The sequence below is a fragment of the Euprymna scolopes genome, chromosome 10, assembly GCF_053919585.1.
Source record: "Euprymna scolopes isolate OS-2025 chromosome 10, ASM5391958v1, whole genome shotgun sequence".
Lineage (NCBI taxonomy): Eukaryota > Metazoa > Mollusca > Cephalopoda > Sepiida > Sepiolidae > Euprymna > Euprymna scolopes.
This window is the reverse complement of record NC_136491.1, coordinates 113,089,966-113,160,070: the sequence shown is the minus strand read 5'-3', so window position 1 is coordinate 113,160,070 and position 70,105 is coordinate 113,089,966. Positions and strand designations below refer to the sequence as shown.

Genomic DNA, 70,105 nt, shown 5'->3' with positions numbered 1-70,105 from the left:
TAAGCTTAACCATATTACTTTTCATGCTCACATTTTTCTGTTGTAATTTAAAACGTATAATTTTCATACTGGAGAATTTGGGGTGAACGAATGAACAGTTTTAACATTTTGAATATATCAGCCAACATTATTCAGCAAAAAAAGTGTGAATTGAAGAAAGCCCAAGAATCAAGCACGTACCATACAGAATAACTTTGAAATCAAGATGTTGCTGAAACACCAACAATGATTTATCAAATGAATTGTATAGAGCAAATCAATCAACACACTGGAAAAAATACCTTGTATAATTTTAGATGACGTCAAGAAATAAACCCAGCAACAATTACAAAAGTGAGAAGAAAAGAAAAGCATCACAGAGTTGCATAAAAAAAAAGAGCAGTTATGTTTCAACATAACTAAAAAGAGGTCAGAGCATTTAGGAAAAAACAAAATCAACCCCAACCACAAGTAAGATTGATAAATACGAAGATGGTCCGACTATACAAGCTTCTAACATTTCAGTTTCTTTCTATAAACGTAAAAATATCAAATTAACTGAACATCTTTTTGTCTTAGTTTGTATATTTTGTTTGTGATAAGTTTGTGTAGTTGGGTGCATGACATTCATTGGTAATCAGATTTTTCGGTTCAATAGATCTTAAGCTGGTTGTAACACTATCATTGGCCGAGGGAGGGGAGTCCGCACCATGGAGATGTTTCCAGAAGGGTTCTATCATTCTGAAATGACACTACCAGCTCCATGGTGGAATGTAATAATTATATTACCAGGTTCAAATAGTGGCAATACTTTTTTTTTTTTTTTTTTTTTTTTTTTTTTTTTTTTACAAAGGCATCACCACATTATCAAGGCCCAGAGGCCACTCAAGGATAAGGGTTAAAGAGTGTACAGTAGAAATTGGTCAATATAGTAATCATTAGTAATGAAAATTTGGTAAATTTAATAACTTATATGGAACGGCTCATCAAGAACTTATTTACTTTAGACTTGAACACAACCATATTGTAGTCAGCCGGAAAGAGGAAAACGGAAGACAATTCCATAGGCGTGCAGTTCTAAGAAAGAAGCTTTGTTCATGGAATCTACGTTTAGGTTTAGGCACAGATAAAGAGTGGGGGAAATTATTGATAGTGTTTACAGCTAGATGAGTGTTTCTTGTGAAAGTTTGGCGAGGGGGGACCATAGATTGAAGCTCAGTCGAACACTTTCCATGAAAATAACGATACATCAGAGACAAACTCGCAACATCTCTTCTGTGAGATAGAGGTTGCAAGGAGGAGAAAAGGACATCTCCTACGAGGCTACGAAGTCTATTTTGAACTCTATCAAGGCAGGACAAGTCCTTTCTAGCAGCTCCTGCCCAGATGTGGCAACAGTATTCCATCCTTGGACGTACCTGGCTCTTATATAGGTAGAGAATAGCATCAGCAGTGAGATATCTACTGGATCGATAGAAAGATCCCACCATTTTTCCAGCGGCCTTGGCAACAGATTTGATATACGTGTTCCATTTAAGATCAGGAGTAATGGTCAAGCCCAGAAGCTTGTCAAAACTTGAGGCCTCCTGAAGACGAGAGCCATTCATTTCAATTGATGACAAATGTGAATTAGAATGTTGATGGTGTAAAGAGAGAAGCTTGGTTTTAGATGCATTAAAAGTAACCAGCCACTCCTTTCCCCATTGTACTACGTGCTCAAGATCAGAGGAGAGAGAATTGGAGAGAACTTGGTCGTTTACTGTCTTAGATGTGGTACCATAAATGGTAGTGTCGTCAGCATAAATGTCTACAAATGATGTAAGGATATGATTTGGAAGATCATTAATGTAGATCAGGAAAAGAGTTGGGCCCAGGATGGATCCCTGAGGGACACCGGCATTAATACTGTGAGCTTCTGATTTTTGCCCCTCAACTACTACTCTTATGAACCTATCAGAAAGAAATGATTTAATAATTGAGAAGACTTTTCCAGCTATACCATAGCTAGCGATCTTATGAAGTAAACCTTTATGCCATACCCTATCAAAGGCTTTAGATATGTCAAGAGCAATTGCCCTAGAAAGATTGCCACCGTCGAGAGATTTGCTAATCCTATGCGATATAACTGTAAGGACATCTGCTGTAGATCTAGCAGAACGGAAACCATATTGAGTGTCACTAAGAAGGTTATTTTTGTTGAGATGTTTGATTACTTCTGTATTTAACACAGATTCTAGCAACTTACTCATGACGCACAGGAGACTTATTGGCCTGTACTGAGAGGGGGATGAGCGATCACCTGAATTCTTAAATACAGGGCATACTGATGAGATTTTCCAGGGAGATGGGAAACTATTCTCCTTAAGACAACGTTTAAACAGTTTTGTAAGTATGGGCGCTAATTCAGGTTGAAGTTTTTTGAGTACTATAATTGGAATACCATCAGGGCCAGTTGCTTTACTCGAATCAAGGTTTTTGATTAGCTTGGCAACATCACGTACAGATATACGTATATCACATAGCGTGTTTTCTGATACAGGAGGAAATATTGGGGGTTGGCGGTCTTGGTCGCAAAGGGTAGAATTAGCTGCAAAGTTCTTGACAAAGAGTTTGGCTTTGTCTGATGCTGACGAGATTACCTCAGGTCCATTGATAATAGTTGGGATGGAGCACACGCTTCTGTTCAGGATTCTGTTTGCTATTTGCCAAAACTGGTGGGAACCAAGCCGCTGCTCAGCTACTTTGGACTTAACAGATTGAGCATACAACACTCTTGCGTTCCTTATTACTTTCTTACAATGGTTGCTGGCAGTCCTGAAAACGGCTTTAGTTTCCATACATCTATTACGTTTGAAGCAGTGGAAAAAGTGATTTCTGTGCGCAATGGCAGCAGCACATTCTGGAGAGAACCATGGCTGGCTGTTAGGTTTTTGCTGAAACTTTTTAGAGGGTATGAAATGGTCAATACCTACAATTAACCATTCAGTTAGGTCTAATACTATAGAGGACACATCCTTTTTAAACATGGAATGCAGAGGTAGATCAGATATAAATGTACGGAAGCTATCCCAGTCAGCCTTAGTGTATCGATATACTGTACGATGAAGAGGTACGTCTGGGGACTTATTACATTTCATTTTTATCTTAATTGATACAACAGAGTGGTCGGAAGATCCAAGAGGCGACAGAACAGAAACTGAACATAGTTCAGGGCAAGTTGTGAGAAAAAGGTCTAGTAGGCTCGCATACTGGCCGTCATTATCGGGCACACGGGTAGGTTCCTGAACAATCTGAGTGAGGTCATAGGCAATGGAGAAATCATGACAGAACCTCCCCTCATCATCGGTCTTGTTTGAGTGGGTCAACCATTCGACGTTGTGAACATTGAAGTCTCCACAGACGTGAATGTTAGCTGAAGGATAAGTAGAAAGGACTTGGTCAATTTTCTCAGATATGCTTTGAAAGATAGTAACTCCGCTGTTGTGGGGGCGATAGAGAGTAAATATAAATGCAGTAGTGTGAGCTAAAGCAACCCGGAAGCACATATAGGGTAAGTTAGGATCTTCCCTGGAGATGTCCCTCCCACATGGAAAGCTATCTTTAATATAGGCACATATTCCATGCCCATGGCGATCTTGGGGGTCAGATTTAGAAGTTAAGTTAGAGTATCCTGAAATTGCAAACTCATCTAGGGAAATAGCCTGTCCAATGCCAGTTTCACTTAAAAATAAAAGGTCTGGTTTAGTCTCCTGTAATTGGGTTTCAACCTCTAGAAGGTTAGAACGAAGACCCCTGATGTTGGAGAAGGAGACATGGTAGTAGGGGTCTACGTTGGAAGTTGGAGAACCGGGTTTAATCGTGTATTTTTTCTTGAAACTTGTCATGATGAAATTTTGGAATTTGTGGACTAGGTCGACAGATTTACTTAGAGCAGGACAGAGAGGGGAAATTAAGAGAGAAAAAGAAACGAAGAATTTTTTTTTTATTTGTAGCTAATGATAAGGTAAAGCCGTAACAATTACCCACTAGTATGGCATCGAGAGGCCCCACCAGAAGCTACTGCATGGTCCAGAATCCATTCACCAAATGGCAATACAGCAGCCCCAGTACTTTGCACCTGCTGATAGGACAGCCTCCTTAGTGGTTAATCCAAGGTTCGGGTCCCTGACTATCAGGCGGATAACGTCAGCCCAGACAAAACGTTTACCTCCAGCACCCTTACTAGTGACATGGCTACAAGGATAGACATAGAAACAGAAAATTTCCGCCATCTCAGCCAACTGTTCGCAAAAATACTGCCAACTTAGAACTATTGCTTACATATTCAATCCCATGCTTTCTAACATCATTGCACGCAATAGTCTTTGTCATCTGATTGGGTAATTCCGCCGTTGTATGTTTGATGAGTTTTTGGTGTAATTAATTCTCTCTGGAGAACTAATTATCCAAGCTAGAACCCTTAACTGAAAATTGAACGCTTGTATAAAAAGAATTGAACAATCATTTTATATAAAAATATATAATGTTTTATTTATTCATTTCGAAAATGACACAAAAATCAAAAGTCGTCAGAGTTGGTATTGGGCAAATCTGTCCCATATGAAAAAGAAACCCAATAGTATTCTCTCTCTCAGTCAAGAGTTAAAAGAAAATAGAGAGTTATTTCCGCAAGAGAAAGAGAGAAAAAAGTATACATATCAAAAAGAGACTGAAAACAATAATTACTCATTGTATTGTTAATAAGTTCATTGGCAGTTCTGATTTTTAACCTTTAACAAAGCCAGTGTCAGCCACAGTTTATTTGAGTTTTGGCCTCTCTGATACACCAATCAATGCAGCTCTGGATTGAGAATAACAGTTTTCATGCAACAACATTATCGCGATTTTACATGCCCCTCCCTTACTCCTCATGAAGACTAAAATATCAGGTACAAGGCTATTAATGTGGAGAAATCCAGCTTCAATAAAAGTGGCACACACCATTCTGCCATGGGTGCCTCTACAATTAGAGGCATTTTGGTTTAATGTAGCTCTGTAACTTTGAAAGAATATCTTTAAGCTTTATTGTGTTGTTCCTTTGAATTTTGAATTGAATTGTAAGAGTGATCATTTACATGTACACACTGTACCCCTTTCTCTCCAACAAGTGATGTCACCAGATTTGTTTGCTCTGGGTCTCAGTTGGTCGTTGGGATTGAGCTGTTTCTTGGACGGAGGTTCTGGTTGATGAGAAGATCCTGTCGGAAAAATTTCTATTCCCCCCCCCCCACGTTGCTTTTGATAGTGTGCAATCCGTTCAACTCTGGTTTCTCAAGTGAGTTTTACTGGAAAGTAGGAGTCATTTCAAGCCAAAAGATGAAAAGAATAACAAGTTGATAACTGGGTTTGTATATTAAAAAAAAAAAAAAAAAAAACACAGGATAATTATTCACTAAAAGTTACAAAACTATGATAATTCATAAGTTTTTGACTCAATATGCAAATGCTCGGGTACTGGCAGCTTCTATTAGTAAAGTTGAGGCAGTCAACTCTAAATTTAGGGCTGTGTCTCTTCACTGTGTGGATTCAGTGGCTTGGAGCTGAGCGAGACTTAAGTAAAGGTTGTTTTTTTTTGTTTGAATTGTGTGGGTTCCCCGGCAGTCAGGCTATTTTTTGCCTTTCATTAAATTGAGAATTTGGTGGTCTTGACTCTGCCTCCCGATCAACAGAATTTTATTTCACAATTCTCAGTAAACCAATCTCGGGTAATTTTCCTGTAATTCTGAAGCTCTGAAAAAATTTCCTTTTCTTCTTCTTCCTCAAATCTATATCTCTGACCGCCACTTTCAATAGGAGGATCCCATTACCTACACCCTTGATTAGGACTCAACATTTCACCATCACTCAAGTGGGTGGGTCCCTCCTCCTCTTGACCTTCATTTGCATAATCAAAGGTTTTCCTAAATGCCATTTCATATAAGTAAAAAAATAAATCATTTATCTTTTGGATAATAATTAATGGCCTTGAATTAGTATCCACTATCTTGCTTTTCCTATCCAAAAAAACTCAACATCTGACCTGTATTTCAGGTGATCCTCAAACAAATGCGACCACCTCAAGGATTTAGGTTAACTGTTTTTCTTAACAAGTGTGGCATTGAGATGGGCCTTGTCAAATTGCCAAAAGCCACCATTTTCTGACATTTTTGGAGACATTTTCTGACCCAATACGCTAGCTTTTTCAGCTCACAAGTTTTTAATGGCTATTGGGTGTCATCCCAATTATCAGAGAAAAAATTAGATTTCTTCTTTAAGAACTTTTTTCTTAAAATTGAGCAATCATCAGTGTAGGAAGTAACGATTGTTACTGGTAAAGAGGATGAGCATATGAAAGCATAAATACATTCTATCTTGAAGGGGTGCTCCGTATTCTAGATAGAGCAATTATAAACAAAGTAAAATTAATTGTTGAAGGATAAAAAATTTACATTATTTATTGAATTATCAAATGTTCATAAACTAGGAATATAATGGGTTTTCCTTAATCCATAGAGTTTCAAATATTTATACTTTTCTCTTCAGAGGAAATATAATAGTCAAGTAGCCTATGCTACTTGAAAAAAAACTTACTGGTCAGTATAAAGATTGAAAACTTTGAATTTTCGACCATAGACATTAATTCGCTCAGTTGTTAAGTATACTGCAAGATTACTGGGAATTATTTTCTGATTTTTTTTTCTCATTGCCTGATTTGTGAATCTTGAAAACTGATTCCATTATCTCACCATTCATTATGCTCGAGTAGTTTAACATTAATCTTTTTGTTTCATCTGTATATGGAACTCTCTACGGCTTTTGTCTTTATTTGTCCAACACCTAAAATAGAGCTTTTAATAATAGCATTTATTTTTTTTGCTTACGTGATTTAATCTAATATTGATGCCCTTTATTTTTATTTTTATTTTTTTTTGTATTTTGAATGACATGCATCAAATATTTGTTCATTCAAGCTTCAAGAAACTACACAAAAACATCAAAGCCGTGTCTCCCCACTCCTCATGAAAAACAACCTGTTATAATAAGTTGGTAATTATTTCAATTGTACTTCAAGTTTCAACCGATTGTGTTTTTGTCATCCACTCCAGCGTAGATTTCATTAGTTTTATCTTGTTTGTAAAATCCTAGATAACTTATATGAGTTTCTGTTATGCAACTATGGCTTGAAAATCGCCAACCCCAACTTTGTTTCTGTTGTTTTCTCCTCTATCTGTCTCATCATTTCTTACATTAGCAGCTGCTGAAAGGGCACACACGTGTTCATGAGTCTAAAAAAAATAAAACAATTCAAAACATAAACTTGAGAGTAATTTGGTATACATCGGTTGAGCTCTGGGTGTGTGTGTGACACCATTATGGGAAACAACCCTTTAAGCGCTAAGGTTCACATCTATCTCTTCTTTTAAGGTTGTGTTTGTCAGTTGATGTCAGCTCATCTCAATCTGCTCTAAGCCAAAACCTGTGTTCAACTCTCCTAAACTACAAACTGTTCCTAATTGTCGTAAACTGACACAAAATTCATTGCCACTCCTAAAACTGCCCGTAAACTTACCCTAAATATATGATATATGACCTGTATAACCGGTCTTTCATCTCAGTCATGTGCCACACCTTGATTAACAATCCTATTTCAGCTTTCTTTTGTGTGTCTTGGTGAACAACTTCCTCTCCATTGTCTTTCTAACAAACTCACTTTCTATAACCGTTGTTCTGCTGATAAACTTATTTCCTTTTTCTTTTTTTTTTTTAGAGTTTTTCCTTGTTTTTTCCTTACACTTGGGAGGAGGAGGCGTTGATAGTATCACACTAAAACTAATATTCAAGATAGAGTTATCTACCTTACACCTATGAAAGAGAGGGTTATTTTCCCTTGGAGCTAAGGTCGGCAATGACATTTAGATGTGAACCTTGCTGAACATTAAACAATCATTCCGCATCTAGTGGCTTTTAAAATCACCATCCAACCTGTAAATGCGTTTGATAAATGTGTAACGCTGCATCTGGCTTCAAAATAGTGTATTTTGGTGATAGTAGCATCTTTGAAAATTGCCAAGAACAGCACTAACAACTAATATAAATGTAGCTAAATTTGACAAATGAAAAAAATAGATAAAAATATGAATGGGTCACCAGTTAGCAAAAGCTAAATTTAACAACAGGGATTTTGTAAGTGAAAACGAGAAAACATGAGTTAACAAAATAAATATATTCATTTCAACAATAAATATGAGTATATTTATACATCAATAACTTTATTGAGATATAAATGTAACGTTGTTAAACAGAGAAAAGGAAGAAACTCGATTGCTTTGCCAAACACTTTTCAAACATCAACCATGCCCTGAACATATACTTTTCCGAACAATCAGTCTTGAACACGTCTTTTTCCACTCTCTCATGTCTTGAACACATCTCAAATCCTTTACGTCTCAAATATGTCTCGAATACCTGCTTCTCTGAACACGTGTGTCCTTTTTATATCTATTGTCACATTGCTCACCTGGCTTGGTCATTTGCACATGGTTGCTACTGCTGCTGCTGCTGCTGCTAACCCAGCTTTGTTACATAAAATTTACTTTGAAAGACTAAAGTTTGTTGAGAAGGTTTAAAGGTTTTGAATAAGAAATAGACACGAGCATTAGAGAAGTTTGTTTCAAAGGTCTGGTGTGTGTGTGTGTGTGTGTGTGTGTGAGAGAGAGAGAGAGATAGAGAGAAAGAAGGAAGGTTTAGGTTCTTTAATGGTTGATTTGTTACTGGAGAGATAGCAGTAGGCTTAATGAAATTACGAATGTAAATTTGTGCATATACGTATCTATGTATGCATATTTGTGCATATTTCAACAGTAGGTTCGTTAGCATTTCTTTGGGTTGTATGATAAAGAATTGATATTTATAGTGAATATTGATTAAATCTTAATTAAAAGATTTTAAGTATCGAACTAGTCAGTAAGCTACGGTTAGATCTTTGTTGTAAATAGATGTGTTTTTGTATGCATATATCCGTGTATATAATTTTGTTATTGTTATGTGTATATAGTAATGTTGCAATAAAAGAGACATAAATCCCAAAAGAGTTACCTACCCCTTAAACGATATACAGTGGCGCCAAAAAGAAAATCCATACTTGTCATTTTTTTTAAAACCGCAAATTAAAGTTAAATTGAATGTAACTGTTTAAACAACCCCATTTGACTTGCCTTTTATTCCTCTATAATTTTACTTGTTCATATTTGATTTTTAATTGAAGTATTCCCTTCACAGGGGAGACAACTGAAGCAGCAAAACTAAAGCTGGCCTGCAGGATACTATATATAAAATTTAAGCAAATTTGAGCCTATTTTGTTGGTTTGAACATATAGATTCTTTTTACAAATTGTCATAAAAATTTTAACCATAGAATAATATAATCTTCAGAAAAGTCTCCAAATTTTCATGTAGTTTCGTCTCATAGAACCAAAGATATAAGCATTTCAATATTCAATTTGGCTACCAGTATAAATATATCCATATATAGATATAGTACTTTTTGGTCAATTTTATAAGTTCGAAATCTCAGCGACTATTGATCAGAATTTAACAAATGAAGGCTCGTTGGAAAGGTAATGACCTGAATTGTGTAGTGGACTATGTGACATTTGCCCTTAAGGTCACACATTAAGGGGATCATTCAGAGTCTATTTTTGGCACTTTTTTTACAGCCATAAAACGTTTCAATTATTTGTCTTCCTAGTTTTGCATATGAATTATAAAATATCTCATATTTCTCCAAAACCTCTGGCCTTGATGTGGGGGGGGGGACTAATACTTGCTGGTATGTTTTCAAATAATCTGAAATAAGCAATGTTATATTTCCCCTCTTTGGTTTTCATACATTAAGTAAATTTCACAGTGTATAAAGATTATTTGATACTGGAGACATTCATAATCATACTCTGTTTTCAAAAGAGGGGATATATAACATATGAGAAATATTTGGAATCAAGTCCCCCTTGTTTTTATTTCAGATCATTTTAAACCATAGCAGCAAGTTTTAGTCTCCCCTTCATCAAGGCCCGAGGTTTGGAGGATATATATATTTCTATGAAAATGCACTTAAGGAAAGCGGTCACCTAAACACTACCTTCAATTACATTAAACCTAATCCACCCAATACCTCAAACAAGAGAAATAGAACTAGGAAAATAATTTGGTTCACCCCCCCCTTCAATACAATGGTCAAAACAAAGCTTGGCACTAAATTCTTCCAACTAATAAACAACCACTTCCCACCCAGCCACGTACTACACAAAATCTTCAACAAAAACACAATTAAACTCAGCTACAGTTGTACGGACAACCTAGAACAAATAATCAAAAAACATAACAGAAAAATATTTAACAAAGATGAAAATACAAACAACACCAACAAGAACAAGTGCAACTGCAACAACAAATCGGAATGCCCACTTAATCAACAATGCCTACAAACAGAAGTAGTATATAAAGCCACAATCGCACCTAAAGACAACCCAAACGACAAAAAATATTATATTGGCATAGCCGGCACCTCATTCAAGGATAGATTCAGAGTACATAAATGCTCCTTCACAAACCCTAACCACCCTAACAAAACCTCACTAACTACCCACTACCTACATCTAACCCAAAATAACCTTACACCAACCATTAAATGGGAAATCCTTAGAAAATCTAGCACATGTAAATTCCTAAACTCCCCATGTCTCCTCTGCCTAAACGAGAAACTCCTTATTTCCAATTTTAAAGACAGAGACCAATTAATAAATAAAAAACAGGAAACCACCATAAACTGTAGGCATTACAAATCCCATCTCCTTAGCAACTATACACCTCTCTAAAACACCCCTTAGACAACACCACATAAATCTCCCAAATTATATATCCAATACAACCACCCACCACAACTACCATGACATACACTCAACCAAACCCTCCCACACCCCACACCACCTTACCCCCTCCCCCTAAGAATCCTCCTAAATCCAACAAAATAACACATACCCCCCAATCACCACCAACTCTAAACACCACATAACCTCATCCCACATAACCACCCAATAATCGGCATCAACTCCCCTCCCCCTAGCCAACCTCCACAACTTAACATGGAAATTGTTTACATAAAACTATGTGGATTTACACCTGCACAGGTAAGTACGCATGGAAATGTACAACTAACCGATACCTCATGTGCTTGGACGCATACCCTAGAGTATGACACCCCAATATAGCCTTCCGCCTAAACTGATCGATAATACCCTAAAAAAAACAAATACCCCAACTTAAAACAAGAACTACAGCACTCAATCCCCATATAAACCACCTCAAACTCCTCCCCAAAATCTATAAACATGCCTACCTAGGACCACTATCCCAGGTACGTGGGCGTTTATTAATGCGTATGTAAGTATATGTGGATGAAACCTGTGCCCACATTTACGGCATATCACGCTATATACCTGTATGTATATGTGTGCGCGCATATCGGTGCTGGAGGGAGTGTGGATATGTATCTTTGCAGATGTATATAATGAGAGCATATGTGTGTGCATATATGTATGCGTGTATGCATGTATATCTGTGTACATGCATGCGTGTGGGGACGTGCATCTGTAGGTATGTATATGTATGCGGAGGAGTACGTCGGCGCTCCCGTGTGCACCCACATCTAACCAAAAAAAGAAACAAAAAAAACCCACAAATGAAAATGAAAATATTATGTATCTGACCCTGGGAATGAATTTATGCTCATATCTATGTATAATCATGTCTACATCGAACGAAAGTATTGCGCCTATGTACCCACAAATGAACTTAGATTTAATTCTAGGTAGACGAATATGTGTATATCAATAACTGTCTGTATAACTGGGTGTGTATGTGTATGTATACACGCACGTGTACGTCCACGTGTGCGTCCGTGTGTACATGGGGTACCGATGTATATGTACGCGTACCTATGTATGCGTGTGTGGATGTGAGAGTATATGTGCCCGCTGCCTGCTGTCCACATACGTATGTGAGAGCGTGCAGCTGTGTATATATGTCGATGTATGTGTTCACGAGTATTGGTATCTGTGTGTGCACAGGCACTTGCATGTGTGCGTGGTGATGCAGGTATGCCTGAATAAATATGTCCACATGGGCCCGTGTATACGCCTCCTTGGGGGTAGGGGCATCGATGTATGTATTTATCTGTGTATGAGCGCATCCATGTTTGCGCACACATACCCAATTTTAGCACCTTAAGGAAAATTTGACATAAGCAGGAGCATGCATGCGCACATATGTGCATATACTTGCACACCATGGCGGAGATGTATGTGTACATGTGAACGTTTTTTTAAGTGTATATGTGTGTACATGCGCATGTGTGTGCTCGCGCACGTAGCTGCTAGCTAACCCTCTCCAGACAATTAACAACAAATAAAAACTAAATAAATAAACTGAATCATAGCCCCCCCCCCGCCTCCGAACCTAAGCGAACACCCAACAGGTCAAAACATACTTATCAAGAAATCATCTCACCAATGAGACGCCAAAAACCTTAACATTAAGACTCAAATTTCAAAGTAAACCCCCCTCCTACCCCCACATATTCCCCTTCCCCCTCCATGTATCCCTATGCCCTCAGTCACACCAGAAATCAACTTCCCAAACCCTCCCCCACAAGTTCCTTACTCCAAAACTAAAACATTACCGACATACCAAGCACCCCCTCCCACCTTTCTCCCTATTCTCTTCCCCCCCCCCGCTCTTCTCACACCCCTCCCCTGTTCATTCTTTTACTCTTTCATCCAATAATAACGAACATTTGTGTAAAAGTCTGAGGAAGCTACAGACGGCCAAAAAACCGGCCGGTAGCTGAAACAATAATGTAACTTAACAGAAAGATACGGTAATAAAAGATAAAACATATATATATATATATATATATATATATATATATATATATATATGCATATAATGTCAGTCATTCAATGAATTTAAAAACTTATAATGTGAAATGTTTGAGTTTCAGATCAAAAAAAAAATTTATTATTCTATGTAAGACAAAGAATACATTAAAAATATTTTAACTCCTTAAATGTCTAATGTATTCTTTGTCTTACATAGAATAATAAAAAAATGTTTTGATCTGAAACTCAAACATTTCACGTCATAAATGTTAAAATTCATTGAATGACTAAAAATTGATTTATTTGCTCTATCTTGTATATCAAGCAATTCTTATTTAGGTGGGATAATACCTATAGAATATTACTGCCAGTAATATCTTGTAAATCTTATAACCACAGGTTTTCATACGAGCTAATTGTTAATTTTATTCTGAAGAATATATATATATATAAACGTAAATTGAATAAAATCACAACCTACATGAATAGAAATTCACTTTTTTTGGTGTTAAGCTCTTACAGCTGTTTCGTGAAAGGATGGACAATTACCTCTCGTCCAAAGAACTGTAAATCTTCCATCCAGTCACTCTTCAGAGACGCTTACAACTATTCCCAACAAGTTCTTCAATCCGTTGTGAACACGTTTATTTTTTATATATATATATATAATACAAAGCTGAATGTGTGTGTGTGTGTGTGTGTGTGTGTGTGTGTGTGTGTGTGTCTGGTCACGAATAGGCTCCCATATGGTTGACTATTTTAAAAAACTGATTACATATAATGATAGAAGATGTATTGAGACACAGGAATGGGTATGTTTGATCTGGCAGAACGGTGATTCATTAAAATTGTGAGGTCTGCGTTCGTGCCTGGTCCACAAAGTATGGAAATAAAAAAATTTAAAAATGAAAAAGAACGTTTACAAGTGTTTTTGATATAGACGTACATAAGAATACTTTGAGAAGTATGTTTTAACTTAAATAAGGATGGTATAATAAAATTATGGAGTGTTCGTTCGCACCTGACCTCCATAGAATGGAAATATGTCACAAAGTTTAACAAGGTTTTTTAATAAAGATCCACAGAATATTGTGATAAGTGTTTCAGTGTGAACAGGTATGGTATAATAAATTATGGGGTTTATCTATTTTATTTTTACTTTCATCATATTTTGCTTTGGTTTTGATACCCCCGAATTCGAAGCTATCTCTTTACAACCCTTCCTTTTCATAACCTATCATACTTTCATAAATCAGAGTCCATTTTCTGTAGGATGTTTTTGAACCTAGTCAAATAGGGTACCTATATATATATAAAGTAATCAAAGAATATATCTTTAACAACGCAAACTAATCAATGATCCCTATTATTTCTTAGTGATTCCTATTTTCTTTTTACTATTACTTACCTATATACTACTTTTCGAATTTTATTCTTTCCTTTCTATTCACGTATGCTTAAGTCTTTCCTCCTAGTTTTTTATATTTTTATTTTTAAAAGTTTTTATTGATGTATTTTATACATTCTTTGATATATCTTAATATATATATATATATATATATATATATATATATATATATATATATATATATATATATATATATATATATATATATCCTTCATTTCAATCAAAATCTTCTTAAGCCAGTTTCTATCTATATTTTACATTTTGTATAATTCTGGCACTTCGCCTCTTCTGGTGAGAAACATTTAGCTTCGAAATGCCATGGCCTAAAAAGGTTTTTCTCTATTACTCTTTTCTTATTCATCTGATGATATAATAAATTATATGTAACCTTTATTCCTTTTCTTTTAATCAATATATATATATATATATATATATATATATATATATATATATATATATGAATAAAAATAAAAATACAAACGATGGCTGACGTTATGAGAAGAAAAAGGAAAACCTAAAATAAATAAATGGTAATCAACGTTTCGTCCCTATTTTAGGGGACATCTTCAGGATTGAGTTAAAAAATGATGAGGAAACATTACAGACTACATGCGAGTGAAGGGAGAAGGAACTTTATGTTCCTTCTTACTCTGGAAAAGAATTTAACAAACTACGGGTTGGAGGGTTGGATTATTCTATGTATATATACATTCAGACGTCACACACACACACACACACACACACACACACACACACACACACACACATATATATATGCATAATTACTGAACTGTTAAATGATTTTTTTAATGTTATTTTTATATTTGTTTAATGTATTTTTATCTATATTTATTTGTTAGTTGGTTAATATCTTAAAACAACCAAACCAAACCAAACACCATGAATAAATATTTGTAGATATAAAAAACTGTAAGCATAAAAACTTTTTTTCCAAAATTACCGGATTCGTCATTAAATAATCTGAAAAGAATTGATATATTATATTATAAAACCAAACAACCAACTCCCACACTGTTCACACTGGATGCTGTTATAAAGAGATGATGACATCTATTAAAACAAGTGGAATAAGTCGTAATTGGATGACATCATCGTTTTGTGACGTCATCTGTTACGGAGTTGATGGAAGACATCGGGAAGGTGTTGTCTTCCTTAGCCTTTTAGCTGGAAGCAAAGTGTAGTATTTGTTTTGTTCTTGGTCAGTGCCCTTTTTTAGGGAGCTAGATTTTTCCCACATCAAAGACCGACCTTATGTCTAACTCTATCTCCGTGGGGAGGCAAGTAAATAGGGGCACAACTGATGAAGCAAGAAAAGGATGACGTCATCCGTTGAAACAGAGAACATAGACGACCCGTGACAGGAGGGTCTAGTATATATATTTTAAAATACTTTTTTAAAAGCAAATAACTTGTTGGCTTTTATAACACTTGAGTAAAAGTCTTTGAATTTTTTATCAACTCAACTCCCCACAAATTGTTTAGTAGATAAAAATGCTTGATTACTGATTAAGCCAGCTTGATCATGGAAGACCCCCTCTGATCCAGAAGACACACACACACACACACACACACACACACGTGCGCACATATATTTACCTCCCAGGGCGGGGGTAACATTCGTGTGAGGACAAGTCTTTCTACTGTCAGTCATACACAGCAACTTAGTCTCCACGGGTGGTAGGTTGGTAGAATGTCCAATGACACAGGACACTGAACACTTACAAGAAGACCCCAGCTACGCCTTGCTCCCCACCACCGCCAATCTCAGGAGTAAAAGTAGGAGTTACATTTATCGGTACAGTTGTTGATTGCCATAAATAAACAAGTATGTAAATGTGTTTTTTCTGGGGGTTTTTTGTTTTGTTTTTTTTAAGGAGGGTGGGAGTAGGTAACCTGATTCCAAAGAATGTTTGATATAGGGAAAAATATAAATAAATAATAGCTGATACAAAATGATATTTATAATCTGATTGGTAAGGTTGTTTTGTTTTTTGGCATATCAACACTCTTCTTCTTCTTCTTCTTCTTCTTCTTGATGATGATGCTGAATCTGTGGCGAGTGATTCTAATGAATGCTAAAAAGCAAATGACTTTAATTGCTATCTTTTTTCTTTCTCTTGCTTTTTAAAAAAAAAATTTAATATTTTTAAAAATATTTTTTTAAATTAAATTTTCATCCCAAACAAGATAGTTCCACATTGTATGTAGGGGGCTACTCTCTGGGACATAATTTGCAGGGATACTATGTAGGGAGTTGAGCAGCAATATGTCTGTTTATATTACACTTGAACTTCTGCATGTCAGTACAGTCAGGAAATCAGGAACCCGGAAGGGAATTCCAAAGTTTAGCAGTCCTAAGGAAGAAACTATTAAAGTAGAAGGCTTTCTGACATCTGGAGATCTCTATTGTGTAGGGGTGGGATTTTGCTGCTAGTTGGGTTTGTCACGGGTATTTACATTGAAGGTATACAAAGGGTTGTAGTTCGTCAGAGCATCCACCATTAAAATACTTGCAAAACAGTCAGGGAATCAGGAACCTTTCATTTCATTGCAACATTTCATTGATGGGACAGAGACCAATCTCTGGTCCCCCCTCGCCGATCTTTCACGAAAAACACCCGTCTAGCTGAATCCACTGTGAAAAATTTCCCCCACTCTATATCTGTGCCTAAATCAAAACGCGGATTCCATGAACAAAGCTTCTTTCTTAGAACTGCATGCCTGTGGAACTCTGTTCCGTCTGCCTGCTTCCCACCAGACTACAACTTGGATGTCTTCAAGTCCAATGTTAACAAATTCCTAATGAACCGCCCCCTTAAGTAAACACTTCATCAAATCTCCACACTAACGTAATGTACTTGCAATAACCCTTATCCCTAAGTGGCTTCCGGGCCTTGATAAGTGGTGATCACTGTGTAAAAAAAAAAAAAAAAAAGAGATTGAAGCCTGATAGAGCGGAATCTATTAAGTTAGCGACTCTCTTTTGAACTCTGTCCAAGAGTGAGAGACTAGTAGCAGATGCATCAGCCGAAATGTGACAACAATACTCCATACATGGACGAATTATGGTCTTGTAGAGATACAGGATACTCTCAGGCATAAGTAATTTTCTAGCACAGTAGAGAGAACCCAACTTCTTTGCAGCAGCCTTGGCAATGCCCTCGATGTATCTGTTCCAACTCATGTTCCTTGTCAATGTTAAGCCAAGCAGTTTGAATAATTGAACAAAGTACTTTCAGGTAATGTATCATTATCCATGGCTATCAGTGATTGAGAAGATTTCTTGTTGTTATTAAAGGAAAGAAGCTTAATCTTGGAAGCATTGAATGTAACTATCCATTTTTGTTCCCATTCCACTACAGATTGGAGGTCTTCCCTTAGGGTTTCCACCATTGCCTTGGATATGTGTTCATTCGTTTTCTCTTCATACCTATTATAGAGAGTGATGTCGTCAGCAAATATACTTATCGCAGAGACAATTTTATCAGGGAGGTCATTTATGAATATTAGGAATAATAAAGGTCCAAGGATCAACCCCTGAGGTACACCCGCATTTATCTCATATTGTTTTGACAAACAATTATCGAGGACAACCTGAATTCTTCTCTTATTTAAGAAGGATTTAATTATGTTAAGTATTCGTCCAGTAATATCATATGATTTGATTTTCATGAGAAGACCATCGTGTCATACACAGTCAAAAGTCTTAGATATATCTAGGGTTACTGCCCTGCCTCCCATGTCTTATCCAGTGCATGGTATATATCACAGATTCGTTTTGAGATTCACTCTCTTCATTGTTGGTTTTTACAGTAACGTGTGAACTCAAAATATTCCCAACGAAACCTCCAAAAGTAACACATACATGTGAAAGTAGTAAGCTATTGCAAACTTGGAAATTCCTATGAGAACGGGTTAACAAAATCAAAAGTGTATTTTGAAAATTGATAAATTTCAAATTAAATCTTGTGCCTTTATTTTTAAAGTTTATATAAAAAAAAACATGGAAAATTTCTCTGAAATGTGTTGATTTGAAAGATCACAAATGTACACAAGGAGGTGTCCGAAGTCATAGTATTTTGGGAATCTATACTAATTCCGATATGAAATTGGGCACTATTTTATGTAGCATGTATTATTGACCAGTATCCTTTAAATTCAGGGCTTTCAATAGTGTTTTCGAGGCCGTGTGACTTTTATTTTTTCAGTAGAGATCTCCAAATGCCAGAAAGCCTTCTACTCCAATAGTTTTTTTTCCTAGGACTGCTAAACTTTGGAACTCCCTTCCAGGTTCCTGATTCCCTGACTGTTATGACATGCAGAAGTTCTAGTGTAATGTAAACAGAACTATTGCTGCTCAACTCCCGAGTTTAAATTATTTTTTGTTTGAATATTTTTCTTGGTAGAAAAAGTAAAGTTTTTTTTTTTGTAATAAAAAAACTGATTAAAATCTGATGAAAATGTATAAAAACAGTAAAAAAGAAAAACATGCAATTAAATCTGCTTTTCTGTTTTTCCACCACATCTCTGATGTCATATATATTCTATCTAGGTTATTGAGCACTGTTCAATTCAAGATAACACTTAATAAGAGTAAAATTATAATACATACCAACTGTATCTAGAATATTGAGTACATTTGGATGCAACATCTTCCACTTTCAAAGTGACCTACTGCATCATTGCATGCACCTGTTGCATCCATGAAATTGAGCACTATTTTATGTAGCATGTTTTATTTACCAGTATCCTACTGTATTAAGAATTTATTGCTCTAGAGTTTGTTTCAGATTATTGACATGGGCCATAAATAACAACGCAGTATTAAAAAAGTGTATGTAACATATTTCTGTTAAAACTTATTTCTTTATCTCTCATTATCTTATCATTAAAATCAAGTTTATGTACCACTTTCAAATACCACTTTCAAGCAAAATATAATGAATAAGCGAAAACAATTGTATAAGTGAGCAGTGAAAAAATAAAAGTCACACTTTTCAAACACGACTGAAAGCCCTGAATTTACATTACAAGCAAACAAGTTTTTATCCACTTCTAAAATTAAATTATTTTTCCATTGATTCATTTTCCATGTTAGGTAAATGCCAGGCAACACCGGGCAATACCGGGTAGAAGTATTTAATTTTCTGTTATCTATTTATCTATCTGTCTATCTAATTGTCTATCTATCTATCTAGCAGAGTAAATAACAGATTGAATCGTGGGAAAAGTTGAGCGAGCATTGCAGGTACAGAATGAGTAAAACAGTAATGTTGTGACAGGTATCAAACTGGTTGACCGATCAGTTTGTACCGGAAGCATCCGAATGGGTGTCAGGGGTTCTGGCTTAAATAAGCAGAGTAAAATTTAGTGAGTTGAATTTGAGACACTGAAGAAGTAAGACAGGTTAAACAGGTCTCCCCATAAGGGGGCAAAAGTCTCTAAATGGATGCAGAGAAATGCCACAAGTCCAAGATCGTCGATTTCATTCTATGCTGTGGATGATGAGATGCGTGGGAGTGAAATAAGCCAATATATCTAAAAAAAAATACATCGTCTTGTGTCTGTCTTGTATGTGGCTTGTTAAAGCAGAATCCAGTTCCCTAAGACGTTGGCGAATCCCCCAGGCAGCAGCCAAAAGACGGAAGGCCACGCATCAACAGGTATGTCGTTTTAAATGTACTGTGAATTACATGTTTTTACACACACACACACACACACACACACACAGACTAGACAAGTCATAACCATTAAGACAGGCATTTAAGACATGAGAACAACAGTCCGTTAAATAAGAATTAAATAATGCACAATTAGATAAAACGCTAAAATAGAACACTAATTTTAACATGATAATGTTTTCTCCTAAAATGCGTTGGTTTTAAAGATTCCTAATGTACACAAGCACCCTACATTTTTTTGTAATTATTTTCCAGTTCATCCATTTCCATAATTTTTAGAATTTATACTATTTATACTTCGACATGTCAAGTAAGTACACAATGTTTTCACCTGGTATGCATTAGTATAAATGATCACTAATCTACACAAGCACCTTATGGTTTTCTTGTAGTTATTTTTCTATTGATTCATTTCGCATAACTTTTGGAATTTATAATAATTTAGTCATGACAAGTAAGTATATAAGAATGCTTTCACCTAAAATGTATTAGTTTAAAAGTGCCCTAATCTATATTAGCACTCTATGTTTTCTTGTAATTATTTTTCTAATAATTCATTTTCCATAAATTTTGGAATTTATACTAATTCCGACATGACAGGTAAGTATTTAATAATGTTTTCACCTAAAATGGGTTAGTTTAAAATACCACTTATCGATTCAACCCCCTCATAGCTTTTTGTAATTATTTTTCTATTCATTCATTTTTTATAATTTTCGGAATTTTTACTACTTTCGACTTTACACATAAGCACATAATAATGTTTTCACCTGAAATGTGTTGATTTGAAAGATCACAAATGTACACAAGGAGGCGTCCGAAACCATAGTAAAACCTAGTTTCTAACCCGCCCCTTAACAATCACAGATGTAATAGTCGTAGCAATAGTTGTTTTTCACTCCCTATGTGTATACATCTGTGTGTGTGTGTCTCTCTCTCTCTCTTTCTCTCTTCATATGTAGTTCTCCTCCTCCTGCCACTTTGCCACCTTCTCATTGTATGTAATGTCTTAAAAATAAAAAATCTTAAAATTTCAAAGCAGAAACTTCTATATAACTTTTACAAGGGTAAAATTTTTAAAGTATCTAAAAAACAAGTGAGTAGAATGAAATAAGGAACATATTCTTTAAAGGTTTATTAAAAAATATTCAGTACATAATGAAAAAAATCGAGATAAAAATTTGAAAACATCAAAAAACAATAGAAATGTAAGATCTACCAAATTATCTCTTTGCAAGCAAAAGCACCTATTAGTAAGAAAGTCAAAAGGATAGAAAACATTTTGTTCAGCGCTTTCGCACAAGGACAATATATATATATATATATATATATATATATATATATTTTCACAAGAAACACCCGTCTAGCAGAAAACACTATCACTAATTTCCCCCACTCTTTATCTGTGTCTAAACCTAAATGTAGATTCCATGAGCAAAGCTTCTTTCTTAGAATTGCACGCCTATGGAATTGTCTTCCGTTTTTCTGTTTTCCAGCTGACTACAATATGGTTGTCTTCAAGTCTAACGTAAACAAGTTCTTGATGAGCCGTTCCATATGTTAACAAATTTACCGAATCTCCATTACTAACGATTACTTTATTGTCCAATTTCTACTGTACACTCTTTAACCCTTATCCTCACAAAACTGTCCTTACTCTCCTGGGAATGGAGTTTACCAGAGCTTCACATGTAGCCACTAGAATGCTCTTCCACTCTTTAATTATGATGTCACGGAGCAGGTCAATATTTGAGAATTTGTGCATGTCCACCTTCTGCTTGAGGCTGCCCCAAAGATGTTCTATTGGGTTCAAGTCTTGAGACATGCTTGGCCAGTCCATCACCTTTACCCTCAGCTTCTTCAGTAAAGCAGTGGTTGTCTTGGATGTGTGTTTTGGGTCATTGTTATGCTGGAACACGGCTCTGTGATCCATTTTCTGGAGAGAGGGGATCATGCTTTATTGCAGTATTTGACAGTACATGTTGGAGCTCATGTTTCCCTCAATGAAATGTAACTCTCCAATACCTGCAGTACTCATGTAACCTCAGACCATAACATTCCCACCACCATGCTTGACTGTAGGCATGACACTTATCTTTGTACTCCTCAAATTGGTGTGTATGTCTGTCACCCCAACAGGAAGTCTCTTCTGAAGGCATTACACAAAAAAGCCCGAAAAAACCCATAGATTACTGGAACCATATCCTATGGTTTGACGAGACAAAATTTAATTTGTTTGGTTCTGTGTGCTGGCGACCAGGTGTTGTTCATCTTGCCGTTTATTTCTTTAAGTATGTTAAAATGTTCAATTCTTGACAGCACCTGTTTCGTAGCGCAGAGTCATTCATGTAATTATTATGACAATTTAAAAAAATTTTCCCACCCTTACTTATTAGAAGAATAGAAAATCAACTTGAAAAGAAAATAAGGAAATATGTGCAAATCTGATCCGAATTCGAAATTCAAAATTCGAAAATCAGAAGGTGCAATTGTGTTTTCTTTCAGTTATGCCATCTTTGAATTTTGATATAGAGTCACCAACGCTAAATCTACATAATAATAAATTATGATCATATTGTTATAATTAACATAAAAAATATCTTATTTAATATTTTATTAATTTATTATTTATAATTAGTTTATGTTTATTTTCTTAGATGATATTGATAACGAATGTATGTATTTAGGTTTATTTTATACGAAACTAATTATTAAATTTATTGAATTTCTATACGATAATTTTAGTTATTTAGTTATAATTAAACTTTGCTTAACTATAACCTTATTTATTACATGAATATTTTTGGTACTTGTACAAGACATTAAGAAATGAAAATATCGAAAAAAAGGTTAGATTGTACATATCCGTTTTGGACTGAAGATCTCTGAAAAAAAAATTTCATTTAATTTGATTGAGTAGTTTTTTTTTACAGCGGAAAAACATGTTCTTATGAGAGCATGTTGGAGTCAGCCATTATGGAATTTGTTGAACATGCCACGGGGAGATAACTCCATGTAAAGCGCTGATACCCCCCCCCATCTTTATTAGCTTTTCTTCCTAAAAATCGAACCTTTTGCTCGGTATCATAACAAATTGTTTTTTCACTGTAAAAAAAACCTTGATGAAATTAAGTGAAATTTTTTTTCAGAGAACTTCGTTCCATAGCGGATACATGCAATATAACTTTTTTTTCGATATTTTCATTTTTTAATGTCTTGATTAAACTGTACAAGTACCATATTTTTTATTATGTATATTTCTACGTTTATATATATATATATATATATATATATATATATATATATATATATATATATATATATACTAGCATTTCAGCCCGGCGCTGCCCGGGTGTTTGGAGGTGTATGTTGAGCAAAAAAAAAAAAAAAAGCGGTCAATTTTTTTAAACTTTGACCCCTATTATGACCCCTTCACATTTATTGTTTTGGGCTCAAATTCAGTTATTAAGTTAGATCCATGTCCAAGGAATCTATATCTAAAATTTCAAGTGTTTAGACCCAAAATTGTCAGAGGAGTTTGGTAAAGTTCTCAAAGGTCAAATCGTTGAACTTTGACCCCTTAACAGCGTAATTTCTGGCCGAAAACCGATCACAAAGATTTTCCCAAATCTCAGTACTCTGTATATCAAATTTCGAGTCTGTAGACTTAAAATTGACAGAGTTATTGCGTAGGGAAATGTACACAGACACACAGACACACACACTTTTATATATATATATATATATATATATATATATATATATATATATATATATGCTCATCAGTTTGGCTAGACAGGCAACTACCTCAAGCCAGGATTGAAACCCGACCGGCCATATATATATATATATATATATATATATATATATATATATATATATATATATATATATATATATATATATATATATATACAATCATCCACATACAGTACTGTTTCCATAAATCCAACATGTGATCAACTTTCAGGAAATTAGTAAAATATTAGGATATTCAGAGTATCTTACCTAGTATGCAACTACACACTTCGCCTGCCAATATTTTTCAACCTGGGTATACTAGGTAAGATACTTTGAATATCCTAATATTTTACTAATTTCCTGAAAGTTGATCACATGTTGGATTTATGGAAGCATAAAATACATCCATTTTCGTCTATGAAAATTAAACAGGAAATATCTTAAAGGGAAAATAACTCTCACAGCTTAAATAAATAAACCTACTTCCTTTTTTAAAAGCAACTGGTGTAGGCTAATAATAATTGAAATAATCGAAAATAAATTGAATTGAAAATAAATAAATAAATAAACTTTTGTTAATATTTCTAAATATTGAAGACAATTTTATTGCAACAAACAATGATATGGGGCCAATTATTAAAACAGGCATCTTCTTTAATGAAATATGCAAATGAGGTTACTCCTTGAATGTAGATTTTCTTTGAATAGATAGTATATATAGAAATTATGCTGGAATGTAAGTATGTAAATGTTCGTTTGTTTTATGAAAATTAATTTGTGGAACAGTGTACCTTTTGTACATATTAATCAAATCGTAAACAAACAAACAAACAGAAATACTATTTTATTATAATATATATATATATGAAAGTCACTACCACTACAAATAGTAAATAATAAAATATGTTTTAGAATCTGTCATACTGGCAGCTCTGTTCTCAAATTAATGCAGTTGGGTGCAAATACATATTGTGATAGAGTTTATTGTGGCGTTTTTATATCAAGTATAAGGAAGAAATAAATGTCACATTTACCCTCTTCCCACTACGCCGCCATGCCCGGCCACAACCTTGCTAGGTGACGGACATGTGCATGACGAGACGTAACGGATATCATTTCATTCTTTTTTGGCGTCATGAAGAAAACCTCAAGTGTGTTAACTTGTATTGTGAACAATAAGAATTTCTCGAAATGTTCACAGACAATTGATTTGCCATTTCGGGTTTCGTTTCGCATGTAATGACACGCTCTAACAAGACACAATGAAGACACTCATAACATAAAATAAAGTAATATAAACGCCAAAGGTAAATAGGCTATATTCGACGAATCATTATCAAGCTTGGCAAGATTTACCCATCCATATATATATTTATTTATTACTTACTTACTTACTTACTTACTTATATACACACACACACACACACACACACACACACACACACACACAGTAATTTAGTGTTATAGGAGAAATAAACCGAGTATTTAATTATTTATGCAACAGTACAAAACACATCGTTCAATAAGTTCTGCCCCTGATAAATAGATGGCGCCATGACAAAAATTTCAATAATTTGTATAAAGTACTAACCTTCAAATGGCACATAGCAAAATTTTAACTCAATCATATTATTAGTTTACAAAGTACAGTCATTTAAGTGAAGCTATTGTAAATTTTCAAAACAGTGGAAATATAACACATCGTTCAATAAATTCCGATCCTGCCATATAGATTGCACCATGAATAAAAATTTAAATTATTTTTTATAAAGTACTACCTTTCAAATGTCACGTGTTGAACTTTGAGCCCAATCGGATTCTTAGTTTACAAATTACAGTCATTTAAGTGAAGCCACTGTTGCAAATTTTCAAAACAGTAGAAGAATCTAAATTTCATGTGTTGATAAAAGTATTGCTTTCTGTGTTGGAAATTTTTTTTTATTTCTAACGCACCTCTCTTTTCTTGGTTCCTTGTTATCTGAACAACTTGGTTAATTTTGAGAAAGAATAACACAATAAAATTCTTGTATTTAAAATAACGTATATTTACAAGTAAAGGTTAAAGTTTCCAAAACAGTTGTTCTGGAGGAGTTTCTGTTTGTTGCAGAAAAAGAGAGTAATTTCTGAGAAGTGCTCGCTGTTAATCTTTTTTTCTTTTTTATTGTTGCAAGCAACTCCAAGAAATAGTGAGTAATTTGCATAAGTGGCTTTATGCAAATTACCTTACAAAGTTTGAGTACAAATAATTCTAACACCTGATGAGAAAAAAAAAAAAACTGTTTAAGCAAAGTAATGGCTTGATAAGTGTTATTTGGATTTTGCTCTGTCAAAAGTAATAGTTAAGAAGTGGTATGCTGACTTTAAACACTGTTGTACAGACACAAATGATCCTTAATGCTTAGGTTGCTCGATTTCAGTAGTCTTCCCGGAATTCTAGAAAACCAAAACCAAAAAAAAAAAAAAAACCGGCTATAAATCCACGTTGGCTGATCGTAAATTAAGATTGCAATAGATAGGAGAGGAGTTGGATATTAGAAGACAGTGTATTTGTGGCAACTTAATCGCTAAATGATTCAAATGAATTCTAAAAAACAAATGGGCATTAATAGCTTACCTTCTTTCTTTCTCCACTTTGTTGAGATTCGCTTTCTTTGTCTCTTTCAAGAGCAAGTAAGTTTTTACAGAGGCATGTTAACTAAAAATATTTTCGATCATTAAAATCGTTTTAAACCCCAAAAGTAACAAGTCTATGTAAAAATAGTAAACTGTCACAAACTAAGAACTTCCTATAAAACATAATATTCCATCCCAATTTATATTAAATGTTGCTGTGGTTCTTGGCAATGCCTAAGATGCTATCGTTATCCAAAATGATCCTTACCAAAGCTAGGAACCACATCACAAGATAACTACTCGGGACTACTTATTCAACTTTCTTTACCAAACACGTGTTTTCCCTATGAACATCTCTACTATTATATGAAAGAAACTTTGTCCGTGGGTGAGTTCGTTTCCTATAGACTCGAAAACGGCTGGGCCGATTTTGTATGAAATTTCACACAAAGGTACTTTATGTGTCTGGCAGTGTTCTTGGATAGGTTTTGTATCAGAATGTCTTTGATACATATCGATAATCAAAATAATCCAATGGAAGAAGAAACAGACGATTTTGACCTAACACCTTACACAAGTGCGTGTGAGAAGTTTTAGTATCACACAAGCCGAAACATTTTTTTCTTTTTGACAGAGACGCATTCCAAATTAATATTTTTGTTTAGAACACAATTGAAGCATGATACTTGACTTTTCCATTTTAAACTTTAATTCAAGCCATTCTGTACAAAAAATAATTTTATAAAATCAACAGTAGGTTCTCTACTGTGCAATGTAGACTACAATGTATTGTTGACTAAATCACTGCAGGGAGCCATGTGAAGCTTCCTCCCAGTGCACTGCGATGGGCAGGCAATCAATCAATTTGATTGAAAAATAGGCGATTTCACCAATTTTGATGACAACAAAAATATAGAAGTGTAAAGCATTCATTGATCATCATTCAATCCCGGGCAATATCGGATCACTCTGCTAGTATATTTATACAATTATTGATATAAAAAAAAGTTTTGCTTTTAAATTTCGTTTTTCTCAAATTTTCATTTATGAAACTCTCTTCATGTTTTTAGTTAGCACTAACTAACTGGTGACCCTTCTATTCTCTCAATGTTTCTATTTTTTCTATTCCTGCATGCCTGTATGTACAGCCTTCATTTTCTTCCTTCACTAAAGCATAACATTTCATCCTAATTTATATCAAATGTTGGTGTGGTTCTTACTAATACTTAAGACACTATCCTCATCCAAAATGGCCCTTACCAGAGCAAGAGACCACGGCACATATTCATCATTTCTCATCAACATTTGTCAAAATGGGTACTGCATTTGTTCACAGTCGATCAAAAACACGTCAACAATTCAGAATGTTTATAGCTTTTAATGAAGCAAATAGGAATTTTTTGCTTCACGATGTGACAATGAATGAAACATTAATCCATCACTACAGATGAGTGCACAGCAGCAAGTGGAAGTTGTCCAAAGTGGCCAAAGATGCAAACACCAGCAGGCAAGGTTTTGGCTGCCTATTTTGTCATGCACTTTTTTTTTTGTTCATCAATGACCTTGAGAAAAGAAGAAGCATCAATAACGAATATTATATATCATTTTGTGTGCTTGAGGAAAGATATCACTCAAAACAGACACAAATGAAGAAAACAAAATGTTTTTGTGACAAAGACAATGCACCATGTCACAAGTTGATCGCAATGATTACAAAACTATATCAATTGCATTTTAACTGTGTTCTGGACCCACCCTATTCTCTAGATCTGCCACTAGAGACTACTGGTTGTTTGCAGACCTCAAAAGAATGGGAGAAATAGATTTGGCTCTAATGAAGTTATATTGGAAACTGAGACAGATTTTGAGGTCAAAGACAAATCATTCTATAAAAAAAAACATTGAACTTTTAAAGAAGTATTGCAATCCGTATATCACTCTCATGAAACTATGCTGAGGAATAGAAAGTCGAATTTTGTCTAAAAGTTATTTTATTAGGTCGTCCCGGGATTTATTGAATGATGCATTATATATGTTCGAGGTTTGATTTCTTAATTCAGCTTGGTTTCAGTATGCCTATCTGAACAACCGATTTCGATATGTTGATTTTCATGTTATATATCTACCTTGACAAAAAGTTAGATATGTTTATACTGCAGCATCTCCAGCTTATTCCTGCAGTGCCTCCAGCTCATCCTTGCAGCTTTGAGTGACTCCATTTCACTTCTGCAGCTTCCAGCAATTCCAGCTCACTCCTGTAGCTCCAAAGCTTCCAGCCACCAGCTCCTGCGGCCCACTGAAGTCCGACTACTAGCTCCAGCACCCACTGACGTCCAGCTACCAGTTCCTACCACACGAACAAAAGAATCTCTACCTGCGAGACGCCAGTTCTCGCTCTAGATGATCCTGAATCCATTGCCGTACATTTTACCTTTTTTCTTGGTAAACAATAAAACATGATACCCTATCGTCTTAAACCGAATATCTGTGTTTGTCACCCTTCTTTGCTGTTGCTGTTATAACCTTTGCCTTGTATATATCTTATTAGATGGATGATCGATTGAGACCTTCACGCCCACCTTTCACTCTTCTGCAACAATACATGTATATGATTCATTCTTAACTAATTAACTGATGCAATGATTGCAAAACTATATGAGTTGCACTTCAGATTGCTTCCACGCCCACCTTATTCTCTAAATCTGATCCTCAGTGACTTCCGGCTGTTTGCAGATCTCAAAGAAATGCCCCCGGAAAAAAAGATAAAAGGAGATTTGACCTAATGAAGAAATGATATCAGAAACTGAGGTGTATATGTGGAGATCAAAGGCAAACCATTCTACAAAAAAAAAAAAAAAAAAAAAAAAAAGGCATGAACATATCACTCTAGAACAGAGGTTCTCAACCAGGGGTGAATTTACCTCTAGGGGGTAAAAAAATTATATAGTCGTGCTTAAATGATTTGGATGAGGTCATTAGTGAAAGTCCTGGTGTGTTACCTGGGATAAATGAAGACATCACAGACCATTTGAATATCTTGAAGAATCACTTTAATGGCTAGTTTTCAAAAGACATGATTCCAGCAGAGAGATGGATAACAGGACCTTTTGCCACTGAACTGTCAAAAATAAAAGATGGCAGCCAAGTAAAAGATGAACTGATTGATCTTCAATCTTCTGTTATTCTTAGAGAAGAATTTGAAACGTTTGGTGTTAATTTTTTAGATAAAATTCACAGATTCATTCCCACTCTTTACTTAGCATGCCTTCTGAATGCTTGTTTTTTTTTGTTTGTTTTTTTAATTTAAAAAAAAATTTTTTTTTTTTTGTTTTTTTTTTTCACTAAGCACTTATGTGAATCGGGGTTCTCAAGTTTAGTAGCAAAAATGACAAAGGTCAGAAATCGCCTGAAAGCTGATGATGATATGAGAGTAGTCTTGTCAGCATAAACAAACTGATTGACTCAACGAATCAGCAGTGTTCCCACTGGTAAGGCTTCTGTTCATTATTTTTTGTTATGCAAATTAATTTCATAATTTTTTATTTACAAAAGTTTTGATTCTCTTTATTTTTGTGATACGAATGTATAATACTATTTTTATATAAAAACAAACAATAAAAAGCTTCTTTTTGACCTTTTTGTTTTTCTGTCACTTTATGATGGCTATACATTTTTTGTATGGGAGTAGAGGGTAAATGGAGAAATACATAAAGCTGAGGGCGTCAATGATGGAGGAAAGATTGACCTAGAAGAAAAGTATGTTGATGAATAAAGTCGAATTTTGCCTAAAATTTGTTGTTATTAGTTAAGCCTGGAACTTATCATTGAGTGGTGTGTTGTATTATATCACTTTTATGCCTTCTTATGAAGATTAGCATATAGATATAATGATAATAAACCTTATGGCTAAAATCTTTAGTTGAATTTTGATCAAAATCTATTACAAAATTTTGATTCTAGAAAATTTCTAAAATTTAAGACTTAAGCTTAAGTGGAAACTTAAGAAGAAATAGAAATTCAGGGAATATTTTTTAATTGATATCTAATGACTATGAATCAACTTTAATATAAATCTAAAATATTTGAATTTTCAAATGGGTGTGTCTACCCATACTATGCCTCCCCACCCCACCAAAAAAAATTTTCCAAATATCCCAAAGAAACTGAAATTTTAGAAATATTTATTAATTGATATTTATAATATAATAATTATTATATTTATATATGTCATGTGGAAAACAGCTGCTCAATGTAAAGGGATCATAACGTGGGCTATATTTAGTTTAATTTACTTTTATGCAAAGGAGGCAAAAAGTTGAAGGAAGTATGTGGATTAAATAAAGGTTTCTATTTGAAATTCCATGCAGATTCCCGAGTTTGACAGAAAGATTCCCGAGTTCGACAAGATACACCTGAAGAAGGTCAGAGGTTACATCGGCCAAAACGTTATAAGAATAACATTCAAAGTGAGAACAGTAGTCGGAATAATTTAAATAATACATAAGTATTTTGTTTGGAAAGTAAATACCGTATATTCCGGCGTATAAGACGACCCTTAGTTAAAAAATCATCTTTAAAAACCAATATTTCATAAGATACCGGGTGTTGCAATCTCTAACCTAGCAGTGATTTAGCAGTCATCTTATACAAACAATGTATATGATAAATCTATTAAAATTTGCTCCAGTTTTGTACCTCGTCTTATCTGATGGTCTCCTTATACGCCAAAATACGGTAAATCCAAAAAAGGTTGATGTGCCATAAAACCAAGTCACACGCATGCACACGTATACAATAATGAGAACCTTTTCAGTTTTGAGAGACAATGGATACTCCCTGTAAGAGTGTCTACACAGAGAGTGAGAGTCTATTGTGGAGCATGGGTTGTGCAATCACCAACTACACCTCTCCTGAACAGACATTATTTGATTTCAATGGTAAGAAGAATTTCAGAGAAATTGGAATCGATGCCAGGACAAGGAGATAAAGACTGGTGTTATTTTGGAATTTTTCTTTTCCTAGATTAGTTGTACATTGTATAACTAAAATTTGAAAGTTTATTTGCTTCCTCATGAGGGCAGAGTTAGACACACGGTTGATTTTTAATGTAGGGCAAATCCAGCTCCCGAAAAAAGAGGTCCTCTAGGCTGGGACACAAAAATTAAAATTACCTCACTCTGGAAGGATTTGCTTTTTACTGAGCTAAAATAGAAAAGGTGAAGTGTAGTATCAAGAACAGATGCTACACTTTGCTCCTAGTCAAAAGGTGAAGGCGTTGAGAGTCTGGTCTACCTTAGTTGAAGGGACGATTCATACTTTTCCCAAGAATATAAGTCTATCATTAGTGAAGTGAAGAAGCATAACTCCGGCAAAACTCGAACTCGGGGTACTTTAATGTTGCTTGTCTGTTGAGACAATCTAGAGGGAACCAATCGGTCTATTATTCACAAATCACTTCAGTGTATAACACTCCTACCTCTACCCCGTTCGTTCCTCCTACCATTTTCTTCTTCTTCTTCTTCTTCTCCCCCCACCGCATGTTACATCGCATTAAATAAGTGCTACTCCAGCATAAATGATATAAGATTGCCTATGACACCTCCTACATTACCAGGTGAGACTAGCAAGAGAGTCAACAACACCGGCGTAAAAGGGGTTTTCTCATCGCGTCATAACAGGACAACTTCGACGGACGAAAAGCCCGTCTATTTGGGGAAAAAATCACTGCATCTTTTTTTTTTTTTTTTGTATCGTTCTTAACCCTAAACAAACGATAACAACAAAATAAAATAAAAGCAATTAAGAAAACAAGCAACAAAAAAAAATTAAATTAAAAGACGAAAAAAAACAACAACAAAAAAAAACAGGAAATTACGGAGAAACAGAAAAGGACAGTGGAACCAGAGAATATATATACATTTCATAAGTAAGTATATATGTATGTTTATATATAATTTATGACAATAAACACAATGTTTAACTTGTCCAAATTTAATAGTTACTTATCATTCACACACACACACACACACACACACACACACACACACATATGTGTGTGTGTGTGTGTGTTACGAAAATATGTTTATGGCAATTAAGCTACTCAGAGACTTCCATGCTACTACACACATACTCACACACACACACACACACATACATGTGTTTGTGTGTGTGTGTGTGTGTGTGTGTGTGTGTGAGTGAGTATGTGTGTAGTAGCATGGAAGTCTCTGAGTAGCTTAATTGCCATAAACATATTTTCGTAACATAATATCTGTGCTACTCACGAATTGAGTTGAGTACTGTTGAAATAAATACTGAACATCGATACATAATCTAATATATAAAATGCTATATGATTGTCTGTCTGTCTGTCTATCTCCATATTTTCAAACTCTATCTCTCCCGAAACTAAAAGTCACAGAGCAGCGCTAAGGGCTCCAAATGATGATTGGATTTTTTACGGGCCGTTCTTTTATGGGTCTTTAGCCGGTTAAAATTGTAGTTTTTAAGAGGTCAAAAATGGATAAAAATTGAAAATAAAATCGTTACACATTTTGTACATTCATCTTAGTTTATTTTTAATTTTTAATCAGTTCCTATGCGTGTCACGTTGGTACAATGGAATGGAAACGTCACAAGCTTTCAATGCTACAGTTTTGCTTTCGATTTCGATTCTAGCTGATGGTACCCAAATACGTTTTTTACTTTTGAAATCACGACTCTATAATAACATATACGAAATCTGGACGAATTAAAATATCATATTTAAGCGTATTTTACGACCGGGAAAGGCCGGGTGCCCCACCCCTACTTCTAGTATTATATACGAAATCAGGATACAATATGATATAAATGCGGGAGTGCCTCAGGGGTCTATCCTCGGACCTCTGTTATTCCTAATATTCATAAATGACCTCCCTGACAAAATTGTTTGTGAGATGGGTATATATGCTAACAACACCACGCTCTATAACAGACACGACAGGAAAACAAATGAACACGTATCTAAAGAAATGGCAGAAACACTAGGGGATGACCTCCGATCTATAGTGGAATGGGGGACATAAATGGATGGTCACATTCAATGCTGCCAAGACTAAACTCGTTTCCTTCAATAATGACAAGAAACCGTGTCTACCACCAATAGCAATGGCCAATGACTCTTTATCTGAAAGTACATCCTTTAAACTTCTCGGCCTAACACTCATAGGAAACATGAGTTGGAACAATTACATTGAGAGTATCGCCAGGGCCACTGCAAAGAAGGTGGGTTCTCTCTATCGTGCTAGAAAGATACAAACGCCCCAAAATATCCTATACCTCTATGTATGGAGTATTGTTATCATATTTAGGCTGGTGCGTCTGCCACTAGTCTCTCGCTCCTAGATAAGGTTCAAAAGAGAGTCGCCAATCTGATAGGTCCTGAACTGTCATCTAAACTTCAGCCTCTGTCCCATCGACAAAACGTTGCATCCCTAGAAGTACTTTAACAGGGAATGCTCTGACGAACTCCAAGCACTTGTGCCCCCTCAACGTAAATACCCCCGACAACTGATGAGCTGTGAAACAGCGAAACAGTACTGTATGTGGATGACTATATATATATATATATATATATATATGATGATGATTGCAAACGTCTTGTCAGACGAGTGCCACTCTCTCAGACACTTAATGTCCATGAGCCCAGAAATGACTTCTTTTTTTTCTTAGTTCTACTGGTGAATTCACACGCTCACGCAGGCATGATACTGAAGACGGTCATTGAGATCAATTATTACATGTTTCCAGCATTTCAAGCCTCCATGCGTCATAACTTTTCCATCGCCACAGCACCATTTTTATAGACAAATGCCTGAGGGTGTATCTATACACAGGTGATGTTACAGAGTCTTAGCTTTGTACAACAGCTAAGTCTCTCTCTCGGTTCAAAATGTTGAGATCCAGCAACAAGCAAGAGCAAGATAGCCAGCAACAAGTTAAACTGCAGACCAGCTTAATGCGGGTACTGGTCTCCCGCTTTATGGTTTTTTAAATCAGAGATTTGCTTCTCCTAGAAAGGTTGCCTTCACCACGGCTTATGGGAGCCCTCTCCACCCCAACACACAAATACACATGGTGCTAGTCATGTGTGTGTATATATATATATATATATATATATATATATATATATAAAGTTAACACAAAGGCTTATATAATAGCTCAATAGTAAATGAATAGAGGTCTTCTTAGTTATTCGGAGAAACACTCCATATTTCTTTCAAAAACATTTAATGGAAACACAATTGTTTCTGGCCATTTCGAGAACATACATTTTTATGATATACAAACTATCACTAATATTCATATGGGATAGTATACACTGTCACCTGACCTGTGAGAAATTACACTGATTAAGCTTCTTGATCAATGTTTATGATATCTTAGTACTACTTCCATCACAAAACTGGCCAAACATTTTGCACAAGATTGTCTTACAAATGAGACAGAAACAGAAAGCAAGCCCGCAATGGAAATAGCCCAAAATAGTCGGCAAAAATACACTAAGACCTTCCATTGCAGAAAACTGAAAGAATGGGCTAACTAACAGCGTGCCAAGTATTTCCTGGATGAACTATTACAGGAATATATAGATAAAGAAGGCTTTGTAGATTGGCTTAAAAAAGAATCTCTTCGCTATGACCAGGAGAGAATGATAATGGCCGCTCAAGATCAAGTCTTGATGACCAATGCTTTTAAAAAGATGAGTGGTCTCAGCAATAACAACAAGTGCAGGTTCTGCCACACAGAAGTAGAGAGTGTGAGCCACCTGACACCCAGGTGTAAGGTGCTGTTGGGGGACGGCTATTATACAATGCGACACAATGGAGTGTAAATATCTTTAATATCTCATGTAGTAGTAAATCATGGGAACATGTTTACCAGAAAGAACAGTTGGGAACAAGTCATACACCATCCACTATGACTACGAAATTCCTACAGCTACATACATAGAAAATAGGGCTATTAAGCCTGACATAGAGATATGAGACAAGAAGGAAAATGTGGAAACGCTAGTTGAAGTAATCGTCCCTAATGATGCTGGTCTTAACAGAGCAGAGAGGGAGAAAATGACAAAATACCACGGACTTATGTACGACATGAAAAAGAAACTGGAATCTTAAGAAGGTATCAATCATTCCAGTCATTATAGGAGCGACCGGACTAATGAAAAAGAATTTTAAAAAACTATCCGGTAAATATACCTGGTGAACCAAGTGTAAAAGAAATACAAACAATAGCACTTAAAGGGACGGTTAGAATCTTAAAAAGATCTCTCAGTTGGAGTAACTAAACTAATGAGAGAATGTTTGGCATCTGGTAGAATGCCCCATCCACAGGAAAAACACAATGATAAAAAAAATTAAAACAAAAAGTAGAAATGGGCAGAAAATGTTTTTTGAGGATCTGTTTCTCTAGAATAATTAGTGTTTATATGATGTTATATATATATATATATATATATATATATATATATATATATATATATATATGCATATACATATATATATATATATATACATATATATATATATACATATGCATATACATATATATATACATATATATATATATATATATATATATATAACACACACACACATATATACATATATATATATATAGTGATTTAAAGTTTATGAGGGTTTTTTGGAAGCATGAAAAACGATGTTACTTTTTATATTTAATATTTATATTGTTATTTTTTATATTTCAAGCGGACCTCCGCTTTTGGTCACAAAAAAATATCGAAATGAAAAAGAAAAAGAAAACCGTTGAAAGAACTGGAGTTTTGTAGCGTGGACAGCGTTCATTCCTAGCAATCATGTTCGAAAAAGTTCACGTGAATTATATTAGCCGTTTGTAGAAGAAGATTGTGCTTTTTAATGTTTTTTTAATAATGTTGCAACGTAAAAGCGTTTCATTGAAACGGCAAAAATGAGACGCATGAAATTGTTAAACGGTAAAAATAATGTAATTATTAGTTATGAATAATAATAATAATAATAATAATAATAATAATAATAATGATAATAATAACTAGCAGGACCCGTGGAAATTCCACGGTAGTTAAAATCTTTTAAAACACATCAGTAAGAAATTCCTTATCGTTATATTACAAAAATGAACGTATGGAAGCAAGTAGAACAAAGAACTTTAGTTTAAACTTTTATTGAAGGTCAATGCGATCGTAACTGATGCTGTTGATATTGTCAGGAAGTGCTGGTGATGATTGAGGCGGTGACAGGGACATCGATCAGCTGCTTGGAGTGAGAATAGTGGTCAGTCAGCAGGTTCTTGGGAGTCAGACTGTGAATTTAAAAAAACTGTGACATTGTTGACATCGATTTTCTGAAAGTTCTGATGACCCCAAGTTGTTTAATATTTCAGGACATTTTGGATTACACGTGTGAGTAATGAATAGGTCACAGAAAACTGCCATTGCATCTTGATGAAGCTGTTGCAGATTCCTAAGACTTCCTGTAAATGTAGATGGTAGATTAACTGGTACACCAGAATAACCATCTTCATTCCTTGCTAAATGATCCATTATGCCAGCATATTGAGCAGCTCTTGGTTGACTTTGATAGCTTTTAATGAAGTTAAATAAGCAACCGTCAACTTTTACATATGCAATAGACTTTTCTATTTATTTTGAATTTTAATCAATGAAGATTTGGAAATTCACAAATATTTTTTAAGTCGAATTATTGATATAGATTTCAATTAAATAAAATATACTGTAAATCTTTTAATAAGGAATAAATATTTATTTAAACCATAATTATTGAAACAAAGTATTTTACTGCATAAAAAAAACGGTTATTGGGAGAAGGGTTAACTATTTTGAACCTTCACCTAAATAGCGATTTAATGAAAAAAAAATTAATGGTCTTGTATCTTTTTAATAATTTGTTTTAAAATAAGGAAAAAAAAATAACGATTTAATGAAAAAAATGTTTAAAATGTTCTTGTATCTGTTTTATAATTTTTGTTAAATAAGAAAAATCAATAACTTTGATAGCACTATTGTAAGAATCATGCTGAAAGCCATTCTTAATATGGGGAGGGTGGTTAACTATTCTGAAACTACACTTAAAAATGTAAATAAATAAGGGAAAATATATGTATGAACAATAAATATTTCTTCAGTTAAATAAAATATACTGTAAATCTTTTAATAAGGAATAAATATTTATTTAAACCATAATTATTGAAACAAAGTATTTTACTGCATAAAAAAACGGTTATGGGGAGAAGGGTTAACTATTTTGAACCTTCACCTAAATAGCGATTTAATGAAAAAAAAATTAATGGTCTTGTATCTTTTTAATAATTTGTTTTAAAATAAGGAAAAAAAAATCTTTGATACCGCTATTGTAAGAATCATGCTGAAAGCCATTCTTAATATGGGGAGGGGGGTTAACTATTCTGAAACTTCACCTAACAATGTAATAAAAATAATGGAAAAATTCTTTAGTTAAATAAAATATACTGAAAATCTTTAAATAGGAAATAAATATTTCTTTAAATAAATTAAATCGTAAGTAATGAAACAAAGTGTTTTATTTCATATTAAAAAAAATTGTTGTGCCATTTTTTATAGTATTTAAATATGCATGCCCTGTCGGTGGGCATTAGAAGATGATGAATGCCTGTAAAAGAAGCAAAATAAAACGAACAAAACATAAGTAATAACTATGTAAACAATGTGAAGATGTATAAATGTTACAAAATTACTCGATTCGGCATTAAATAACACGAAAAAGGATTGATATGCCGTAAAACAAAAACAAAACAGAACAAGACGTAAAATATGTTTTGACTCTGTGTTACTCAGTGTATTTGCGAATGGTGACTTTGGTGATTTATTTAATAAAGTAATTCTTGACTTTTGTAACATTTATTTCTAAACATATTTTTTGTTATGTAAGGCTCACTCAAAAGTAGATAAGGAAAAAGATAAAGTAGCACAGAAAAAAAAACGAACTTGTAACGTTAAATGTAAAAAATATATTTATTACTGAATAAAATAGAATAAGCGTTCCATATTACACTACAATAATAAACAGAAGACATCGTTAAAAATGTAAGTAAAATACTGTACTATTTAAACTGTGGAACGATACCTTCTATGCATAATTGTCTTTAAAATAATCCAGAACCACAAATAGACAGTTCATTTTTTGTTGTTGTTGTTCGGGAAGTTTTGGAAAATAAAAGGGGTTAATGATTTTTTAACTAATAAAGATTGAACAACAAAGGGAGATAATTCACATTAATTAATGTTTGCGATGATGATGATGATGACGACGCGTTTCATTAATTAATGTTTGCGATGATGATGACGTGACACCGTACGGACAAGCATATTAATATATAGATAATAATAATAATAATAATAATAATAATAATATTAATGATAATAATAATAATAATAATATTAATGATAATAATAATAATAATAATAATAATAATAATAATAATAATAATAATAATAATAATAATAATAATAATAATAATAAAAAAACTACTGAAGAGTGCAGAGTTAAAGACAATGTCGGCTTTTTTAATGGTGAGTAAATTCCGTCTCTCCCTCAATAAAGATGGAGCGAATATAGATAAATAAATAAATGAATAATAATAATAATAATAATAATAATAATAATAATAATAATAATAATAATAATAATTATAATAATAATAATAATAATAATAATAATAATAATAATAATAATAATAATAATAAAATCAATAAAATTAATATTAGTTAATAATTAAATGAGAATAGAAATAGTCTCGGTCCTGAAGGAAAATTGTCTCAGTCCCGAAGGAATTTTCATACACAGACTGAGGATAATATCAGAGCAGGTACTTAAATGTATGTGCTTTTGGCTCGAAAGTCACTCTGTGTGTATTGATAATAATAACAATATTTATAAAATATTATTAATAATAATAATAATAATAATAATAATAATAATAATAATAATAATAATAATGATATAAATAATAATATTTATACTTAAACCATAGACCAATAGTAGCTTTTACGTAAAAAACATGTGCATAAGGGTACAGATATATATATATGTGCATGTAGAAAAGTCAAGATATTCTAGTATTATATTGTATTTTCACTTGCTTTTGTCTGAACTTCTCAACACACACACACACACACACACACACACACACACACACACACACACACTGTGTGTATATATGTGTGTGAAATACATTATCTTTGGGTAGTATATGTCATATATGACGTCATAGCAAAAAGGTAGTTTAAAAGGCGGGGGAGCAAAATAAAAGTAAAGATTCTCGAGCAATGTTCCTTTAAGGGAAATTACAAGAGTAATCCCTCTTATTTTTTTCGTCTGCAAGGATCAGGGTGGATTACAAAATGCGTTGTTACGATGCATCCATCGTCTGAAAGTTTCATCTCTCTGTTGGAAATATTGACGCTGTGAGACTAAGAAATCGACCTCTGTCATGGACGTGTGTCAGAAGCAGAGATGCGTCATTGAATTCCTGACAAAAGTGCATTGATAATGGTGGTGAAAATGTAGAAAAATAAATTCTGGAGCACAAAAAGTCGCTCGTTTTAATGTCTTTGTAGTTCTTCAACTTTTGAAGTTAGAAAAAATAGGAGGCTTCACTTTTGGGTTCAATATATTTATATAAAAATCATATAATTACGTCAGTTTAATTTTTCATATATTATTATTATTGGCTCACATGGAGCTTTCACACAAGTCAACAAACGATCTGATTGGAGACCTGTGGTGTTCTCTGGAAGCTGAATGACAACAAGTCTCCCCAGACATCTAGCTCTCTCCTCCTCCTTCAATAGCATTTGCAAATAAATTTGAATCATCGCAACAGTCTCTTACCATTGATTTCTCGCTGGCAGTGGCCATTGGTTTATACTGGAATTTGAGTGGCACTAACCCTTCCCAAGATCCCAGTTCTCTTCACACTTGTCCAGCAAAGGTCTGGCCAGTGCTCCCTCCTCGGTCTTTCCATCCTCCTTGACCGTTTTCGGCTCTTTGGTATCACTTTTCTATTTGGTGAAACAATGGAGGGGATGCATGATGCGGGTGTAGAACATGTAGTTCTTCAGCTTCGGTGTTCTTCATTCCCTGTAATGCTTCTTCATTATATTGTCTTGTGTTATTCTCCACATTCAAGGGTTTTCCTTAATATTTCAGCCGTTTTCATTATCGTTAGGCGTTGAATTTTTGCAGCTATTCCTCTGATTCCAATTTCTGCCATTCTTTTTTCCAGGTTTTTCAGAATTGTTCCTAGTGCTCCTACTATTATCGGTACTATTTTGATTTTCTTCATCATCCAAATCCCTTTTAACTCTCTGGCTAGTTCTGTGTATTTGCTTCGTTTCTCCTTTTTTTTCATACTCACCCTGTGGTCAGCTGGGACTGCAAAGTCTACAATTTGGCAGGATTTCTCTTTCTTGTTAATTATTACGACATCTGGTCTTCTTGCTTGGATGGGTTTGTCCGTCTGTATGTCCATGTCCCATAGGATTTTGTGGTTCTCGTTTTCAAGTGCTGTTGCGGGTTTATGCTTGTACCATTTATCCGTACGCTCAAACTGCAGACGTTTGCACAATTCCCAGTGCACCGCCCTCCCCACTTGGTCATGCCTGTTATTGTATTCCTTTAGGGCCAGTTTGCTGCATTCACTTACTATATGGTTTATCATTTCGTCTCTTTGTCCACAGATGGTTGGTTCTTATCGAGTTATCTTGTGCTGCAGCTATTAGAGATTCAGTTTCTCGGTTTATATGTCCTTTTCGCATCCATGTCCAGGTGTTTTCGTTATTCTCATCTTTTATCATTCTTATGAATCTTCCGTGGAGTTGTTTCTCTTCCCATTTCTCTTTTCTCGTTTTGTCTTTTGTCTCTCTGTTTTCTGTTTTGTTGGTTTTCTCCGTGTCTCTCATTGCCATAATTATCCTTTCAGTGTTTTGCATTATGTATTTTTCTAGTTCTTTTTTTGCGTCCTTCACACAGTCTTCTATAGAGATCAGTCCTCTCCCGCCCTCTTTCCTTTTCACGTAGAGTCTGTCAATAACGTCCTTTGGGTGTAGTGCATTATGCATGGTCATGAGTTTCCTGGTTTTCTGGTCGAGCTGTCTCAGTTCTTCTTTTGTCCATCCTATAAACGGTCCAGAGTATCTCACTAGTGACACTGCCCATGTATTTATACCTTTTATTAGGTTTCTACTATATAATTTGGTTTCCAGGAGTTTTCTTGTTCTCCTGAGGTATTCCTTTCCAATTTTCTCTTTCATTTCTGTTGCTCTGATGGTGTCCGCTTCCAGAATTCCCAAGTATTTATTATTATTATTATTATTATTATTATTATTATTATTATTATTATTATTATTATTATTATTAGCAGTTCAATCTGGCTTTGTTCGGGGCCCTATGTACTGTTCATAACTTTATGTGTATATGTATATATATACTAAAAAGTCTGACTCGTGTCCAGGCAACCTACATCATTATAATGAAAACAAAATGAAGACCAATTTTGCTTGATACGAAACCTGGTATTAGTCAGAAACATCTTATGGACTTTCATTATAAACCATATGTAGTAGTAGTAGTAGTAGTAGGAGGAGGAGGAGGATCTCCACTGGATGAATGCAATGAGGATTGGGACTTTGAGGAGGCTTATTGCAACTCAAAATTCCAGTAAAGACCGATGGTTGCTACTAGTCAGAAATCAATGGTAAACAGCTGTTGCGATAACACAAATTAATTTGCGAATGTCATCGAAAGAGAAGGAGAGTACTGGAATTCTGGGAAGACTTGTTGTCACTCAGAATCCAGGTAACATCACAGGTTATTCTCAAAGAGAAATTTTTGATGTTGATCTGTGTGAAAACTCCTAGTGATTGAATAATAATAATAATAATAATAATAATAGTAATCATAATATATATATATATATATATATATATATATATATATATATATATATAATATAAGATGGTCAACATCATGAATTTTGGAATATAGTTTTTGCCATTTATTCACTATATTGCTCCGTAATTACATTGAGCTTCTTAAATAAGGATTAGTATATATTATAAAAAATTACATTTCTACAGAAATATATATATATATATATATATATATATATATATATATATATATATATATATATATATATATATATACTAGCAAAAGTATCCGTCGTTGACTGGATTCAAAAACAGCCCACAGAAAATGGACTCTGATTTATTAAAGTATGATAGGTTATTAAAAGGAAGGGTTGTAAAGAGATAGCTTCGAATTCGGGGGTATCAAAACCAAAGCAAAATATGGTGAAAGTAAAAATAAAATAGATAAACCCCATAATTTATTATACCATACCTGTTCACACTGAAACACTTATCACAATATTCTGTGAATCTATATTAAAAAACCTTGTTAAACTTTGTGACATATTTCCATTCTATGGAGGTCAGGCGCAAACAAACACCCCATAATTTTCTTATACCATATTTCTTCAAACTGAAACATAATTATCAAAGTATACTTACGCAGATAGATATGAAAAGTCTTTATTAAAGTTTGTGCCTATTTCCATTCTATGGAGGCCAGGCGCGAACGCAGACCCCACAATTTTATTATAGCATCCCTATTTAAATTAAAACATACTTATCAAAGCATTCTTATGTACATCTATATCAAAAACACTTGTAAACGTTTTTTTTTTTTTTTTAATTTTTTATTCCCATACTTTGTGGACCAGGCGTGAACACAGACCCCACAATTTTAATGAACCACCGTTCTGCCAGATCAAACATACCCATTCCTGTGTCTCGATACATCTTCTATCATTATATGTAATCAGTTTTTTAAAATAGTCAACCATATAGGAGCCTATTCGTGACCACACACACACACACATTCAACTTTATATTATAGATATATATAAGGAGGTATATTTGGTAAAAAAAAAAAAAAATAATAAAAAACAGGGGAAAAAGTGCACAATACTTTAGTAGAGCTAAATATGTTTTTATTATTTCAACCTCTGGGTTTTTTGTTTTTTTATTTTGCTTAAATCATTACAGGTTGTTTCAATCGATAAGACGATAATATTATCCTGCCGATCTCTTCAGATAATTTAAGTCAAAATAAAAGATTATTTAAAAAGTTACAAATGAGCATCAAAACCTATTTTCATGCCGTCACCAATTGTCATTCACCTGACACATTCCTTTTCATCATTTTTCTCTTTCAACTTTTCTTTCTAACCCCGTAATATTTTCCCTTTCCTTTCTTTCTCTCTTAACAAACATCCCCATCTCTTCTTTTTAATCCATTTTAACTTTAATTTCTTTCTTCCTAATCCTTAATCTTTACTATAATTTCTAATTACATATAATCTATATTTTCTCCCCCACCCTTCTTCCTCTCTTTTCCTTTTCCTCCCTTTCACTCCTCCCCCTACCCTCTCTATCCAGCATTTTATAACTTGGTTTTTTGATGCTCATTTTTAATTTTCAAACAATCTTTTATTTTGACTTAAATTATCTGATGAGATCGGCAGAACACTGTTACTGTCCTGTCGATTGAAACAACCTGTAATGATTTAAGCAAAAAAACCCTGAGGTTGAAATAAACACACACACACACACACACACACACACACACACACACACACACACACACACACACACACACACGCACGCACGCACACACACACACACACACACACACACATATGAAAAGGAAAACCTAAAATAGATAAATGGTAATCAACGTTTCGTTCCTATTGCAGGGGACATCATCAGGATTGAGTTAAAAAAATGATGAGGAAACATTACAGACTACATACGAGTGAAGGGAGAAGGAACTTTATGTTCCTTCTTACTCTGGAAAAGAATTTACCAAAATGCGGGTAGGGGGTGGTGTGGATTATTCTATGTATATATACATTCAGACGTCACACATATACATAATATACATGCATAATTACTGAACTGTTAAATGTTTTTGTTTTTTTAATATTATTTTTATATTTGGTTGATGTATTTTTATTTATATTTAGTAGTTGCCTTATCTATTTTATAAAAAAAAAACAAAAAAAAAACACGAGAAAGTTACTTTCCATTTAATCCCATTTTTTGATAAGGATTGGGCGTACAATGAGACTTACTTGATGCACAGTCCAATCCAACTTAATCTCTTTCTTTCTCTCCCTCTCTCTCGCACGCGCACACACACACACACACACACACACACACACACACACACACACAATCTGTCGGTCCAAGTATTTATCTCTCTTTAATGTTCATGTGTCGCCTTTTTGTTTTATAAATCTATATATAAACATGACTTGTGACCTTTGGTGAAATGCTTGGGATATCAAGACAAACATGGGTTCAAAACAAAGGTATTGTAACCCTGTGTAGTAGTAGTAGTAGTAGTAGTAGTAAAACTGGGACCTGAGGAGGCTTATTGCCACCAAATTCCTGTGAAGACCAATAGCCGATGCCAGCAAGAAATCAATGCTAAGTAGATTATCAAAAGAGGTAGAGCGTACTTGGAATCTGGAGAAACTTGTTACTTAGATTCGAGGGAACACCATCAGTTATTATCAAGAGGTAATCTCCGATGATAATCTGTGTGAGAACTCCTAGTGAGTACATGATGATGATAATAATAATAATAATAATAATAAATAATAATTATTATTATTATTATTTATTATTATTATTATTATTATTATTATTATTATATATATATATATATATATATTATTATAATAATAATAATAATAATAATAATAATAATAATAATTCTGATTTCGCTTATGAACGTCTCTCTGGAAAGGGATGGGATTCATTTCCAAAGGATTTCCTTTAATCCTGGCTTCAAACCAGGAGCTTCAAAGATCAAGGGTTTTCCTAAGGATGTTGGTGGTACCTATAATTGCAGAAGTTTGAAGGCCGCCTAAAACATCGAGGATTTGTAGTTTTTTCAATTGTCCTTCCAGACGACTTGATACTACTCCTAGTGTACCAACTATGACCGGGATTATTTGTGTTTTAACCCCGTGTATACACCTTATCTCCAAGGCCAATGGAGCATAATTGCTCCACTTCTCATTCTCCTTCTCTCTCACATTCCTGTCCCAGGGTACTTAGAAGTCTACAATCTGCCAGTTTTTTTAAACCTTGTCAATGACGACCAAATCCGGACGATTATGTTCCAATTGCTTGGTCGTTATGACACTTTTGTCCCACCATACCTCTACCTTGCCATCCTCACTTGTTCTCACTTCATCAGGCACCTCCTCAAACCATTTTCCAGCACACTTCACCCCAAACCTCTTACACACCTGCCAATATATCCAGAGTCCCATGCGATCGTATCTTTTGCGGTACTCTCTCTGGGCCAGTCCACTACACCCTGCTGCAAGGTGCGCAATTAGTTCTGAGGTCTTACCACAAATCCAGCATTCTGCAGCAATTTCCTCTCCTAGAACCACTTTTTTGAACAATCGTGTTCCTAATGCCTGCTCTTGTGCTGCACAAACAAAAGCTTCAGTACTCTTAGCCAGATACCCAGCTCTAAGCCATTGCCATGATCTTTCATCAGCCACTTCTTCTATATCCTGGAAGAACCTTCCATGTATTTTCTTCCTAGCCAGTTCCTCTGCCCTTTCTCTATCCATACGTTTCACATAATCAGCCTTGGTCTCACATACCTCCACTTCATTGGCCACAACCTTAAGCATCCACTCCCCATTCTAACCACATGCTCCTTCAACGACATCTCCTCGGTTCTAACACAATCTTTTACACTTTTCAATCCTCTCCCACCATCTTTCCTCTTTTGATACAGCCTTGCTACGCTAATTCGAATGTGAAATATACCAAACATTGCTACACTTTTCTTGTTTTGATATCCATGGCATGCAAATCCTTGTCAGACTATTCTAAAATTCCCGCACTGTATCTCAAAACACTGACTGCCCATGCATTTACTGCTTTCATTAGATTTCCTCCATACAGTTTCGACTTTGCAATGTATTTTCCATGTATTGTATGTAACACACATGCACCACAAGCGCAGACCAGACAAACTGCTGCAGAGACAAAATATCAAGCGCTATATGGAACCAAGGACATTAAAACTGCATACCTACAAGTTCTCTAACCCCCCCCCATAATCCCCCCATTACCACATCACTGTCTCCTGCCCCCCAAAAAAGAGGAGTGAGCACTGACCAGACTTCCACTGTATAAGTGCAAAGAGAACTGAGATTTGGGGAGACTTATTGCCACTGAAATTCTAGTAAAGATCAATGGCCACTGTCAATGAGAAATCAATGGCAAGCAGCTGTTGTGATAATGCAAATTAATTTGCAAATGTTATCGAAAGGGGTGGAGAGTACTGGGAAATCTGAGGAAACTTGTTGCCACTCAGCTTCCAGGGAACACCATAGGCTGTATTCAATGAGATCTTCGATGACCTGTATGAAAGCTCCTTGTGAGCTAATAATAATAATTTACCACTCCCTGAATAATCGTGGGCTTCTTCCTGAGGAACAGAAAGGGTGCTGAAAAGGAAAAAGAAGAAAATATGACCTGATCAAATGATCCTGAAGGAGGTAAAAAGAAGGAGAAAGAATTTAGCCATGGCATTAATTGGCTACAAAAAATCGTACAACAGGATCTCCAAGCATAGATAATAGAATGCCTAAAATGTATAAAATACCGAGCATCATCATCAACGTGATTGAAAATGCAATGAGAACGTGGAAATTGGAACTGACAGCTGATGGACAACACATAACAGAAATTAACATACAAAGAGGCATTTTACAAGGAGATTCACTATCACCATTACTGATCATCGTAGCCATGATGCTCCTGAACACTATACTCAGAAATTGCCAAACCGGATACAAGTTCTTTTATATGAAGGAAAAAATGAACATGGACAATCTGAAACTTTTGCAAGGACGGAAAAGGAATTAGAGACAGTAATAAACATGACCAGGATCTTCAGCCAGGATATCCAAATTGAGTTTGATATGGAAAAGTGCACACTACTAGTTATAAGAAAGGGAAAATTGGACACGAGAAAAAGTATAGAACTACCCAACCAAACTAAGAGAAAGGCACTAGGGGAACAAGTTGCTTATAAATACTCCTGGGAGTTCTGAAAGCAGACACTATCAAAGCAACAGAAATGAAAGAGAGAATTGGAAGGGAATACCTCAGGAGAACAAGAAAACTGGAAATGAAATTATATAGCTGGAACCTAATAAAGGGTATGATTACATGGGCAGTGTCACTAGTAAGATACTCTGGAACGTTCATAGGGTGGAATAAAGAAGAACTGAGACAACTCGATGAGAAGACCAGGAAACTCATGACCATGCACAATGCACTACACCCAAAGGACGATGTTGCCTGACTCTATGTGAAAAGAAAGACGGTGGGAGAGGTCTCGCTTGTGTAGAAGACTGTGTAAATGACGCAAAAAACGAATTAGAAAAATACGTAATGCAGAACACTAGAAATGATAATTATGGCAGTGAGAGACACTGAAAAAAATCAACAAAACAGAAAACAGAGAGACAAAGAATAAGACAAGAAAAGAAAACTGGGAAGAGAAACAATTACACTGAAGATTCATAAGAACGCCAAAAGATGAGAATAACAAAAACATTTGAACATGGATGCGAAAAGGACACATAACCCGAGAAACTGAATCCCTAATGACTGCAGCACAAGATAACTCAATAAGAACCAACCACATCAAAGCAAAGATCAACAAACACAAGAAAATAGCAAATGCAGACTCTGTGGACAAAGAGATGAAACGATAACCCATACAGTAAGCAAATGCAGCAAACTGGCCCAAAAGGAATACAAGAACAGACACAACCACTGGGAATTATACAAACAACTGCATCTCAAACGCACAGATAAATGGTACAAGCATAAACCTGCAACAGTACTTGCAAATGAGAATCACAAAATTCTATGGGACATGGACATACAAATACATAAACCCATCCAAGCAAGAAAACCAGATGTCGAAAGAAAGAAAAGTTTTGTCAAATCGTAGACTTTGCTGTTCCAGCTGACCACAGGGTGAATATCAAAGAAAAGGAGAAACAGAGTAAATACACAGAGCTAGCCAGAGAGCTGAAAGGGATATGAATGATGGAGAAAATGAAATTAATACCTATAATAGTAGGAGCACTAGAAACAATTCCGAAAAACTTTGCAAAAAGAATGGGAGAAATTGGAATGGCTGGAAAGATACAATGAATAACAATAATCAAAAAAACTGAAAGAAAACCCTTGAATGCAGAGACTAATGCACATGAACCACATGCACGGGCCAAACGAACTTCTGCAGAGGCAAAACATGAAGAAGTGTTACATGAAATCAAGAACATAAAGCTGCATATCTATAAGTCCTCATCATCCTCCCTAAAAGAGTGATGCCAAATAGCCGAGAAGTGTCAAGGAGGATGGAAAGGCCGAGGAGAGAGCACTGACCAGTCCTCCGCTGAACAAGTGCGAATAGAACTGTAACCTTGGGGAGGCTTATTGCCACTCAAATTCCAGTGGAGACCAATGGCTGCTGCCAGCGAGAAATCAATGGTAAGTGACTGTTGCGATAACGCAAATTCATTTGAAAATGTAATCAAAAGAGGTGGAGAGTACTGGAAATCTGGAGAGACTTGTTGTCACTTAGCTTCCAGGAAACACCACAAGTTGTTTTCAAGGAGGGATGTTTCATGATCTTTGTGAAAGCTCCTTGTGAGCCAATAATAATAATAATAATAATAATCCAAAAAAACTTGGAAAAAAACTAAGAGAAATCGAAATCAATGTGAAAACTAATATTATGCAATGAATGTTAATGCTGAAAACAGCTGAAATCTTAAGAAAAACCCTTGAGTGCAGAAACTAGTCCACATGAGTGACAAATTCTAACCGGACATATATAAACTGTAACAGAAGTGAAACAAAAAGATGCAACCAATAGAACTGATGCACCAAAAGTCAAAAGTGCTTATTCCCCATTTCCTTCTCCCTTTCTCTCTACCGCTCTCTTTTTCTCTCCCTCTCCTCTACCACCTCCCAAAAAACCTGGCGTCAGCACAACTGGCACTGCACCAAATAGACCTAGGAGAGAAAGCACTAAGCAGGCCTTCACTGAATGAGGCCAAAGAGGTCTGGGACCGTGAGGAGACTTATTGCCACTCAAATTCCAATGAAAGTCATTGGCCGCTACCATCGAGAAATCAATGGTAAACGGTTGTTACGATAATGCAAATAAATTTGCAAATTCCATAAATGTTGTTTATTATATCTACCTAGTTGATTGCATAACTAGATTAGGCAATTGTATTCATTTTCAGTTCGTGAGAGGGGAATCTCTCACCATACTTTCCCTTAAACACGCCAGTTGAACTTTATTAAGTACAATACTTAATAAAATATATATTTTTTTTTTAATGGAGAGTAGAGAACACATTGTGGATACGTAATCGGCAGCTCCCATTACTCTCGCTTCTCTTTATTTGTCCCTCAGTCCTCATTTTTTAATGAGTGATTTTTCTGATAAAGAAAGAAGAAAAATCTGTATTCTAGGTTGGCAGTATTTTGCACGAACAGTCGCCAGAGATGTCAGAAATTTTCTGTTTTTATGTCTATCCTTGTAGCCATGTCACTAGTAAGGGTGCTGGAGGTAAACATTTTATTTGGGCTGACGTTATCTGCCTGATAGTCAGGGACCTGAACCTTGGATTAAACACTAAGGAGGCTGTCCTATCAGCAGGTGCAAAGTACTGGAGCTGCTGTATTGCCATTTGGTGAATGGATTCTGGACTATGCAGTAGCTTCTAGTGAGGCCTCTTGATGCCATATTAGTGGGTAATTGTTACGGCTTTATCTTTTCATGTGCTACAAAAAAAAAATTCTTTGTTTCTTTTTTTCGTAGTTTCCCTCTCTGTCCTGCTCTAAGTAAGTCTGTTGACCTAGTCCACAAATCCCAAAACTCCATCATGACAAGTTTCAAGAAAAAATACATGATTAAACCCAGATCTCCAACTTCCAATGTAGACCACCACTACCATGTCTCCTTCTCCAACATCAGGGATCTACGTTCTAACCTTCCAGAGGTTGAAACTCAATTACGGGAGACTAAACCAGACCTATTATTTCTAAGCAAAACTGGCATTGGACAGACTATTTTGCTAAATGAGTTTGTAATTAAAGGATACTCTAATTTAACTTTCAAATCTGACCCCCAAGATCGCCATGGGCATGGAATATGTGCCTATATTAAAAATGGCTTTCCATGTGGTAGGGACATCTCCAGAGAAGATCCTAACTTACCCTATATGTGCTTCTGGGTTGCACTTGCTCACACTACTGTGTTTATATTTACTCTCTATTGCCCTCACAACAGCAGAGTTACTATCTTTAAAAGCATATCTGAGAAAATTGACCACGTCCTATCTGCTTATCTTTCAGCTAACATTTACGTATGTGGAGACTTCAATGTTCACAATGTGGAATGGTTAACCCATTTAAACAAGACCGATAACGAAGGAAGGTTCTGTCATGATTTCACCATTGCTTATGACCTCACTCAGATTGTTCACAAACCCACCCATGTGCCCGACACTGACGGCCAGTATGCGAGTCTACTAGACCTTTTTCTCACAACTCGCCCTGAACTATGTTCAGTTTCTGTTCTGTCTCCTTTTGGATCTCCCGACCACTCTGTTGTATTAATTAAGAAAAAAATTGAAATGTAATAAGTCCTCAGACGTACCTCTCCATCTTACAGTATATCGAAACACTATGGCTGACTGGGATAGCTTCCGTACATTTATATCAGATCTGCCTCTGCGTTCCATGTTTAAAAAGGATGTGTCCTCTATAGTATCAGACCTGATGGTAATTGTAGGTATAGACCATTTCATACCCTCGAAAAAATTCCAGCAAAAACCTAACAGCCAGCCATGGTTCTGTCCAGAATGTGCTGCTGCCATTGCGCACAGAAATCACTTTTTCCATTGCTTCCAACGTAATAGATGTATTGAGACTAAAGCCGGTTTCAGGACTGCCAGCAACCATTGTAAGAAAGTAAATAAAGAACGCAAGAGAGTTGTATGCTCAGTCCGTTAAGTCCAAAGTAGCTGAGAAGAGGTTTGGTTCCCACCAGTTTTGGCAAATAGCAAACAGAATCCTGAACAGAAGCGTGTGCTCTATCCCAACTATCATCAATGGACCTGAGGTATTCTCGTCAGCATCAGACAAAGCCAAATTCTTTGCCAAGAAGAGATGTTGCGAGTTTGTCTCCATTTTATCATTATTTGCATGGCAAGTGCTTGACTGAACTTCAATCTATGGTCCCCCCTCGCCAAACTTTCATAAGAAATACTCGTCTAGCTGAAAACACTATCAATAATTCCCTCTACTCTTTATCTGTGCCTAAACCTAAATGTAATGAAAAAAGCTTCTGTCTTAGAACTGCACACCTGTGGAACTCTCTTCCGTTTTCCTGCTTTCCAGCTGACTACAATCTGATTGTTTTCAAATCCAATGTAAACAAGTTCTTGATGAGCCGTTCCACTTAAGTTAACAAATTTACCAAATTTCTATCACTAACAATTACCATATTGTTCAATTTACTACTGTACACTCTTAACTCTTATCCTCGAGTGGCCTTGAGCCTTGATAAGTGGTGATACCAATGTAAAAAAAAAATTGTATCAAAAGTGGAGAGTACTGGAAATCTGGGGAGACTTGTTGTTACTCAGACTCCAGGGAACACCTCAAGTTGTTCTGAAAGAGAATTCTTTGATGATAGTCTGTGCAAAAACTCCTATTGAGTGAGCAATAATAATAATAATAATTATAATAATAATAATAATAATAATAATAATGATAGAAATTAAATAAATAAAAAAAAAATGATATATATATGAGTGCTAAGAAAAAGAAAAAGTGTAATATACATATTGAAATCAATATAGGAATAGACAAGTTTATATCAGTTTGACAAGAAAGTTTACACAGTTTTTAATTTTTAAATTCAGATGAACATATCTCGGCTCAAACAAAAATTTATTGATTGAAATAAGCACCAGTAGAGTCAACGCACTTTTCCCAACAAAAAACAAGTGTATTTATGCCAATAATGTAAAAATCTTGCCTTCTGGTGGTGATGAAGTCGCTGAAGGCGTTTTTGATATCGCTTAGGTTTTTGAAGCATTTCTCATGTAGAAAGTTACTCAGATGCTTGAAAAAGTGGTAGTCGTTAGGTGAAAGATCTAGTGAGTATGGCAGATGAGGTAGAGTTTCGTAGCTCAATTCATTTAACAACATGCGATCAGACATTGTGTAGGAGAATTGAGCCTTTTCTGTTGATTAATGCTGGGTGTTGTCGTCGAAGTTTCTGATGCATTTTGCCGCTGTCATGGTTTTGCCTGCATTCAAAAAAACTGTAATGGATGAGATCAGTCACAGACCACCAAACAGTCAATGCCACTGGCTTTGGGAAGTGTCGTGGAGCTTCATTGGTATTTAACTACTGAGCTGAGCATCGCCGGCTGTCGTAATGATCCCACTTTTTATCAACCCGGTCGAGAAACGGGTCGTTTTTGTTGCATAAAAGAAAAGATGACAATTCATGACGGCATTTCTTTTGGTTGTCATTCAATTCATGAAGCACCCATTTATCAAGTTCTTTTGTCTTTCCAATCTCTCCCAAGTGGTTAGAAATAGTCATATACATTGCGTCTAATTCAGAAATAAGTTCTCGAACATTTGTGCGTATATTGGCTTTGGCTAAAGCTCTTAATTGATCAGTTATCAGCATCTGATGGCCAACCACTACGCTCATCATCTTCAAGACTCTCATCGCCGCCATGAAATTTCTTAAACCACCATTATACTGTGTATTCAGTAGTGGTTTCTGGACCAAACGCTTCGTTGATATCGCGAGCTGTTTCAGCAGCTTTTCAGTCGAGCTTGAATTGAAATACGAAAATTGTGCGAATTTGTTTTTTTTTCATCTTGTATTCAACATTCTGAAAAAAAGACATAATTGTTTTTTTGTTTTGTAATTAAAACGATTAGATAGAGTGAAAAACACTCTTTGAATGATATATAAAGAAGTATATCAAACGAAAACTTATTTAAAAATACATCATTTGAAATCAAAATTAAAAATTCTGCAAGAACTTTCTTCTCAGCCTAATACATACGCATACATATGTAGGTGTAGGTAATCACTAGGGCTAGGACAACAGCATATTCTTTTCATTGTTTTGACTCTCGAGTGTGTATTTGTTAATATCTTATATGCTTTTATATAGAGTGATGTGGTTCTCGGGTGATTAACTGTGTCTAACTGTGTCAGATATATAATTGAGAGTTAAAACAATGAAAAGAATATGCTGTTGTCATAGCCCTAGTAATCATGTAACATTACTTATGTTTGTGAAAATATTTGTATGGTTTCAGAAGACCGAGGTCTGTATTGAGACTTATGTTTCATGTGTTTAACCAGAGGATCCATAATAATAGGAAGTAATATTATTTTTAGTTATGCAAAGTGAATGTCTTAGCAGATATGTCACAATTCATGAATTTTCGAATTAGAATAGAATAAATACCCAACGGATAACAAACTGGTTTCATTCAATAATTACAAGAAACCTTCTCTACCACCTATAGCAATGGCCAATGACTCTTTATCTGAGAGTACGTCTTTCAAGTATTTTAATGGTGAATGCTCTGATGAACTGCAAGCACTTGTGCCCCCACGACGTGAACACCCTCGACAGACCCGACAAGCTGCAAAATCCCACCCCCACACTGTAGAAATCCCTAGATGTAAAAGATCTTTCTACTCCGGTAGTTTCTTCCCCAGAACCGCTAGACTTTGGAATTCCATTCCAGGTCACTGCTTCCCCAACTGTACTGACATGCAGAAGTTCAAGTGCAACGTGAACCAACATCTTGTTGCCCAAATCCCTACATAATACCCCAGTAGTTGTTTCCCCTGAGTGGCAATGTGCTTTGTTTGGGGTGAAAATGTAATAAAAAAAAATTTTTTAAAATACATCTAATATCTAATTAAAATCTGAGCTTTTAGCTTCTACCTACCGACTGCCACTTTTTCAAGCATCTCAACAACTTTTTATGTGAGAAATGCTTCAAAAACCTAAGCGATATCAAAAACGGCTTCAGCGACTTCATCACAACCAGAAGGCAAGATTTTTACATTATTGGTATAAATACACTTGTTTTTTGTTGAAAAAAGTGTGTTGATTCTGCTGTTGCTTATTTCGATCAATAAATTTTTGTTTGAGCCGAGATATGTTCATCTGAATTTAAAAGTTAAAAACCGCAAGAACTTTCTTGTCAAGCTCATATAAACTTGTCTATTTCAACCTGTACAATTCTGTTCACACACGAAAATGATATTTTAATACTTGTATCTTTCTGCTTCATTTTCAGACAGGGGAGAAAAAGATTGAGCTGTGAGATTTAAAAACATGCAACATTTTTTCATTTTGGATTTCATCCTTTTATTTCGGATTCCACCATTAATATGGATGCCAGCGTGATGAAATGATAAGAATCTCAAGTATTAATAAAAAAAATGGCAAATAATAAAACAATTAAAAAAAAGGATTTTATGAATGCATCCTCTATGTGTCACCGATAACTTCCTGCTTATGGTATAATACCCTATCAAATTATGTCAATAACTATCTATCTTTAAAAAAAACATTAAACCAATTTGAAACAATATGTCCGTTTCTCAAACTGAAAAAATGTCACCCTTGAAGATTCCCAACTCAAACCGGACACCATACACACCAAAATATTCAAGTGCCACCAAAGATAAAGTACAGTTTTCAACCCTGAAAGCAAACGAAATATTCCTTGATGCTTGGTTAAAGATTCCCGACCAATCGCTTCCAGTGTCGCAACTAACCTCCCAGCATTTGCAAAACAAACTCTGGTACCGGGAAAACAGTGTCCCAATCGTAAAATACCCATCAGGACCCTTATGTTCTTCATCGACGTCTGTAATTAACAAAACTGTTCCTGGTGAGCCAAAGGAATCCAAGTCCCCTCATGTGTCTCCTAGAGAAGAGGGGAAGACGAAAGACTCCAAAACCGAAACGGATAACAGCAGCAAAAAAAATTTGGCCAAGTCAGGTGTCCGTCCAAGAATTTGCATATATTCTAATGGTGCACACATGTCGAGCAGCGGTTTTGTTTCGCAACAGGAACGAGCAAAAAGCACGCTGGACAAAATCATGCGAAAACGGATCTATGAAAAAGAAAGGTACAAAAATGACGGTATCATAAGCCCCAGGGTTTCTGAAAATCTCCGGGATTTCGGGACAAGCTTTTTTATGGCAAACATTCAACCCATTTCTCAACGTGGGTGTCAACGTTTAAGGAATAACCATCATTCGAGGAACAATTTTCAGGATAGGTTAATACTAAGGAATACAAATATTAAATGGAATCTTCCAAATACGCTGACATGTTTAGATAATTTTGATCAGCAGCAAACGCCACATTCAGGTGGTGTTGCTTTTAAAGACTTTAAGATTTTGCCATTGCCCTCCGTGGGACTGCATAATCCAATGACTGATTCGCCTTTTGCTCAAAAGATTTTGGGGTCAAATAGTTTGACGGTTAGAAATTATTGGAAATCAAATCCGTCACATATAAAGATCACTTGACAAAAACGTTTTGGATATTTTCGGAATTTATAATGGCTGATTGTTGATTTTCTGCCAGGAAGCTTTAAAAGTTCTTACAATTGTATTAGAATCTTTGAGAAAGAAAACGAAAGGAAAAGGGTTGGAATAAAATTGATGAATAGAGAAATAAATAAACTATAAATAAACAATAAAACTAAAAACTAACCCAATTTTGTAAATACTTAAAAAAAAAAAAAAGAAGAAAATGGTGTTTAATTTCGTTCATAATAAATCCACCACTGCTACAGAATGATCTCTGCTACACTCAATGCCAATCATGGAATCCTTAATAAAATTCACAATCCTTTTTTCAATCCAACCATATTTGGTACAAAGAAGTTTCCATATATGTCTGATCTGTCCTTCAATTTTCAACCACAAATGTCCAAGAGTCTTTTTTATCATCATTCAATGATATGTGAGGACACTTTGGTGATTGTCTCATTAATATGAAGGGTGATCCTGTGTAACACCACATGGCCTCACCCCGACAAGACACCAAACGTTGTGTGCTGTGGCCTTGTTCTCTATCTTTCATCGTTTTAGTTCTGGCTTAGATCTACAAATAGAAAAATAAAATAAAATACAATACAGGAACAAAAGGACAGCACGGACTCCAATGTTTCACAAATATATCTGTTGGACACTGTGTGTGCCTTTCTACATGCTAAAGTTCACATCTACGTCCTGTCGAGGCTGGATTCGTCTGTTGCTGTCAGTTCATCTCGATCTCCAAAAGCTTTTCCGACCTGGTCCAAGCAATAATATGTCTCCAACTTTGACCATCGCCAACTGGACTGTCATTAAATGTACTGTTGTAAAACACTCCTAACTAGCCGGATACTTACTCATAGCCACTCCTCAATGTCATTGTTCAGTCCCGTCATTTGTCACACCTGAATCAACAACCTCATGTCAAGTTTCTTTTGTCTATCTTCTTAAACCTCCTTCCTTTTCTTTTGTCACTGATCTTTCAGCCTTTTTTCTCTTACTTCTTAGTACTTAATGAGCACCACACCTGAACAGGTTTCATACTCACCGGACTTTAAAACGGATGATTTTTATTTGAGGTTATCTGAAAGATAATTTCTATCAAAACAATCCTCAAACTATTCCTGAACTGAAGATGACCACCTCAACCAGAATCAACGAATGAATGACTGGAATTTGGTGAACACGTTCATTTGCACCAAATATGGTTGGAATTCACAAAAGATTGTGATTTTTATTAACAATTTAATTAAAGGGGATTTTTGTGGAAACATTTTAGTGATTTAGAGCACTAGTCTTTGAAACTAGGGGTCGTAAGTTTGAATCTCACCAGTGACCCTGGCTTTCCATTTAAAGTAAAAGTCAAGCCGGTAATTCATCTCATAGTACAATTATTAAAAATAATATTAGTTTGGCTTCAGACGGAAAAATACCAAATCTTCATAAGTAATAGATTATAGATACCTTATAATTATCTAACCTATTTCTAACTAGAATCTTCAATCACCATAATACCACATTGCCTCCAGGGTTCGTTCTATTTAAGATCCCCAAATTGAATTAAATAAATGAATACATAAATTAAAAGTCGTTTATTTACAATTTATTCCATTAGCGTAAGGTGAGAGAAAAAAAAATGTGAGAATTTTATTCCCATATAGTTTAGAACTTTGGCAGAGGACGAAATGTAAAACACAACAAATTGAAAAGTGCACTTACCTGATGGTTTAGTTACAGGTCGTTTTCTTTTCCTGCAAAATATGTTGTGTGATCTTGCGGCTCTGTGTAAACCTGGCAGTTGACTTCTAGAGGAAGTTGTAGGTGAAGAAGCTTCTATGAAGATTAGTAAGAACTGCTTTTTAATACAACGATGAATCAGTAATTCGGATGCATTTAATGAGGTTGTAATTAACTAAAATCAACAATCTTTGCTGACTGAAAAGGCTATATTACGTCAAGAAAGAAATACCTAACTTATTAAGTTAAATTGTCTCAAAGGTACCATGACAATTTGGGCGCTAAAGGCCCTTAAATTCGTTAAGAAAAATAATATAAGTTCGGCATCTTCAAAGTTCTTACCGGATCTGATTTTCAGTTGAATGTAATTTCTCATAAAAAGTAAGAACAGATGTTAATAAACCCCCACTCACCATTTCTAAATGATAGATCGCCCACTATTTTCCTGTTTGTTTGGAACCGAAAACAAGCAGGTTGATCTCTAACTGGGGTTGAAATCTAAATGAGAAAATAAAACATAGTACTGAGAAATATTATCAGAAAGGAAAATAGTTTCAATATTATTAGATGCCTTCCCCTATCCCCAGATACTGTCAAGAATTGTAAATATCAACTGAATTAAAGGAATGAATTATAAGATGGTCAACATCATGAACTTTGGAATATAGTTTTTTGTCATTTATTCACTATATATGTGTGTGTGTGTGTGTGTGTGTGTGTGTGTGTGTGTGTGTGTGTGTGTGTGTGTGTGTAAGAACACAATATAAGACTGTAAATTATACTTTATATGAATTTATTGTTCGACAAGATACTCAAATAAGAAATATTAAGATTTCTTTAATCCATAATTTAAAAAAAAAGTGTCCTTCTCATCAGAGGAGAGGTATTAGCAGATGAATTCATGTGCTAATATCTTTCAGCTGAGAAAAGCACATTTCTTTGAAACTCTGCGGATTAAGGAAATCTTAATATTTCTTATTTGAGTATCTTGTTGAACAATAAATTCATTAAAGTATAATTTACAGTCTTATATTGTGTTCTTCTATGACAAACTCTATTTCCTATTTTCGTTTTATTGAGTTTTTTTATTTGGTTGGGATTACTATATAAATATTAATATTTATATTCGCTTTAAGTTTACAGAAACTTTTGGCTTGTAAACTTAATTTTTACTTCTTGATATATATATATATATATATATATATATATATATATATATACACACACTGCATATCAAATTATTAACGAATTTACATTTTTTTAAATATTTAAGGAACTAATGAATAAAAATCCATGAAACTTTGAGAATGTGCTTACAGCACTATTCAACTACTCCAGTCAGAAAATAAAAAGTATTTAAATCAGTATTAGCGAAACTATGGAAGTAGATAGGAATATCTGCTTATTTCAGTGTGTCAAGTTATTAGCAAGGTTGAGAAAAAAACACAATATATCCATAACTTGTTTATTGAAATAATTTTGAAACATTAAATGAACTAGGAAAAATCCTTAGAGCACAATAACTACATAGCAATTTCTACGTTGACATAATTAGTAGGGGATATGCGATTCTTTTTTATAAATGACTTGTAAAAGATGTTAGTCTACAGAATTAGTCATATTTGTGATTTTTTAACAGTTATTCCTCGCAATACCTCTTGGAGAGCATCCCACAACTCATCTTTGCCCTTAAATTGGCGTTCACTGGCATAGAGGCGTCGTTTCATGATAGTCCAAAGGTTCTCAATTGGGTTCAAATCTGGTGAATTTGCAGACCACTCCATCTTCCGTAGCCCAGAGAATCCCAGTTGTGGCAAATACTCTTTGCTTTTGTTTGCTGCATGCAAGGAAGCATTATCCTGCATAAAGATAATAGTTCTTCTGAATCTCAACCTTTGCTTTTTCAACCATGGTTCAAAGTGCTCCTTCAGAAAAGCTATGTAAGCATTTGACGTCATTTTTATGCCTTCTGGGACTCTCAGTGGGTTAAGGTACCTCCGATAATCCCAAACCAAATCATTATCCACCACCAACTTGTTGGCGCCTTAAATGCTGATGACGATGTCGTCCATCTAGGACCCATCCCTTGCTTTAGCCATCAGGGCTATCAAGAGTGACACACACTTCATCCGTGAACAAAACTTTGGAAAAATCCGGTTTCATGTTGTCCTCTGCCCATTTAAATCAATTTTGTATGTGATGTTGCTTTAATGGAGGCTTTGTCGCAGGCTTAACAGACTTTGCCACTTCTTTCAGAAGGCAACATCGAGTACTTTTTGAGACATTCTTTAGCTTTTTTTTTTTTTTTACATAGGCATCACCACTTATCAAGGCAAAAAGGCCACTCGAGGATAAGGGTTAAAGAGTGTACAGTAGAAATTGGACAATATAGTAACCGTTAATAATGGAGATTTGGTAAATTTGTTAACTTATATGGAACGGCTCATCAAAAACTTGTTTATGTTAGACTTGAAGACAACCATATTGTAGTCAGCTGGAAAGCAGAAAAATGGAAGACAATTCCATAGGCGTGCAGTTATAAGAAAGAAGCTTTGCTCATGGAATCTACGTTTAGATTTAGGTACAAGAGTGGGGGAAATTAGTGATAGTGTTTTCGGCTAGACGGGTGTTTCTTGTGAAAGTTTGGCGAGGGGGGACCATAGAACGGAGCTCAACCGAGCACTTGCCATGAAAATAATGATAAAGCAGAGACAAACTCGCAACATCTCTTCTGTGAGAAAGAGGTTGCAGGGAAAAGAAAAGAACACCCCCACAAGGCTAAGAAGTCTATTTTGAACTCTATCAAGGCAGGATGTCCTTTCTAGCAGCTCCTACCCAGATGTGGCAACAGTACTCCATCCTTGAATGTTCCTGGCTCTTATATAGATAGAGAATTGCATCAGCAGTGAGACATCTACTGGATCGATAGAAGGATGCCACCATTTTTCCAGCAGCCTTGCCAACGGATTTAATGTATGTGTTCCATTTAAGATCAGGAGTAATGGTCAAGCCCAGAAGCTTGTCAAAACATGAGCCCTCCCCAAGACGAGAGCCATTCATTTCAATTGATGCCAGATGGGGATCAGAGCGTTGATGATATAAAGATAAAAGCTTGGTTTTTGATGCATTAAAAGTAACAAGCCACTCCTTTCCCCATTGTACCACTTGCTCAAGATCAGAGGAGACAGAATCAGAGAGAACTTGGTCGTTTACTGTCTTAGATGTGCTACCATAGATAGTAGTGTTATCAGCATAGATGTCTACAAATGATGTAAGGATGTGATTTGGAAGATCATTAATGTAGATCAGGAAGAGAGTTGGGCCCAGGATGGATCCCTGAGGGACTCCAGCATTAATACTGTAAGCTTCTGATTTCTGCCCATCAACTACGACTCTTATGACCCTATCAGAAAGAAATGATTTAATACTCGAGAAGACATTTCCAGCTATACTGTAGCTGGAGATCTTGTGAAGTAAACCTTTATGCCATACTCTATCAAAGGCCTTTGATATGTCAAGAGCAATTGCCCTAGAAAGGTAGCCTCCATCGATAGATTCGCTAATCCTATGAGATATAACTGTAAACACATCTGCTGTAGATCTAGCAGAACGGAAACCATATTGCATGTCACTAAGAAGGTTATTTTTGCTGAGATGGTTGATTACATCTCTATTTAACACAGATTCCAGCAACTTACTCATAACGCACAGGAGACTTATTGGCCTGTACTGTGAGGGAGATGAGCGATCACCTGAATTCTTAAATATAGGCATACTGATGAGATTTTCCAGGGTGACGGGAAGCAATTCTCCTTAAGACAACGTTTAAACAGTTTTGTAAGGATAGGTGCAAGTTCTGGTTGAAGTCTTTTGAGTATTAAAATTGGAATACCGTCAGGGCCAGTTGTTTTACTGGAATCAAGGTTTTTGATTAACTTGGCAGCATCACATACAGATATTTGTACATCACATACCATGTTTTCTGATACAGGAGGAAATACTGGGGGTTGGCAGCCTTGGTTGCAAAGGTTAGAATTAGCTGCAAAGTTCTTGGCAAAGAGTTTGGCTTTGTCTGATGCTGACGAGATTACCTCAGGTCCATTTATGAGAGTTGGGATAGAGCACACGCTTCTGTTCAGGATTCTGTTTGCTATTTGCCAAAACTGGTGGGAACCAAACCGCTGCTCAGCTACTTTTGACTTGATGGACTGAGCATATAACTCTTTTGTGCTCTTTATTACTTTTTTACAGTGGTTGCTGGCAGTTCTGAAAGCGGCTTTAGTCTCAATACATCTATTACTTTGGAAGCAATGGAAAAAGTGATTTCTATGCGCAATGGCAGCAGCACATTCCGGAGAGAACCACGGCTGGCTGTTAGGTTTTTGCTCGAATTTTTTCGAAGCTTGGTCTAAGACTTCTTGACTTGTCTGCCCAGGGTTCTAAACAACTTCATGCTTAATTTGGAGCAGAGAACGGCGTGAAACAACTCTAGATTTACCTTTATCAGCTCTCTTATGTACCTTTGTAAGGTCCTTAACAAAGTTCTTCACAGTTTGATGGTACCTTCCTATTATTTTTGATATTTCGAGGGCAGTTTTACCTTTTGCTAGCTGTTCTGTAATAGTACTCTTTTCAGAACTACTCAAACCACCTTTACGACCCATTTTATTGACGAAACAAATTACCTTGTTAATAATTTGACGCACCTTAAATACCGTGGATTCTGCAATTACGATGGCAAGTTGTTTACATTGCACGTAACAGTACAAAAATTTCACAGTACATGCAGCTCAGCATTGCCTACGTTTCCGAAGCTTTTGATATGAAACTACCAGTAAGTTTTTTAACCTGGTAAAAGAATGTTATCTCGTAAATAATATGACATGCACTATATATATATATATATATATATATATATATATATATATATATATATATATATATATATATACTAGCATTTCAGCCCGGCTTTTCCCGAGTGTTTGGAGGTGTATGATGAGCAAAAAAAAAAAAAAAAGAGGTCAATTTTTTTAACTTTAACCCCTATTATAACTCCTTAACATTTATTGTTTTGGGCTCAAATTAAGTTATTAAGTAAGATCCATGTCCAAGAATTTCAAATGTTTAGACCGAAAATTGTCGGAGGAGTTTCATAGAGTTCTCAAAGATCAAATCGTTGAAGTTTGACCCCTTAATAGCTAAATTTCTGGCCGAAAACCGATCAAATCTATTTTCCCAAATTTCTGTACCCTGTATATTAAATTTCGAGTCTGTAGACTAAAAATTGACAGAGTTATTGCGTAGGGAGATGTACATAGACAGACAGACAGACAGACAGACAGACAGACACACACACACACACACACACACACACACACACACATTCACTTTTATAGATATATAGATTATTATATTTTTCAGAGGTGAAACAAGTAATGAATTTTTAATGAAGTTCATGCAAGAAAGCTCAATACTGAATTAGGACAAGGTATACTTTTTTATTGTTTTTCATAGGCATTTATATGTTGTTATACATTCATGAGCATGTTTTACAAGTAACTAGACTTCTTCAGGCGATACTGCTTATACAAATGTAGAGTCTATCATGAAAATTGAAAAAAGTTCACAGCAGATCTTTTTTTTTTTAAATTTTATTTTTCATTTATTTAAATGCCATTAATTTACGTTATTTTCGAATATCACGTGACTGCCCTCAAGATTTGCTGTGAACTTTTTCCAATTTTCATTACGAAATCTACATTTGTATAAGCAGTATCACCTGTAACTGGTTGACCAAAACATGCTCGTGAATGTGTAGTGACATATAAATGTTTATGTAAAACAAATAAAACATATATATATATATATATATATATATATATATATATATATATATATATATATATATATATATGTAACTAGCCTGGGTGCCTGGCAATGCCCGGATGTTTGTAGGTGTGTGTTGAGCAAAAAAAAAAAAGTTGTAGTAGGCAGGCAGGCAGGCAGGCTCGAACCTGTGACGTGAAAGCGGAAAAGAAAGTGAAGGTGTGTGTAAGGGTGTTGGTTGAGCAAAAAAAGAAAAAAGGAAAATTGCAAGCACAAAAAAAAGGGGGTAGTAGGCAGGTAGGTTCTTTCTTAGAACTGCACGCCTGTGGAACTCTGATCTGTCTGCCTGCTTCCCTCCTCACTACAACTTGGATGTCTTCAAGTCCAACGTAAACAAATTCCTGATGAACCGCCCCCCCCTTAAGTAGACACTCTAAATATCCACACTAACGTACTGTACTTACAATAACCCTTATCCCTGAGTGGCTTCCGGGCCTTGATAAGTGGTGATCACCTTGTAAAAAAAAAAAAAAAAAAAAGAGTTAGAATGTCTTGGACAAAAGTTAACCTTAAGCAATGGCATATAGATACCAATATAAGTAATAGAAGTTCATGGAGGAAGTCATTTAGTATCGCCAATGTGCAACCCACATCTGATGTGGAAGAAACATGTTAGACAAAAATAGAAGAATTAAAAAAAAAAAAATTCTGCCTAGATAACAAAGGTTATCAACGGGAAATGTAAATCACCTTCAAAGCTTTACATGATAGGATATGATCAAGGATTGCTTAAGGTTTTAAAAGCAGTCAACCATGTGTAACATTACAGTGGATAGATTCTTTGATGCCAGACGATTATCTGGTAATCACGTAAACAGCTGGAGTTGTGTTGTATAGATGACATGTAGTAGTCGTATGTGTTATAGAGATATTACTCTCTTTCTTTTTGCTGCAGCCACTTTCTTTTTTTTTTAATAACATGCAAAAGTTATTAACGATATAAGGTTTACTTCATAAGATCGCTAGCTATGGTATAGCTGGAAAAGTCTTCTCAATTATTAAATCATTTCTTTCTGATAGGTTCATAAGAGTAGTAGTTGAGGGGCAAAAATCAGAAGCTCACAGTATTAATGCCGGTGTCCCTCAGGGATCCATCCTGGGCCCAACTCTTTTCCTGATCTACATTAATGATCTTCCAAATCATATCCTTACATCATTTGTAGACATTTATGCTGACGACACTACCATTTATGGTACCACATCTAAGACAGTAAACGAGCAAGTACTCTCCAATTCTCTCTCCTCTGATCTTGAGCATGTAGTACAATGGGGAAAGGAGTGGCTGGTTACTTTTAATGCATCTAAAACCAAGCTTCTCTCTTTACATCATCAACATTTTAATCCACATTTGTCATCAATTGAAATGAATGGCTCTCGTCTTCAGGAGGCCTCAAGTTTTGACAAGCTTCTGGGCTTGACCATTACTCCTGATCTTAAATGGAACACGTATATCAAATCTGTTGCCAAGGCCGCTGGAAAAATGGTGGGATCTTTCTATCGATCCAGTAGATATCTCACTGCTGATGCTATTCTCTATCTATATAAGAGCCAGGTACGTCCAAGGATGGAATACTGTTGCCACATCTGGGCAGGAGCTGCTAGAAAGGACTTGTCCTGCCTTGATAGAGTTCAAAATAGACTTCGTAGCCTCGTAGGAGATGTCCTTTTCTCCTCCTTACAACCTCTATCTCACAGAAGAGATGTTGCGAGTTTGTCTCTGATGTATCGTTATTTTCATGGAAAGTGTTCAACTGAGCTTCAATCTATGGTCCCCCCTCGCCAAACTTTCACAAGAAACACTCGTCTAGCTGTAAACACTATCAATAATTTCCCCCACTCTTTATCTGTGCCTAAACCTAAACATAGATTCCATGAACAAAGCTTCTTTCTTAGAACTGCACGCCTGTGGAATTGTCTTCCGTTTTCCTGCTTTCCGGCTGACTACAATATGCTTGTGTTCAAGTCTAACGTAAATAAGTTCTTGATGAGCCGTTCCATATAAGTTATTAAATTTACCAAATTTTCATTACTAATGATTACTATATTGACCAACTTCTACTGTACACTCTTTAACCCTTATCCTTGAGTGGCTTCTGAGCCTTGATAATGTGGTGATGCCTTTGTAAAAAAAAAAAAAAAAAAAAAAAAAAAAAAAGTAAAAAAATCATTTGGAATTTAACATTTTTTTCTTGTTTCTTTCACAGTATATATACATAATACTGCATGGGCCTCCCTTCAATCTATACCTCAAAGGAGTAGGGAGCAGCTGTCTTAAATACGATTGCTCTCCAAAGTGGTTCAGAAATAAAAGAAATATATCATCAGCTTCAACATGTTACTATAGACTTCCTGTCCAGGACACACAATCCTAAACACATAGTTCTTTATCTTAATCTTTAACATCTTATAGAATTTTCCACTTTTCTACTTCATCTAGCCTTATGCAGAAAATTCTGTTTTTAATACTGTTTTAACTCAACCACATCCACAGAAGATCATCTTGGAAAAGTCTTACATTAAATCTTAAATCTTGTTAAAACATGTTAAACGAAAAAGAATTAAAAATCATTTAATCCTAGATAACAAAAGTCATCTATATATCTATAAAAGTGAAAGTGTGTGTGTGTGTGTGTGTGTGTGTGTGTACATTTCCCTACGCAATAACTCTGTCAATTTTTAGTCTACAGACTCAAAATTTGATATACAGGGTACTGAGATTTGGGAAAATCCATGTGATCAGTTTTCGGCCAGAAATTTGGCTGTTAAGGAGTCAAAGTTCAACGATTTGACCTTTAAGAACTCTACCAAACTCCTCCGACAATTTTGGGTCTAAACACTTGAAATTTTAGATATAGGTTCCTTGGACATGGATCTAACTTAATAACTTAATTTGAGCCCAAAACAACAAATGTTAATGGGTTATAATAGGGATCAAAGTTTAAAAAAAATTGACCGTTTTGGGGTTTTTTTTTTTTTGCTCAGCATACACCTCAAAACACTCGGGCAATGCTGGGCACCCATGCTAGTCAACGAGAAATATAAATCATCTTGAAAAATTAAATGGAAACATGATCAAGCACAACTCAAGTTTTTTTTTTCCATAGGATATTAAAGATTAAGATAAAGAACTATGTGTTTAGGATTGTGTGTCCTAGACAGGAAGTCTATAGTAACATATAGGAGCTGATAATATTTTTTTTTTTAATTCTGAACCATTTAGGTGAGCAATCATATTTAAGACAGCTGCTCTCTACTCCTTTGAGAGAAGAGTTGAAGGGAGACCTGGTGTAATAGCTATATAAACTGTAAAAGAAACAAGAAAAAAGGTTAAATTCCAAATGATTTTTTGCTTTTATCATTAACTAGCCTGGGTGCCAGGCGTTGCCCGGGTGTTTGGAGGTGTATTTTGAGCAAAAAAAACTCCCAAAAAACAAAGAAACAGTTGTAGTAGGCAAGCAGGCTCGAACCTGTGACACAAAGCCGGATAAAAAGTGGAAGTGTGTGTAAGGGTGTTGTTGAGCAAAAAAAAAAAAGGAAAATTACAAGTGCAAAAAAAACAAAAATAGGAGTAGTAAGCAAGCTCAAACTCATAACGTGCCAGAGGAAAAAGAGGTGAAAAAAAAACAAAACAAACTGTCTTACCGATGTGCCTACCGTGGTTGTGACGTCACGGGCAGTTGAAATAACGCCTTTTATCTGATGTCGTGGGCACGAGAGTTGAATGACTTGCAAAAAATGTTAGCGAAAAAAAAACGACCCTCTCTGTAGAAAAGTGCCCAGTTGAGGGTGAAGGAATTAATGTTTTTGGCCAATTTTTCGATATTTGTCCTCCGAAGGGTTGAGCTTCAAAATGATACTGATCTTGTGAAAATCTGTTGCCTCTGTCGAAAGTTTTTGCGCGACATACAAACATATATACATACATCCATGCATTTAAATGGACAAGTGAGATTTATATTATAGACTAGCAGGGGAACCCGGCGTTGCCCGGGTGTTTGGAGGTGTATGTGGTGTTAAATAAAAAAGAAACCGGGGGGGGGGGGTAAAAGTTGGTAGGATCGAACCCGAAGCCCTGAGGTGAAGTTTGAAAATAAAATCGGCCAGCCAGAATGAGTTACTGAAAGATGTTTGAATTTATTTAAGTAAGAACCAAATTGACAGGTGCACACACGGAAGTCGTCGTGTGTTACAACGACGATGTCAATGACCAGGTTTGTTTGTTATAAGCGCAGTAAAAAAAGAAAACAACATTGAAACTTAAGCGGGGGAGAGGGGTGTAATCAAAACATCGAAAAAAAACACAAAAAAACTAACGTAAGGCAAACGAACGATGAAAACAGAAAAACGAACACGTGAATAATGGCTTAAATAAGCCTGTTTCGATATTAAAATTTAAAAAATCGGTGGGTATCCGGGTGTTTTTGGGTGTGTGGTCGGGGGTGGATAAGCGAAGTAAAAAAAAAACAGAAAAACGATCATTACGTGAAAAATGGCTTAAATAACACTGGTTCAATATTTAAATTTAAAAAATCGAAAAAAAAAAAGACATCTCACACCACGATTCGAACCGAAAACGTTTCGATAATGAACCAACGCGCTAATCAACTGACCTAACACAACGTACATGAAATTTAGTCAGTTTTTCAACTATTTAAAGTAAATCAGGTCATGACGTCATCTGACGCATGCATAGAACCGGTCGTCGTCACGAGAAGACCGTTTTTGTTGACCCCCCCCCCTGTCGAAAATTGTCGATTTCGGGATGAAAAAATGAACGTTTTTCGCAAATTTTTCAATATTTTTCGAGCGAAGGATGGAGCTTCAATATGATATCGAGTTTGTGAATTTTTGTACTGTCTGTCGAAAGTTTTTAGCGGACACACAAACACACATACATACATACAAACATACATACACATATTTTCGCTTTTATATATATAGAAGATAACTTTACATGTTATTAAAACCAAAAAATGGCTGCAGCAAAAAGAAAAAGAGCAATATCTCTATAACACATACAACTACGACATGTCATCTATGCAACACAACTCCAGCTGTTTATGTGATTACTAGATAATCATCTGGCATCAAAGAATCTATCCACTGTAATGCTACACATGGTTGACTGCTATTAAAACCTTAAGTAATCCTTGATCATATCCTATCATGTAAAGCTTTGAAGGTGATTTACATTTTCCATTAATAACCTTTGTTATCTAGGCAGAATTCTTTTAAAATTCTTCTATTTTTGTTTAACATGTTACTTTCTCATCAAATGTGAATTGCACATTGGCCATGGCGATACAAAATAACTTTGTCCATGAAATTTTATGAACAGCATTAAGGTGAACAAATTCTTTGACTCCAGTCAATTATCCTGTAATCATGTAAACAGCAGAAGTCTTGTTGCATTGATAACATGTAGCAGTCGTATACATTATAGTGATGTTGCGCTTTTTCTTTTTGTTGCAGCTATTTTCTTCTTTTTAATAACAGCATAAACGGCAGAATTTCATAGAGAAATCCATTTTGTGCTTTTATGGCCAGCGTGCAACTTGAGTCTCATGTGACATGGTCAATAGAGAAAATTGAAAATAATGAATGAAATGAATAAAATTTTATGGTTTATGAGGACGATTTATAGCAAGTATTAATGGACACTGAATTTGAAGATGGCCATGTTGTAGACAACAGTGAAACAGTCTCATAGTAACGTGTTCCACAGATGGGAAGCTACATGATTTGGACAGTTATCCTCATCATGTTTGTTGTTATACATGCATTTCTGTTGTATTCTTTGATATTATTTTTTTCAGGTTTATAAACTTGCATCAAATTATGCAAAAAATATCAGTTTGAGTTTATTTACACTTTTTAAAAATATTTATCTCTGTTATCCTGGTCTTTAATGTGTTCATTATTATTCATATAATAAGTAATATAAATACTGCATGTTTATCAGTACGATAAATCGCCTCTTAAGAATCTCAGCTTTTGACAAGGGAGAGAACTTTTGCATTACAATTTTAAATCAAACAATTAACTGTTACCAAACAAAGTGTTCTTCCTTTAAAGGAGGCCAACATTCTCTCTCTCTCTCTCTCTCTATATATATATATATATATATACAGTGATGATCATATTTATTGGCACGGTAAAATAAAAGTTAAATTTTGTCTAATAAATTCTAAAAAAGGGATTAAATTAAAGAAAATAACAAAGTATAT

At 35.1% G+C, this 70,105-nt stretch overlaps 1 protein-coding gene across 1 annotated transcript; it reads left to right on the top strand.

Moving 5' to 3' along the window:
* The first annotated feature begins 31,923 nt into the window (after positions 1–31,923).
* LOC145286223 (uncharacterized) lies at positions 31,924–58,728 on the top strand. The gene is made up of 2 exons (XM_080135036.1): positions 31,924–32,322; positions 54,997–58,728. The coding sequence occupies exon 2, from the start codon at positions 55,293–55,295 to the stop codon at positions 56,241–56,243; it is 951 nt and encodes a 316-aa protein (XP_079991162.1). The 5' UTR covers positions 31,924–32,322; positions 54,997–55,292; the 3' UTR covers positions 56,244–58,728.
* Positions 58,729–70,105: the final 11,377 nt, after the last annotated feature.

What these genes read in the sequence shown, in the direction of transcription:
- LOC145286223 (XM_080135036.1), top strand. Translation starts at nt 55,293, where the DNA reads ATGTCCGTTTCTCAAACTGAAAAAATGTCACCCTTGAAGATTCCCAAC.